The sequence below is a fragment of the Nicotiana tomentosiformis genome, chromosome 2 (assembly GCF_000390325.3).
Source record: "Nicotiana tomentosiformis chromosome 2, ASM39032v3, whole genome shotgun sequence".
NCBI classification, from domain to species: domain Eukaryota; kingdom Viridiplantae; phylum Streptophyta; class Magnoliopsida; order Solanales; family Solanaceae; genus Nicotiana; species Nicotiana tomentosiformis.
Window position 1 is genome coordinate 96,333,340 of NC_090813.1, and position 72,089 is coordinate 96,405,428.

A 72,089-nucleotide genomic window follows, 5' to 3' on the forward strand; every position below is an offset into this window, starting at 1 on the left:
TAAATGTTCTTTTAGTTATATGATCATTTTTCACATGAAATCTATAAAAATTTAACACGGGAGATTGATAAATAATACTGGATTCACAAAAGATTTTTGCAGGATCAATTTTTCCATTGAAATTGTAACTTGGCAGATCACATTAGACATATTTAGGTTTTGACTCGCACAGGAAGAAAAAAAAGATAAAAAACACTCTTCATGTCAATATTAAATATGAAAAAAGTTAGACACCTTGTCTTTTCTTAAAAATAGAAAAAATTGGCTGCACGTTCTATGGTGTATTCAAACTTTACATACAACTAGTATTAGTATCTGCGCGATGCGCAGACATAAACCATGTCAAATTATGATTTGGGTTATTTGGATTATGTGCAAATAACCTTAAAATTAAACATTCGATATAGAAATTATAAATGATTATTAGATATTAATTAAGAAGCAGGACATGAAGCCATTTTCCAAATCTCATAGTGGATAACCTTTTTGTTATATCCGTAATAACCCAACCCCTTGTTTTTGGCATTTGTATTTTGCTTTACGGTCAATATTAAAGAATACTAAACATATAATGTTGTGATCTGTCTAGTTTGAGCACATTAAATTATATTATTTTTAAAAAAAAATTATTACTACCACTTTGTTTTTCATCTCAAATTCAAATAAGTCTTATCCTTCTATAATTTTAGATCAATTTTTTTTTCTCTTTGTTGTTCCTTGCTTATAGTTTTTGCATTATTTATTACTTAATATTGTTATACCTTAAAGTGATCTTTTATTAGCTTATGAATTGACATAATGTCTTGCTTATTACCCTTTTAATAATAATCAATAAATATAATTTTTTTATTCTTGAAATTAAATATATTTTTACACTATTATCCTCATACTCGAAAATCTTTTATCATTTAAATCTACCAATAATATTTTTGAATATTATTAATAATTTAATCTATTTATTTTTAAATAAATTTAAAATATAAGTATTCTCGCACTATCTCTATTTTCCTATTTATACATTCTCTTCTCTATTAAAAAATTTTAATTAGCTTTTTACATAAATATTATAACTATACTCAAAATAATATCACATTTTATTTTAAAATATAACTTTGAATTAGTCTAAAAATTAATACATAAGCTCTTTTATAATGTTTCATATCTATTGAAATGTCTTATAATTATTTTTTGTATTACATATAATTAAAAAAATTCTCTTTAGTTTTAAGATACAAATTTGGCTTTTTCATTAGTAAAATTACCTATATGAGATATTTATTTAGTATACTTAAATTTTTAATATGGTATCAATTTTTATTTTTCTTTATCTAGCAAGACTTTAATTTTGTTGTCATAACTGTATTTTGAGCATTCTCATCATAACTTTAAAAACTTTCTAATCGCAAGTTCAAATAATCTTTACCTTTTAGTTGAATTTTAATTATTTTTCTTACTTTTGTTATAACGTTATCTAATATGTAATATTATTACGTTTTCATGCGAGTTTTTATTAACTTTTAAATTTATTTAATATTTTTATCTACTATTATTTTTAATATAATATAGATAGATATGTAATTTTTTAAAATTAAATTAAATATTTATTTTATTTTTAAAATATTGATTGAAATTCTTAAATTACTTAAATTTTTAATAATATTTTTAAGTTGTGTATAAATTACTTTATTTTTCATTAGTAAAATTACCTATATGAGATATTTATTTAGTATACTTAAATTTTAATATGGTAGTATCAATTTTTATTTTTCTTTATCTAGCAAGACTTTAATTTTGTTGTCATATCTGTATTTTGAGCATTCTCATCATAACTTTAAAAACTTTCTAATCGCAAGTTCAAATAATATTTTTCTTTTAGGTAAATTTTAATTATTTTTCTTACTTTTGTTATAACGTTATCTAATATGTAATATTATTACGTTTTCATGCGAGTTTTTATTAACTTTTAAATTTATTTAATATTTTTATCTACTATTATTTTTAATATAATATAAATAGATATGTAAGTTTTTAAAATTAAATTAAGTATTTATTTTATTTTTAAACTATTGATTGAAATTCTTAAATTATTTAAATTTTTAATAATATTTTTAAGTTGTGTATACTTACTATATTTTATTTTCTAAAGTAATTCTTAGTATAAATGTCCTCACATTATATCTAATTTATTTTATTATTCAATACTTTAAATTTTTTCTTTTATCTATTTAGACTTTGGTTATATGGTCTTATCCACATGTATGTCATTTCTTATCATATTTAAACAAAAAAATTTCATCTCAAATTTAAATAAGTTTTATCCTTCTTCATTTGTATGATAAAATATTTTGACTTTTTTCTCTATTTGTTCCTTGGTGTTGCTATTATATTAATCAACACGTAATATTATTACATTGTCATGTGGCTTTTCATTAGCTTGTTTAAATTTAATATTCATTTTTATCATACTCATTCTAATACAATACAAATAAAAATAAAAATCATTTCAATAGTAACTTTGACTCAATTACTCAAATTTCAAAGTATGATTTTTCTTATCATAATGTTTGAAAAAAGCCTTATCTCAAATTTTTACAACAATAGTTCCACTATCATTCTTTTTACGTAATATTTCTAAAAATAAAAAATTATGAAATGGAAGAAACAAATCATGTGATTAGTAAATAATTATTAAAATAGAAATTCTTATTTTTTATGTTTTGGAATCTATTTAGAAATTTGGTCGGTTTTTCGGTCGGTTTTTCGACCAACCGAAGTCGGTCGGTTGGCCGCGGTCTGTTTTGACCGAATTTAAGAGTACAAAAAAATTAAAAGAAAGTCATAAACCAAAATGTACCGATAGTCTAGTGGTAGAATAATATCCTGCCATAGTACAGACACTGGTTCGAGTTTTAAACGGTGTATTTTTTAATTGCATAATTAAAAATACTGACCAACATCGGTAAATTTTTTTGACATATTTTTCTTTTTGGGTCGTTTGTAAAAATTATTGATTTCGGAAATTGCGACTGACTTCGGTCGCTATTTTTTACTGACCAACTTAATTTTGACAGATTAAAGTCAGTCGAAAATAGGTCATTTTTTTCAGTTTTCTGACCGATTTCGGTCGGTATTTCTAGACGATTTTAGGCAGTTTCTAGTAGTGATATGGCCTGCTTATATATATATATATACAATATTTTCATAACATAATTTTTATTTTATGATTAAAAAATTATATATTTATCTATATTATATTAAAGAATAGTAGTTGATAATGATATTAAATAAAGTTACAAGTTAATGAGCCACATAAAATGTAATAAGACTATATATTAGATAAAAAAATAACAAAATTATATATATATATATATATATAGATTAAAAAAATAGCAAAATTATGTTAAATTATTTTTTTATTAAAATATTTTTAATGATTGTTAGCAATATGACTTTATTATTTTTGTTATTAAAATATTTTTAATGATTATTTAATTTTTTTGTACCTTATAAATAATTTATATAGTTTATGTAAGATCTTATTTTGGTGTTTGAAATTTTTTAATTTTTAAAGTCATCAAATCTTTAGTATCTTAAGTAAATTTTAGTTTTATTTTATATTTCAACTTACTCCAAAGTATAAATAGTCATAGTTTATCTCAATTTACATCTTTGTATATTTTTTTATTTTTTTCTATTATAGGTTTTTAATTAATTCTTCACTTCTATATTTCTAGCTAATATAGAAGAAAATTTATGAGTGGATCAATATATAGATAAAGATACAGATATATAGATTAGATTTGTCTAACAGATATTTAGACTATTCATTCAATTACTTCCATTAATTATGTTCCATTTATAATTCCTAATTATTAATGTTGTCCTAAAATTGCCAAATGACTTCTTTTTAGCTTGTCACTTGGCTTAACCACAATGCTTAGGGTAGAGAGGTTGTTTCCGATAGACCCTCGGCTCCATCCCTCCAAGAACTCCCCACCTTACTCTTGGGGTGACTCGAACTCACAACCTCGTGATTGGAAGTGGAGGGTGCTTACCACTAGAGCAACCCAGTCTTTGTCTAATAATATAGATAGATTACAATATATAGTGTTTACAAATGTTCTTTACTTTTGCCACACCAAAAAAAGAGTAAAATATAATATATATTACACACACAGCCATGCATAGAAGAAAATTAAGCAAATATTCCAATTTCCAAGGTTTCATATAAAAGCCCCCACCTATCAAATGCAGTATTTTAAAAGGCATTTTTGGGATTCGCCCAGGGCTCTCCCTTGGATGAGGCACTTGCAAAATGCCCCGGGGCTCATGTATGGGGCTTAGTTCTGTGAGGCTTACGCCTCAAGCGCCCGATCGTGCGCCCTAAACACGCCTAACGCCCAATGCTCGGGGCTCGCCTAACAGTTCTAACGCAAATCACATGTCGAATTTCCTAATTAATATCGTTGCCCTTCAAAATTCTTTAACAAATTAATGATAAAAGTTCTATTCATCGATAGAAATATGAAGATTGAGCATAACTCTAATAATGAGACATAGTATTGCGAATTTATATCTTCACTTGTTATTGATCGTGTCTTAGTTCATTTGTCCCTCCTTGTTATACACTTTTATTAATTTGATATCTTAAACTAATTTGTATTTATTCATGAAGGAGTAATATTTTAATTATCGTACTAATAAGATTTTATTAATTATTTACTTTTAGGAAGGTAAAATGTGGAGTTTGATCATTTTTTTTAAAGAAATTGTAAGTTTTTAATTATTTAAAAATTAAAGACGTTATACGTGATTTGTATGCATTAGTTATACTTAAGAATCATGCTAGATATTTTATATATATATATATAAAATCACATATTTATAGTTTTCTTCAATATTTCACATATTTATAGTTTTCTTCAATTTTTATGCAATTTTACATGTTTATAAATATTTACTATCATTATATTATTTTATAAAATATTAAAAATTAAATACTTATGGGGCTTACGCCTCGCTGAGATATATATAAAACGCCTGCTTACGCCCCACGCCTTTTAAAGCACTGAACAAATGTACATCCTACATAGATATTCCTCAATTATAATTGATGAACTCAACTCACTGCCTGTTAACTCTGAAGGGAAAGGGAAAGTAATTTGAAATCCCTGAAAACATCACTGTTTGCCTCTATTATTGCAACAGTAACAAAATCTATGAGTGCATGTAAACAATAATGCAATACTGATAGAAAATCTTTTTGAGAGGACGCATAATTGAATATGCAGTACTGTGTTTCTCATACTTCTTGTCTTCATCATTCGTTTTGCTCTTAATTAAACAAGTAATTATAGGTACGTAGTAATGTTGTGCTGTAGATCTAGGACAAATAAATATATAAAGGTAGAGAATAGTTTTAGTTTTTAGTCAATGTGGAATCACACAAAGTAAAATTTGATCACTGAAATTTATACCTGTAAGAGATAATTTATTAAATGTTAAGTAAGATTAAAGAATTACTACTGGTTATTTCATCTCAATGTTCTCGTCAAACGTAAGATGCTCTAGTGGTGAGCACCCTCCACTTCCAACTAAGAGATTTTGAGTTCGAGTCACCCCAAGAGCAAGGTGGGAAGTTCTTGGAGGGAGAGAGCCGAGGGTCTATCGGAAACAGCTTCTCTACCTCAGGGTAGGGGTAAGGTCTGCGTACACACTATCCTCCCCAGACCCCACTAGTAAAATTATACTGGGTTGTTGTTGTTGTTTGTTTGTTCTCATCAAATGTAAATTTAGTTATTCTTTCCTATATATAGACATATATTAAAATGTAGAATACCATAGCATCATAGGATTTCTTCTCATCTTTTCGTTTTGCTTTAAATTCCTTTCAAAACGAACATAAAGAAGAGGGAAACAGTAAAAATTATACGGGGCGCCTTATTTGGTCACTCCTATTTAACCTATACCCATTTTTTTAAAAAGTTTTAACTTGTACCCACTTTTTAAACAACTCCAGGCCTCTTTCTCCTCACTCGTTTTCTTCTTCTTCTCCTCCTCCTTCTTCTTCTTCTTCGGGTGATATTATTCTTTCCTCTAGATGATATCATTATTAATATGGTACAAGGTGAGTCCTGAAACGGTTGTGTGGGTTGCCAATAGGGACTACCTAATTCTATTTTTATCAACTGAACTTTTCGTTATCGCTATTGATGATTGTAATCTCAAAGTGTTGGACTCGTCAAGGAACTCATATTTCTGAACACAAGTAGGCACAAGTGAAGTGCATCCTCTAGGAACACAAGTAGGCACAAGTGAACACAAGTAAGCATAAGTTCAGTAATTATTGAACTAAAGTACATCCTCTAGGAGCTGAAGTTCAGCAAATACTAAACAAACTCCAGCTCCTAAAATGCTGAAGTTTAGCAGATACTAAACAAATTTCAGCTCCTACAATGCTGAAATTCAGTAATTACAAAACAAAAATATCAGCCAAAATTGCTGAAGTTTAACAATTATTGAACTGAAGTGCATCCACTAGGAGCTGAAGTTCAGCAAATACTAAACAAACTTCAGCTCTTAAAATGCTGAAGTTCAGCAAATACTAAACAAACTTCAGCTCTTAAAATGCTGAAGTTCAGCAGATACTAAACAAACTTCAGCTCTTAGAATGCTGAAGTTCAGTAATTACAAAACAAAAACTTCAGCCAAAATTGTTGAAGTTCAACAATTATTGAAATGAAGTGCATCCTCAAGAAGCTAAAGTTCAGCAAATACTAAATAAACTTCAGCTCCTAAAATGCTGAAGTTCAGCAGATACTAAACAAACATCACCTCCTAGAATGCTGAAGTTCAGCAATCACAAAACAAAAACTTCAGCCAAAATTGCTGAAGTTCAGCAATTATTGAACTGAAGTTTTTCATTGCACTATGAACTGAAGTTTGCGTGATTGCCTTTGCAAGTCAGGCCAAACTTCAGAAAAAAATATCTGAAGTTTTGCTTTGATAAGGCTACACTTCAGGCAAAATATTCTGAAGTTCAAACTTCACACATAAATTTTTGCTACTTCAGGCTCGTATGTCTGAAGTTACCCGAAAAGTGGGTACGCTTGTAATTTTTTTTGCAAAGCGGGTATAGGTTAAAAAGTGACCCAAAAATCGGGTATAGATGCAAATCCCCCGGGAAAACATGGGTATTATCTATCGCCTTTAACGCGCCTGAAAGTAATTACATTAAATAGCCGAAAAAGTATATAAATTAAAGTTTGTATAATTTTTGTATATAGCATACAGAATGTATGTGTTTCTATATATATATATATATATATATATATATATATATATAACAACCGGAGCCAAGCTGCTGCTGCTCCAAAGACGGACACCAACCGAGGCAAAGGCAAATTTGTTCCCAATCGGAACAATGATAACAGAGGCAACCGCAACCACTCTTCTAATTACCGCAAGGATTATGATGAGAAGAGGAAAAGAGGCGCACAAAAGGCTGCTCAGCATGATGTTTGCTATCTTTGCGGAGACCCTTCTCATGCTGCTCGAAATTGCCCTACACTGAATAAATTAGGAGCAATTATTGCAGCCCACCAGCAGTAAGGACAAACTGCTGTGCCTACTGATAGGCAACCTGAGGAGCGAAGAGCACCAGCTGATGGTGCAGGACAAGGGAAGAACAAGGTTGTAGGCTTGTTCAATCATATGGCCTTGATAAACCATATGACCATTGCCGATGTTGCTGCCTAGCTGCCTCGTGTGGAGCCCCGTGAATCATTATTTGTCGATGCCAAGTTAAACGGCAAAGACGTGCGCATCATGGTGGACACAGGTGCGACACATAATTTTGTGACAGAGGAACGAGCTAGGGAGCTTGGACTTTTATATATATATACATATTTTTCGACTATTATTTTGAGAGCGGCTATACAGTGTCATTTTACCCACAAAAGAAAAACATCGGTATTATAGTTGGTCTAGTACTGATTGGTAGGGCTTAAATTCTTGGTCTAAGCCAACATAGGTACTTGGGACTACACTAACGGGATAAATATTTGTTCGCGTCCGGTTGTGTTTATATAAATAAAGTAATTTATGTTATAAGAAAAATCAAATTATGGTGGATGTCTACTCTTCCTCCATGATCTTCTCAAATGTTTAATGACATATTCAATGACATATGCAATGACATATTTCTATGCTTAATAACATATTCAATGACATATTTTTCTTTACTTTTCATGCCTATATAAAGGCCCTGTAATAGATAAAAAAAATACACACAATTGAAGAAGAAAATCTCTTCTTTCTCTCTATCTCCATTTTTTGTTCATGTTTTACTAAATTGCTTTTATTTTATAACAACATGTCTTGTTCATATTTTACTAAGTTGCTTTTATTTTATAACATGTTATCAGCACGAATTGCTTATTTCATGATCTTTTACGTCAAGACTATGTAAATTATAAGCAGACAATGAGATCAGGTATAATAAAAAATATCTTGGATGATAATACAAAGATAAGTTTTACATCCATCTAAACTCATTCATACTTTCATATCTTTGCATTAACTTTATGTGCAGTGTTTAGTTAAAATATATTTTTTAATTGTATCCAGTGAAATAAAGAACTGGAAAGGTATGTCTTTATTTGCTACATCTCTTATAGGACAAAGATAATATTCCAACTTATATATATGTTCTGACCTTTTACATACTATGATAGATAATTATTAAGATAATTTATTAATAATATTTTTACCATCACATGATGTATTTCATTGAAAGTAAAATTGGCATATATCCTAACTAGTATTTTTGTTGCAGAGGAACTGTTTCAAGATTGAAATAGTTATATATGTCTTCTTGAAAGTTAATTTACTTATGCCTATAATTATGAAGTAATAATATTTTAAAGTCTCGAGTGCGAGTCCTAGTGAATTTTGGCCTATTATGCCAAAGATTGAGGGTAAGACGATGGGTTCAAGTCCCAACGCACTATGTTGATGAAAAGACGTTGGATTCAAGTTCCAACGCATTATGGCCTAGCATGCCTTTATATGGGTAAGGCATTGGGTTTGAATCCTAATGCACCATATTGGTAATAATAATAACTAAAGAAAAAATAATATATTTTTCATGAAAAAGCATGAAGCTTGTCCCACTTGATTTGCTACATTCTTGAAGTGAATGTGATAGCAGTACATCATAAGTCTAAATAAAGACAAGTGGTTGACCAATGAATGTGGGCATGCGAAAGGCCAAAATAATAATAGTTATCACTATGATAATTATAAAAGGGAGAAATTCTTTGAAGAGAATGTGACTTGTGATAAACATTGAGATTGCATACTCATTCATGAAAGTGAATGTGAAAATATATATGTGATAAAGATTATGCATAATAATGTACTTGTGCATGGTTGGATAAATATTACAACTCACCTCTAAGGGAGGTTTGAGACAAAGAAAGATAATGAATATTATTGTGTAGTTACATGAATATATCATTGGTCACATATATGTGATACGCCAAAAATATTTTGTCATACCTTATGAAAGTTATTAAAAGCAAAATTAAAGCAAGAAATTATTTTGCTTATGATGATTTTGCACATGACAATTATTATGATATGATTCTCTTTGTGAAAGAGGCATTCATTATATGGATGGTGTGACAAAAGATCTTGTAGTACAAAAGCGGTTAAGAGCTCTGAAAGAACTAATTTGTTACTACCCGGATGAATGAAATTATTCATGACATTAATATTGTAGTAAATCTCAAAAAAAATATTTTGATTTACAAATATATTAGCCAAAGTGGTTGGCATATTGAGACTATAAATGAAAAGAAGATTGAATATCTTTATATTACTATAATCATACCGGATAAATATGAAAGGTTACCTGACTTTTCTTCTATTTGTACTACACAAGTATAAGCATGATGATGCAATCACAAGCCACAAGTAAACTAGAGGTTTACTGAAATAAATATTAGTCGGCATGACCGGTTGACCATCTTGGTTCAATTATGATAAAATTAATTGAGAATTACATTGGCATATATTGAATATAAGATTCTTCAAGAATTCTCTTGTGCTGCTTATTCTCATGATATACCAGTTAAGGTTGGGATTGAATCCCTTGATTTCTGAACGAATAAAATGTAATAAATATATGGGCCCAGTCACCTTCCATTTGGACCGTTTACTATTATATAATTTTAATAGATACATCTATTCTATGGTCACATGTGCATTTGTTATCAACTTGCAGTTTGAATTTTGCAAGATTGATTGCTCAAATTATTAGAGCACAGTTCCAGAATATAAATTATGATGATTTATCTTGATAATACTGGTTTAAATCCAAGTTGGTTTAGCAGAAATTGTATGCCTCCAATTATATCTAAACCATTGGTTATGAGAACAAAATTGCCAAAATAAAATTTGGTATGTGTTGTATTATTTAATATACAACAGCACTTGTACGCATCTAGCCAAGTTATGATAAGTTCTCTCTATCACAATCGGTTCAGGGTCAGAAACCAAATAATTTCCATCTAGAAATATGAATATGCTATATGATCTAATTGTTCCACCACAGTGCACAAAGATGGATCCCCAAATAAGGCTAGGAATATGTGTTGGTGATCCCAACAATAGGGGGAGAAAATGAGTAGCTGAAAAAGTAATGCATGTAATGAATTATTATGAGTACATCTAGATCCTCGTACGAGAAAATGTGAACTTGAAGTTCAAGTGATAATTCATTTGCAAAATATTGCCAGGCGTATTTGCTGACCCAAAGCTAAATGTCATATTCAGCTGCTAATGCTCCAAATAAAATAAAGTTCATAATGAATAGAGTTTATGGCATGCATGAAGCATAATAGAATAATCAGTTCCAAAGATAAAACTCCTTGAAGAAGGAGAGGGACAAATGTTCAAGATGGTCATAATAAGGAGGCAAGTGCTCTAGAAGAGCACCACGACATAACACTTCATAAGACCTCATGAGAGAGGCTCAGGTACCTAAAAATAATAAGATAAAGAGATCTCAATAAGGTATATCCTTATTGGGTAATAGTAGAACCGATATAAAATGATCGTCGACGATATTGTTAATATAATGTAGTGCTCAATATTATTAAAATTGACGAGGATCTTGAGCTCAAATCTGTCATAAAATTTGAACAGATAAATGATTGGCCAAATGAAAAATACGCAATAAAAATTAATTTCACGTGAAAAATATGGAGTTGGACGGATAGTCCCAACACCTAAAAGTATAAAGCTAGTGGAGGTATAAATGTGTTCTTGTGCGAGAAAAAAAAAAAGTCAAGTCGATAGACATAAAGACGACTTGTGTCACAAGAAGATTTGTAAATATCCTGGCATTGATTATATGGAGACATGTTCTCCTGTGGTGGATGTCTCCATTTCAGGTTTTAATCTGGCAATACAAGAAAAATGTGATATGCGTATAATGAAAATCATTGAAAGATTTAAATTGTTCTGAAGCATATTAAGGTTTCCAAGATATTTATTAAATGAAGCTTCAGAAATCCTTATACGGATTGAAACAATTAGGGCGCATGTGGTATAATCGCCTGAGTGAATACCTGTTGAAAGAAGGGTACAAGAATGATTCAATTTGTCCTTGTGTCTTTATAAAAAGATCTGGATCTAAATTTGTTATAATCACCAGGTATGTTGATGATTTAAGTATCATTGGAACTCCTAGGGAGCTTCCTAAAGCAGTAGACTATTTAAAGAAAGAATTTGAAATGAAAGATCTTGGAAAGATAAAATTTTGTCTTGGTCTACAAATTGAGTATATGAAAGATGAATTTTTTGTCCATCAATCAGCATACACTAAAATAATTTTAAAGCGATTCTATATGGATAAAGCACATTCATTCCGACCTCATAAAAATAATGAAGAGCGTCTTGGTCCCGAAGTGCCATATCTTAGTGCAATTGGTGCACTAATGTATCTTTTTAACATTACAAGGTCTGACATAACTTTTTCAGTTAATGTCTTAACAAGATATAGCTTTGCTCCTACAAGGAGACATTGGAATGGAATCAAACACATATTGTGGTATCTAAAAGGGACTACCGATATGGGATTATTTTATGACAATGATTGCAGTCCCGATCTTGTTGGTTATGCCGATGCTGGGTATTTATATGACCCACACAAGGCTCGATCTCAAACATGTTATGTGTTTATATATGGAGGCACTATCGTATCTTGGCGATCGACTAAGCAATCAATCGTGGCTACTTCATCTAATCATGCTGAGATAATTGATATTCATGAAGCAAGTCGAGAATGTGTATGGTTGAGGTCTATAATACACCTTATTCGAGACAAATGTGATTTGAAGTGTGACAAACTACCCACAATTTTGTACAAAGACAATGCAACATGCATAGCCCAATTGAAGGGAGGATTCATAAAGGGGATAGGACAAAGTAAATTTCACCAAAGTTATTTTTCACACATGATCTTCAAAAGAATGGTGATATCAATGTGCAACAGATCCGTTCAAGTGATAATATGGCTGATTTGTTCACCAAATCTCTACCGACGTCAACCTTCAAGAAATTAGTGTACAAGATTGGGATGCGAAGGCTCAAGGATGTGAATTGATAATCTCATCAGGAGGAGTTAATACGCGTTGTACTCTTTTCTCCTTACAAGATTTTGTCCTACTGGATTTTTCTTGCAAGGTTTTTAACGAGGCAACCAAAAGGCGTATTTCTAAACATGTGTACTCTTTTTCCTTCACTAGAATTTTTTTCCCATCGAATTTTTTCCTAATAAGGTTTTAACGAGGCACATTATTTATGGACATCCAAAGGGGAGTATTATAACAAAAATTAAATATGGTGGATGTCTACTCTTCTTCCATGATCTTCTCAAATGCTTAATGACATATTCAATGACATATTTCTATGCTTAATGACATATTCAATGACATATTTTTCTTCACTTTTCATGTCTATATAAAGGTCATGTAATAGATAAGAAAATACACACAATTGAAAAAGAAAATGTCTTCCTTCTCTCTATCTCCATTTCTTGTTCATGTTTTACTAAATTACTTTTATTTCATAACAACATGTCTTGTTCATGTTTTACTAAGTTGCTTTTATTTTATAACAAACTTTAATTTTAAAAAATTAAATTAAAAATATATATATCACTTCTAATTCTCCGGATAGGATCAATTGAAATCCTCAAAATGCTTCTGCTAGATCAACATATTTCCTTGGAAAACCGATAAATAATTTTTTTTTGCGACGAAAAAAGTTAGTGATAAAAAATGCTTAATTTTTTGCGCTATTAACGACAGTTGAATAATAAATATGTGCCACATCGGCAACGTACTAATGGAGTATTTTTTTGGAGGGTTGTATATCAAATGATTGTGGAAATCAGGCGTCATTTGTCATGATTATAAACAGCCAGTAGATATGACACTTCTTTTTTAGGTACATGAATCTAGCTTTTTCTAATCTATCATATTTGTGGGCTTTATTGAAAATAAAAACCCGTTACTAAATTATAAAACCACTTCTCTATTCCTAAGGTTAGCCATATGTATGTAGCTTTAGCTCATAAATTAATAAAAAGAACTAATGTTAGATTCTCAAGCTCTTTGAAAATTCTTGAACTGCTAATTAATAAACAATTGAAAGTATATGGCATGCTCAGTGCTAAGATTCTTTGAGTAACTGCTCAACCATTGCGTGTTAGATTGCAATTAAATGATCAATCACTGAGTAAAGAAATTGCAGAAAGAATAATTAATAAGCTAAAGGTCAAATAAAATGTGCTTATAATGATTAGGGAGCAGATTATTGGTCCTTAGAAGTATATTATAAAATTAAAATAGTATAAAGTATAGAGCATTGGTACAATAATATTTTCAATTCATTAAATTTTGGTCCCTTGTAATTTGTTTATTATTGCATAATGAATACTATGCTTTTGGTAGACAGACCATAGCCTGTTGACATGGCATCAATTCAAGAGTTCACGGGCAACTTTATTTAAGTGCTTCAGCAATATTTTAGAGGGAAAAAGAATAAAGTGGCAAATGATTAAGCTTTTTTTTTTGACAAGGCTAAGAATGAAGTTAATAATTTTTCAATCCTAACATCGATCCCAATTCCTAAAGTTGCGTCTTTTATGCGAAAATTTAGAGGCATGATGAAAAGAACTTTGCGCATGCATTTAGAAAAAGACAATAGTAAATACTCTTTAGTTTATGTGAAAAATTCCTCATGATTTCTTGCTAAAAGAGAGAGAAAGTTTTGGACCATCTTTTTTCCACAAGACAGAGAGACTGAGGGAGTGATATCTTTTGTTTGTTAAAATCTGTTTTGAAAACGCTTTTTTGAGCCGATACGATTTATTGAGTGATCATTTTTTGTTGTTAAAACTTGTTTTGAAAACACTTTTTTGAGTCGAAACGAATTATCGAAAACAAACTCTATCTTACATGTCTACATATATCCCATCCTTACCAACTCTACTTGAGAAATTACACTGGATATGTTATTATTGTTGCAGAGAGAGTAATTATCAATCAAGTGTCAATGAACATCTTTTCTCATGGGGAAAATTTTGAATACCTTATAAAATGACTCTTATAAGTTTCAAGAGTTCCACTTTTATTTATAATTGCATTTTTCATCCTACTAGCTAGTAGAAAAGTCTGGTCTTTATATGTTTCTCGAACATATTTATTAAAGAATTCAGTGTTCATCTATTTCCTAAATAATAGTGTTGAATTAAAAGTGGTTAAATAAAATGAAGCAAAGAAATAAGTACATTTTGATCCTCAACATTCACTAGAGCTTAGAGTATAGGTTATATAGCAAAGGGAGATATAGGCTTTTCCTAATCGCCGACCAACAGCGTGTGATCAGCTCATTTCCTCCTATTTTGACCCACTAATTTGATGTCATTTTGAGTTTTACTCATTGGATCAAGTTTACAAACAAGTCTTATCCCAACTCAGTTAAACTCGGGCAAGTTAGACATGTGACTGAAAAATGAGAACTAATCCCTTTAGAGATCAAAAAACAAAAACATCTATACATAAAGCAGTTCACTCTATTTACAGTAATTTTTTGGTTCTTTTCATAATGAATTTCGCTTTGCTCTTGGCTGAGGAAATGTATGTGATGGAACACTTGAGAGCTACTTATCAAGAATTTTGGCCATTTTATCAGCCCATAATAGTTGACGGAGTGTATATCTGCTGCAATGGATAAAGTTGAATGGACTTTACCAAGTAGGATAATAAAGGGATATATCTGAACCTGTTTGCTATGTATAGGCTAGAAAGTTAAATTCTTCAAGCTACAGGTTCTGTCATTGACTGTGTAAGCCTGAAGGTGTTACTACAAAATAATCTCTGATTGTTTTCCTCAAAGAGGAAGGGGGAGTCAGAACAGAAGAAGGGCTTCTCTTTGCAGCTTCTGGAGTTTTCTCAAAATTCTCTTGAAGTTCAAAACCTGGTAAATATTTTTTCTTCTTTGAAACTGGAGTACTCATTTCAGGGATGGTAATAAGATCAGGCAATTCTTGATGACATGTCAAGTTTGAGTCACAGTTAGTAGAGTCATTCTTGATGCTGGCTGGTTTTTCATCTGAAAACAGCTTCCGACGTTGCATACAAGAAAATGCTGTTACTCTCCTTCTGATGGATGATGGAGATCTTGTATTTGAATAACAACTGCTGTGAATGTTCCAAAAACGCACCTGCCACGGATTTGACATTATTAACATCTTCAAACTCAAACATCAAAAAAACAAAAATTACAAAATATTGCAAGAGAAAATGTTTGATTGAATATCTCTTGGCCTTCAAGAATTCTGAGTTCTCACAGGTATAAGAAACTTTGGAGAGGATGAGCACTCCATTTTGGAAAGTATTCTTCTTTGCTTCTTGTGACTTGGCTTAAATAAAATAGCTGTAGTACCTAGGTATTTGTTGGAATTTTTCTAACAAGTACCTAATCTAGTACATGTGCCTTAATTTAATTCTGAGATTTTCTTTATTCTCTAATTCATGAATAAAACAAGGCATGCATCTTAAGACTAATACATTAAGTTTTATAATTCATGAAATAGGTAAATTCATGTACTTGGAATGGATCTAGTTCATTTATCCAACATTTCGATCATGGGAACATGCTACATTTCTCTACAACTTACTGTGAAATCATCTGATGTTGTAGCAACTTTACCAGTTTCTGATGTGCACCTGCAGCAGTTTAGTTTCAAAAGTTAGGTTGGATTTGTATAGATAAAGTAGGGTAGAATCTATAGCATTGAGCAAACTTACCAATCTAGTGCTGTAACTTCTTCATCATGACCTTTCAACATAATCGGATCTTCAAGAGGTTTGTTTACCTGATTCATTGAGCTGATGAGTTAACACCACGTAGAGAAAACTCCAGTGAGAACTTTTATAGTTGAAAAAACTGACCTGCCATACGTAGGCACTTCCATCACTGGAACCACCGAGAATATGAGCTGCGTCAGAACTTAGAGCTGACTGCAATTACATTAAAATCAAGGCCTTTTCAGTTAACTTGCAAAAAAAACGGTCCAAGTTATAAGTAGCAGAATTAGAACAGCACTAACCTTGACAAAAAATGATTCTATTTTGCATCCTTTGAAAGTTTTTACTGGCCCTTTATCTGCCTGAAGTACACTATAGAGGTAGATTCTGAAAGAGAATAGCAAAAGCGAGAGAAAGGGTATCAGCATTTTGCATAGCAATGAAAGTTACTATAGGTTTTCGTATCTGGGGAAAGTTGCTCTTCCTGAGAATGCATAAGGCACATATAATCTAGAAATCTCTGATTTCTCACTAAGCATTACTTACAATGCAGAGTGTGTTCTATTATAGAAAAGGAAGAACATACACCAAACTGAAAGATGCTAATCAAAGAACTAGAATACCTGCTGTCCATGCATGATGCAGAAATAAACACTCCATTTAAGTCTTGAGACAAACTAGATACTCCATGGAATCGCTTTCCCTGAACAACAAGAGAGAAAGTTGGTATCAATCACATAAAGGATTTCTGAATTTTCAACAAATTGGAGCCTCTGAATTACAACCAAGCCTAACAAACTCAAAATCAGTAGCCACATGGTCGCAGCCAGATTACATCTTAAGCAAGATTGAACATTGTTGTATGTGTCTGAGAGACAGTGAAGACACTAAAGGAATTGAATACTCTAGAAATCACACATTGGAAATGGAACATTTATTATTACCTTCTGAATAGACACCTCAGGATGAGGGCATGCCTGAATAATAGGACATTTGAGATTCCTTGTATCCCAGAACTTTATGACACTGAAATTTATGGAGAAAAAGAGTGAGTATTGCATAATCGCACAATGAATCCCTGGCTGAATTGCAACTTGCATGATTAATTTGAAAAGCATGGCAAGCTTTCTCAGTCACCTGTCAACTGCTCCAGCACTAGCTATGGAGAGCTCATCTTTTAGGTAAAGAATTGATGTAATGCTCACGGGAGAAGCCTGAAATAGTTGTGCCCAGTAAGAATAGAACTGGTCTTATGAAAATATGGAGAACTGAGTCTTTGAAAGTACTGATTATAGGACTAACCTTTCCACGTCTGGTTCTCCTCTGATGAGGAGGCATGTGAGCCTCATGGACAGTAGCAATTGACCTAAACGCAGAAAATAATTTAGAGTGATGTTTGGAGCTGCTAAGCGAACATATCTCTTCAAATGGTCATGCCTGAGAGAAGAACTATAATACTTCTTTCTTTTTAGTGATAAACAAAAATTCTTGTCCCTACTTGTTCTAACAATTGAAAGGCATGCAATCTTGAATCCTCATTCCACTGTCATGTGAGGATAACACTGTACTTACGGTATGCAAAGGTTTTCACTGCTACTGTCAGAGCACCTCAAGTCCCAAAGGGCAAAAGACCCATCTCTGGCACCAGAAACAATAATATCTACATCAACCAAAAAAAAAAAAATAACACATGAAAATGATGGCATATGATGTCTTTTGCTAAAGAATGTATAGAAACAATGGCTTCAGAAAGAATAAATAGAAGACCCCAAACCTACCATGATTTGTAGGATGAGGACAAATGGATTTCACACTCCCAGTGTGACCCATTAGTGCTCTCACACATTTTTTTCCTTGTGCATCCCATACCTTTATCTGCTCGAATTCATCATGAAAATGTGTTAATTATGAGTACAGCATTCAAACGATCAAATATCTATTGGTGTTTGACATTTTGTTAACATGGCTTTGTTCTTTGAGTGCATAGAAAGGTTTGAGAAAGACGAATAAAACCAATTAGTTATTACAGAAAAGAAGTGAAATATATAACTCACACTTTGATCACCTGAAGCTGTTAAGATATTGGTATCTTCCTGCAAATAAAATCAAATAATCTCATCTTTAAGATGGAACAAATATTCCGAAAATAGTTTAGAAAATTCAAAAAAGAAAACAGAAGCTAAACATGTCGAAACCAAAGAAGATTCTCTAGTTCATGTTCTAACTTATTTAACATATTTCAACCTATGAATTGGTTCCTGTAGCTTCCACTTTGTTGTGTTTATCTAAAAGATTAAGTTGCTAAGAATGGAACACCTTTATTTGCTTAAGTTAGTCTTCGACACTCAACATTTCCTTGAGACAAAAAGTGAAAATTATTTACTGAAGGGTGATGATGAAACTCCAATCAAGAACTTTTCCCTGCTATAACACTATTAGAAAGGGGAACCTAGTATATATTTTTAGTGGTCTTCAACACTAGTTATGCTTTCAAACAGTTTATTTCTTCGAATCAAAAGTAATATCTTCAGTTTTTTTTCTCCTGGAAAAAATACTAATGACGGTTGATGGCAATACTGGAAATCTGGTTTTGCACTAAGATCCATTACTGATCCATCAATCTTGTGACTATGCTACTGATGTAACTCATGCACACAAATAAAATGCATAGATGTTATTGTTCTTAGTTGAACATTCAAACATTGCATCAAAACCCCTCAAGACCTCTTAACAATCATTGCCCCAAACAAATTTTCCCAGACCTGATCTTTTTTGGTTTTCCAAAATTGCATTTCAGTAGCATCAAATTCATCTCGTGCAATATTGGGAACACATGAAGTAAGTTTAGTTACTAAAATAGCCTCTAAAGTCTAGGGAGCTGAAATGTACCTTGATCCAACATACATCAAATATGGCATTATCATGAGCAGCCCACTCTGACACCTTAGCTTTTTCTGGAAATTGCAAAATATTCATTAAAAATTCCCCCCAAAAAAAATATACAGTGAAAAGCTAAATTTAGTGTCTCGACTATAAAATTGATCTTTTTACCTGCATTTTGCCTGTGAGTAGAAGAAGAAGGAAATCTGACCCGAGTGTTAAACAAGCTAAGGTAGCCACCCTCGTCAGCCACAGCAAGAATATGCGAGTTTTTACTCGTCTGCAGTAAAATACCAGCTTGTATAATTTATGGAATTTGTTAATAAACAAACGTTTTACTCTATGAACACACGGTGAGAGATAAAGATTGTTTTTAACCTTGCAGAAAGAAAGGGCCATTGGAGGTGGCGTGAAGCCGTTGTGGTCAACTACCAGAGCTCCAATTTCGTTGAAATCAGACGATTCGTGACTGATATAAGGTCGTCGTTTAACTGGAGATACACACGTAGATGAAAACCACAAAAAAAAAATGTAATTAGATTAATGTAAATATAAGAAAATACTGTCAATCAAGAAGCAATTTTTGGGGCAAACCTCTGTATCCATTAAGCTCCCTTGAATTGATATCTTGGAAGAAAGATTGATGCTTGGATCCATCCATCTTACAACTCTTTGAGTACTAATTTGTCATTTTTTGTTTAATGAGGCGTGTTTTTTACCTCAAACCCTAACAATACAATGATATAGTAATTCTCTCACCCAATAACTCAAAATTCTATCTGAATTTTTCTTCTTTTGGAGAGGAGTACAAAACACGAGTTGCTGTATGGGAGCTGTAAAAGGATGGAATGAGAGCGGCGTTGAAGAGAGAGAGAGAGAGAGAGAAAGAAATTTGGCAATGTTTGCTAATGTTTGATTTGGCGGGACTTAGGGAGCTACTTGTTCGACAAGGCGGGAAAGTAATTTGAACGTTTTTACTCTTGGCGGATTGTTACACAAATAGCCAACCAAAATCAATGTTTACCGTTTCTAGCGATATACATAAATTATATAGTATTAATTATACATGAATTATACATATATTATATAACGCCGGCTAATTTAAATTTAAAATATTAGGTGGATGGCTATTTGGGTTTATTCTTCAAATTAATTAATAAACGGACTATTTTATTTTAGCCCTTTAAGATTTATACCTTTGTTGAACTACTAGAATTACTTAATTATTGATGATTAAAATAGAAAAAACATAAGCTTAAATTGATGATTTAATGTATTTTAACCTACATCCTTAAATGCATTTTTTTGGGTTCATGCAATTCAAAAAAAATTATTAATATATGTATATTTAGCTTTTGATTGATATGTCAAAATTATTATGCCATGGTGTTGAAACATAGTGTAGGTATGCAAAATTTATTGGATTTAAATTCAATAAATAATTTGGACTATATTTTAAATATATTGGTCCAAATAAATATTACATGCTAATATAATTGGATTAATTACTTAAGTCCAATAAATATTGAGTAGGTTAACCCGTTTAGTTGGGCCATAAATGATGAGTTTACTTCATTAGGCTCAGTATGTAATCTTCCTAGAGGCCTAGTTTGGTGCCACGTGTCAAATGATGTGGCACACCAAGTCAGGCGGAAGTACCAATAGGATCATGCCACATGTCAAAATGACAAGGCATGCCAAGTCAAATTAAAAGGTCCATAAAATCGTGCCACATGTGCAAGTGTTATGTTCTGGCCAATCAAATGCAGCCTTGTCACACTTCGATCTGATTGGCCGAAAAGAGTTTGTTCTTGTTATAACTCTTCTCTTCCACAACTATAAACAGGGGTCTTCATAACTCAGAAAAGACCAGAAGTTATAACAAGAAGACACAAGGGAGCTCGTGGATCAAAGGCCACAATTCTCTACAAACTGCAAGTGTTCAAGCATTCAAGCACTTCAACACCAATTTCAAGTATTCAAGATCAAGAACGAAGTCAAATTAAATACAAGACGTTCAAGATCAAGGCTACTTGTTCGTGATACAATTCGTGGCAACAATCAAAAAGTTTGCTATGGATAAATCAAATTCAAATTCAAAATCAAGCTCAAAGGCCCTTGAATTTATATTTGAAAAGTAGAAGTAGAAGAATCATAGAGATTGTAATACTCAAATCACTCGAAATCAAATACTATGATTGTTGTAATATTTTCGGTCTCGATTATTTTCCTAACGCAAATTTTTTGTCTACACATAGAACTATGATATATCAACTAAACAAAACTTCTAATTGAGTGATGCTTTGATGTGGAAGATTAATGAATTTTCTGCTTATGGAATATTGTACGAGGATGACACCTATAAAGTTAGCTTGTTTTTATTGTATGGAAAATTAAAAGTATTCACTTTGAAATATAGATGTTAGAATTGATGGTTTCATTGTTACAATTAGTTCTTGCTAATTTATCATGAGCTTATGAGTAGGATAATACATAATTACCCTATTGGGTGGGTTGTTCCATTTTTCAGATGCACCCTTATATTTTGCGGGTGTCCTATGACCCCTTGACTTTTTTTGAACCGTAATAAATACCATATTTTTGGCTGATGTGGCACTTGGTATGTTTTACACTAGATGACAGCGCGTATAACCCCCAAAAAATGTCAGTTATTTAGTATTTTTTTCTTTTCTTTTTCTCTTTCTCCTTTTCTTTTCGTTGTCTCTTTCTTGTTTCTTCTTTTTTCATCCGCCATTTCCATCACTTTTACCACATCCATCTGCAACTTTCACAATACCTTCTTTTTTTTTTCTTTTTTTTTTTTGGTAACAAACTTTAAGATCCAATCCAATCCACGGACAATCATATTTATGATATTTGAGGAATAAGGGGAATGTGAAGCCCATATGACGAAATGAGTCATCTATGAGAATTTAAATTTTCCTCAAGAGGTTGGCCATGCACCTCACATTTTTACTGATTGCTTACATTGTCAGAAATATCATTTGTTGCCCTTCCAAATAATACCAAACAAATTTTAAGATCACATATATGAAATGAGTCTGATGGATTTTAGTCTCCATGTCAAAGTCCAAAAAGATAATAAATGATAGAACTAACTAATTTCGTTAGAAATGTGAACAACAGAGAAATAAATTTTTGGATATTGTTTGGGTGGGATTTAGACTGTCAGATTCTTAAGTGATGGTTTGATTTGATTTTTAATCGGCTTTGGTTTTCAATGGGTTTGGTGGTGAGTTTGATGATGGTAGTTTAATTTTTAGTGATTTTGATGATGATTTCTGGTGATTTGATTTAATTTCGGTGAAGGAATGGTGGTCTACGACTGCGACAAAGCTGTTGGAGAAGAAGGAAGGGAAAAAAAAAGAAAAATAAGAAAAGGAAAATATAAAAAGATAAAATAAAATAATGAATAAAAATAAAAAATATTTAAAAAAATGACGTGGCATAATCCGGTTGGTGCGTGTTATACACTGATTTTCTTGAAACTGGTGATGGTCTCAAAATGTGGTATTTATTACATTTCAAATAAAGTAAAGTGGGTCATAGGACACCCGCAAAGTATAAGGATGCATCTGATAAAACGGGACAATCCCAAGGGGTATTATGTATTATCTCTTTATAAATAATAAGAACGCATTTAGAAAAAATCAAATTGTTAATGATTCACCACCACAAATATTAATTGATGGGCGATGAAACATCAGAAAGTGTTAAGAATCTGCCTAAAATAATATAATTTCCACTATTTATAATCATTGGGTATGATACTGATCATAATTGGATTAAATGAACTATATTGCACCAACTAGTGGTGCCTCTACTTCTTCGTCATTTCAACCTCTTAAAAAGATTGATACAAATAGACCTTTCGGTGCTATTCGACAAATGATTAGCCAATCGCAATCTTCATAAATTAACAAGCTTGATGTTTATTTACTTGCAGGAGTTATTGATATTTGCGATAATGAATGGAATAAAAACTTGCTAAAATATTGGAGAATGAACGAACAATCATTTTCGATTCTTTCAAGAATGGCCCGAGATGTGCTAACTATTCAAGCTTCATCAATAGCTTCCAAAAGCGCTTTCGGTGCAACACAATTTCAATTTAGAGACCACATACACTTATTAGCATAAGATACCTTAGAGACTACCATTTTATTTAGAGGTTGACTTAAAACGGAGAGAAAAAACTTTGACCTTCCAGAAATACTTCAAGAAGACGACGATGTATATAATGAAAAACTATCTACCGGAGATGGCGGGGACATAGACGAACAAGTGCTACCAATTCCAACCGTAATCACAAAAAGTTATTGAAAATTACGTAAATCGTTCAAAAGAAATATGTAATTTTATTCTCACAAGTGTTGAAATACAAATAGATACTTGTAACTTGTATTAAAAGTCTAATGTTTACATTGAATAAAATAAAATAAAAGGCACTTCATAGCCTTGAACTTTTTTCATCCATTAAAATTTGTTTGTATTTAAATATAACTTTTTAAAATTTTTAATTTAAAATTACCCCTAAGTATCGGTACCACACCCTTAACTACCGCACCCTTAGGACCGGTCGGGGTACTGGTAGGGTATCAAAAAAATACCCTTAACCCATACCCTTAAGAAAAGTACCCTTGAGGGACCCTCCCTGTACCCTTAACCCTTAAGGACCCAGTACCCTACCCTTAGACAGACCTAAAAAATACACACAAAAATATATGATTTAATTCTAAAAAAATCTTTGTAATATTCTGATTCATTCATGGACATCATTGTAAAAATAATTAAAATATTAGTCAATCGTACATAAATAATTAATACTTCATAGTTGTTGCCTTTAAGTTTTAGAGTGAGATAGATTTTTACTTATCTATACTAATTTTGAAATATATTTACCCTTACTATTGTGGTTTTAACTTAATTACAAGTCCACATACAAATTACTAGTTTTATACAAGATAATGTATTTAGACTTAATCTTTCATACTTTATCTCCATCTTCCACCCCAAAACTAAAATTATAAATTAACAGAAGAATGTTTGGCTTCTTTCTCTCCAACTTCAATCATACCTTTACGAGAACAAGGAGATTTGCCATCAAGCAATTCTATTATGTTTTTCCTTTCTTTCTTTTTTCTCTTTCTTTCCCTATGTCAACAATGAATGAATTATCACTTTTGAACGAGGGAAGATAGTTAACTTTTTTTTAACTTTTTGGAATCAATAAACAAAATAGTATTAATCAGAAGTGAGTAGATTTGAATGAGAAACTATGTTAATCCATTAGAAAACTTAGAAGCTCTGAATTCGAAAATCGAAATTAGCAAAATTATTTTTTGTTTGAAATGGGTGTTGTTGTAAATGATTGGGAATATCTTTTGGAGTTTACATCTCAATTTTGAGACAATCTGGTGAATATTCGAAGTGGTTTTAGTTGAAATTTCAGATTGAAACTCGAAAAGAAAGACATAAACAAAAAATATATCTTTTGTATATCGAGTATAGAAACGGTATACAAAATATCTACAACTAACATAATTGTATATAAGTTGTATATCAATTATATGTAAATTATAGTTTTTGACGGGATTATGTACAAAAAATATATATTTAAGTTGTAGATAAGTTGTAGATTTTGACTGAATTTGTATATATTATGTAAAAAAAAAAAAATTTAGTTACTTTCTGTAAATATGAAAACTTAGACAAAACCGGGTAAATAAGTTTAGAATCTCGTATATATAAAAAAAATACCCAGTACTTTCCACATGTAATAAAAGAATGTAGTTTACACCAAGTTGTCACTTTTGTGGCATGGCCATGTATTAAAAGGTTTGCCAAGTTTTTGAAATTAAACTATTGGTTCTATTATTAATTTTGATTTTTAAATTTCAGATCAACAGAGGGACAAGTGCACAAATAGCCATTCTCAAAGATGCTATTTAGATATTAGTCAGCACTTATTTTGTCCTAAACTTTTAAACTAAAAATCTTAACTTCAGGACAAGTGATGATATTTTTGTCCTAAAAATTTGAACTGAAAAAAATTCAACACGCACAGGCTAATTCCTAAATATCAACCCTTTAGAGTTACTACATGGTATCATTTCTACTCAGGAGATGCATTTCGAACTTCAAACTGATGGTCTATTTTTAAAAAATGATCAACTTCTAAATATAAAGCTGCAAAAGTGGTTACTTGTGCAGAGAATTTAACTTGTATACTCAGACGGTGTAAAAGCTTTTTACATTATTATGTCTTCTATATTTGTTGTACCAAATAACATGTCTTATTTTTAAAATTATTAGTCCCACCGTTTAGGGTTTTTTTCACCTTTAATCCACGCTAGAAACTATTTACATTCGATAGGTCATCTAGAATTTTAAACCTTAATTTTGTGATTCGAAACCCCAAATATATCATTTTAGCCTTTCTTGATTTGCGTGTGCATTCTATGTCTTTTACCGGGATGCTTTTATGTTACAAATTCATAAAATGTGAAATTTTGCCTTAAAGATCCATTTGGGTTGACTTCGGTCAACATTTTGAGCAAACGGACCGAATCCATATTTTGACAATCCTGGTGGGTCCCGTATCGTGATTTAGGACCTATGTGTATGTCCGAAATCAAATTCGGAGGTCCCTTGCTCGAGTTATCACATTTTTGTCAAAAATTTGAAGTTTAAAGGTTTAATGAATTTAAAGATCTGACCAAGGTTTGACTTTATTTCTACCTGGCCCGAATTTTGGTTCCGGAGCTTGGTATATATGTTCATTACTATATTTATGACTTGTCTGTAAAATTTTATGAAAAACGGAGTTGGTTTGACATGATTCGGACGTCCGGTTGTTAAAATAGAAATTCTAAAGTTTCATTGGAAATTTCATTTGATTTGGTGTCTGATTCATAGTTCTAGGTGTTATTTTAGAGATTAGATCGCGCGAGCAAGTTCGTATGAGTTTTTTATACTTGTGTGCATGTTTGGATTGGAGCCTGAGGGCTCGAGTGAGTTTCGGATAGGCTACGGAATGATTTTGGACTTAGGATCATAATTGGTGTTCTATTGTTTCTAGTGCAGGCCTCACACTTCGCAATTGCGAGGTCTGGCTCCGCATATGCGATACGGCAGATTTCCTGTGAGGTTCGCATTTACGAGATATTTCCTCACATTTGCGAAAAATAGCTAGGCACCAATGGTTCGCAAATGCAAAAAATTGCTTCGCAATTGCGAATTGGGCTGGGGGAGCAGTGCTCGCATTTGCGATCAAAATAATCGCAATTGCGAGGATTTCAAGTTCGCAAATGCGAACAACCCATCCCAATTGTGATGGCAGCAGAAGTGTGAGACTTTCGCATTTGCGAGGGGTTCTTCGCATTTGCGGGGTTCGCAATTGCGAATTGCGACATCTGAGCCTGGACTTAAGCTAAGTTAGACGGGATTTTTCTCATTCCTTCAAATTTCCAAACATAGAAACCTTAGAGGCGATTTTTCCAAGAGCTCCTCTTCCCCAATTCATTGGTAAGTAATTCTAACCTACTTTCTTTCAATTACCCATTACACTTTATGAGATTTTAACCTAAAATCTAGGATTTTCATGATAGAAATTGGGAATTTAGGTATAATTAGGGGGTTTTGTAAAATTGGAATTCAGACCTCAAATGGGTAATCGGGTTTTGGTCCGAATTTCGAGTTTGGACCAAGCAAACCCGAGAGTTGACGTTTGTTGACTTTTTCAATAGTGACCTAAATTGAACCTTTCTCATTCGTAAGTAGTTCTTAAGGTTTATTTTGAATCGTTGGTTGATAATTTGCTAGATTTGGTTGGCTCGGAGACTTGTTCCAATGGCAAAGCCGTGGTTGAGTTTTGAGTTAATTTTTGGAGCGAGGTAAGTGTAGCACCCCAGAAAATTTCTAAGTACTTAAGCGCTATTAAGAAAGTTGATGTGCGCTAATTATATTATTTTATATGCAAACGAGGACTATTAATTTGATGGATATCAATTAGATATGATAATAAGTGTTCGAGTCATATTATAAGTGATGTGGGGTCGAAGGAGAGCTCTAAGTCTAAGTCAAGTTGAAAATTACATGATGGACTAAAGTTCCAAATGAGTACGCACAAGACCAAACTTTGGACGAGTATATCTACATATATATAAGGAGTTATATGATGTAAAACCTATCAAATGAAAAATCATTGAATCTAGTTTCTAACGCTTCAAATCGTTTGTTAATTGGACATTCCTACAGGAAGTTATAAGCAAATTACCAAAGACTGGCGGAGGAGTCTGCGGATGCGAAGCATCCGAGGCCGCGTCTGAAAGAGAGGCTGCCTGTGAAGTGCTGCCATAGAGTCCAGGTCCGCATCCGAGCTTCAAAGAGGAGTAAAGTGGGGATGTGAAGCATCCAGGACCGCATCCGAAACCCATAAATCTAGGCCTATAAATACAAGGTCGGGGGAGGGGAATATTTTGAGTATTTGGGGGTTAGGGTTCTTGAGGTGAAGGGACGATTTTGAGCTCAAATCAAGTCCAATCAACCAAGATAAGTTGTTAATGATGTTTGAGGTTGGTTATTACTCAATATACATGAGTTCTAATATCATTCTTACATCCAAATACTATATTTCTTCATCAAATCCTCAAAAACACAAAAATCACCAAAGTTGGGATTTTTCAAGATTGATCCACTAGAGGTAATTCCAATGCTTCAAACTCATTTATTATGAGTAGTTAGAAGTATTTGAAGCATTTGTTACAAGTTTTAATGGTTGAAAGATAGGATTATAAAACTCTAGTTCATGGCATGAATAATACTTTTGAGAAAATAAGAAAGAAGATGAATGGTAATCTTGATGATGAAATTTATGAATATAATGAACCTATGGAATTATTTGTTAGCAAAAGATGAAAGTGATCAACTAAGTAATCACCCGAATTATATATTTTGCAAGTGTTGATTAAGGAAGATGATGAATAGTAACTTGGTGGCAACGGACAATTGACATAGTATCATTAATGACTCAGAATGGGTATTAAAACATAAGAATGAAGTTGAATGGTTTAGCATGTAAAACTATTTGGCAATTTGAGTTGTTGGAGGCTTGTAGCCAACTTGTGAGACATATATGGATATTGATCAATATCTTAGGTCATATTCTGATGTAGTTAGGATATCTAATTGTAGATATCAACTTGTTGGTGATGTTGAGCATTTTAATCAATATTAGGATGATGGAGGAGGATTGAAAGCTTGTGAATGTTAATAAAGCAAAAGCGAGGTAAGTTGATTAAAACTTACTCTTATTGAGGGACTTTCTTTAAAAGCATGTTTCGAGTTAATACTTAAGTTGTTTGCAAATGTGCTTTTGTATTTGTGGGGACAAACAAGTACGGATATCTCCATGTACTAGAATATTATGTTGCATATGCAGTGTCATGCTGTTTTATAAAATTTTATTTTAAATCTTGTTGGCAAAGTGACACTCAAGGTAAATGTTATAAGTTTTTATCAAAACTTGCAGAGTATACATATTTGAGTGCTAAAGACAAGTTTTCATGGAAAGTATTTTTTTTTGGAAATTGACGAACAGAATAGCACTTGTGGTATCTTTTAAAGATTGATGTTAAATTGCTAAAGGCTTTAGCATGTAAAAGGTTATTTATTTAAATTTTGTTCAAAGGATTTAGATTTTCTATAAATGCTATGATTTGATAAAAATAGATTAATTGAGGCTACTATGCTATGAATCTATTTTGAAATATCAAATATTTTGGGAGTTACTTGTGTTCACCGAGATTGATTTCGAATATATCGTGTTCGTTGTCACTAAACTACGCGTGTTGGTGTAGGCGTAAATGGCCATTTTGTGGTATAGACTACGACAGAGTGCTCTCCCTCGAGAGAGTACTATTTTGTGCTATTATTAGCATGGCTGAGTCGATTCATACGGCACTACGATGAGACGACCTGAGCAAGTAGGGTATATGATACTTGCCGCTAGGTACATAACCTAGTTGACCTTCTTGTGTCGGTGATGGTATAGTACTCTAAGTGAAAGGTAAGGATGATTTAGGCCTAAGGAGCCGAAACTGATTTCGATGACTTAAAGTAAATGGAATGATTTTATACGATTTTATCCGAAATCTTGGATTGATGTAAATATTTTAAAAGTTTATATTGTGGGTTATATCTCACTTGGTTGTTATTTAAAATAACAAGGGTCGTGAATTGATAAAATTTCTTATCGTTTATATCAAATATTGGTGCATTGTTTTTATAAAGTTTGTCCCAAGAACTTAAGTTAGAGAGAGTCTATGACACTTATCGAGTACCGTTGTGGTGTACTCAGCCCTTAGGGTCCCCCCCCTCTAGGGCCCTACTTACTTTACATGCTTCAGGATGATGTATGATACGTGGCATGCGATCAGGCCAGGATGACTCTCTTCCCGAGGTATTATGAAGCACCACTTTTATTTCGTGGTAGCTATCATGTTCTTCCTTATTTTATTTTGTTGGAATTACTTCAACCGTTGGTTCTATTCTTTGGTATAGAAGCTCCATAGATAGTTGTGAAAGGTTGTAGTAACGGAGTTGTACACGACATACATGAAAGTATAATTATTTTACTTAGATGCATTATTATTGTCATGAAAGACATCATGTGTGATTTTGAATTGAAAAATATTGTATCATTTAACTTGAAAATATATATGATTTTCAAGGAGCTTGCGCGGTTAAATTGGTTTTCATGCATATGATTTGGGTGCATCACATGATTTGGTTCACTCGGGTCGGGTAGTGTACCGGGTGCCGGTCATGTGGATTTTGGGTAGTGAAAAACTTAGTATCAGAGCACTAGGTTCTAAGTCGAGTCCTAGGAAGTCTATGGAGCCATGTCAAGTAGAGTCCCTCTTATCGGTGTGTTACCAGCCACACTTATATCGGGGAGGCTACAATGACATCTAGGGAGTTTTACTTTTTTCATACTTTATATCATGTGTTTGTTCCTGAAGTGAGAGTACGGATTCTCGATCGTATTGATTTCCTGTTGAGGAAGATATTTAAGTGACGAGAATGAAGCTCAATGTTCAAGTTATAATACGAGATGTTTGAGCTAATGGCCAAAAAGTGTCAGATTTGTTCAAAATATAAGGTTAAGTTGAGAATATATTGGGACTGATACAGTCAACACATATGACTTTGGTAAATAAGAATTTTCAGTCGAATACTGAGAAATTATAGAAGAAAATAATATGATGATGTCAACTAGTATTGTCAGGATTATGTCTTGACTTATAAAGAATTTTACTAAAGGATGTGAGTAAGGGCACATATGTTAGGCCCTACCACAAACATATGTTGGAGGGACTGTTTACTATGGTAATCACCATTAACGAGTTTAGTAAAGGTACTAAAAAAAGAATATTGTAAAGGAAGATGTTGCATCTTAAATTATAATGACAAGATATAGAGAGGTGATATGGATCTAATTGATAAGTGAATGTGAATCATTCAAGTTTGTGGTAAACATAGTATGATTCATAAGAAGTTTGGCATAGTTAAGACAGTGTCAATAATGAGCAAAGACACATTCCGAAAAGAAAAAGAAAAAGACTTTCTTGATCATTCAAAAAAGGAATGTTACAGGATGAGGGACATGAACCTTAATTGTACTTGACATCGGATTTCCCCTAATCATGATAGGTTATCGTCATGATGGTGCCATATGTAATAGAAGTGGCACACAATAAATAAAGTGTCATGTGTAAGTACGAGTTGAGGATAGACGAAGCATGCCATATGTAAAAAGATCGGCATGATAACCTTGAGTTCCTCCAGATGATGAATGTGACACAAATAAAAGTCAATTTCTAATTATGCATACCAAGGTATGCAAGGATAAAGTATGTGAACTTAAATGGGTAAGCATGAAAATATTAAGGCATGAGATGCGCATAATCTTGGAGGTTATAAGAAACAATGTAGCTTGTTAGAGAAGAAAAAGAAAATGACGTGGAATGATAATCTTGAGTTTTTTCTAGTCGAGGCATGTGTTATTTTATTCTGTTGAAATGATGATTTTTTTTTTTTTAGAATTTCCAAGAATGATCTCAAAGCAACTCTATATGTGCCCGATATTGAAGAAGCAGTTAACTTGTGAGTGAACGGGTCTTTATGATTCAAGAAGAATAAATATAGAAATGGCTCACGAGATAAGTTAAAGTTATTGAAAAGTTATACATATAAGGTGTACAACGTAAGGCTCAAAACAATGATTGAAAACAGTTATGGTACGGATTTGGAGATTGAGAAGTTACAAAAATTCTAAGACTACGTGATAATGTGTCATAAATCCCTACATGGATGTGTATGGACGAGGTCAACAATACCATAAAGAATGGAAAAATATGCAAGTATATAATTATCGTATGAAACATGTTGATATAAATACGTGGTATTAGCTACGACCAAAAGAGTTCACATTGTGATGAAGACATGAGGTAATAAGACCCTACATGCATGCCATCTTTATCATAAGTATTAGCTTACTCGGTAGGATACCATCAAAATAAAGTGACATGAAATGACTTAAGAGCAAGAAATATAATTTCAGAGATATATACTACGGAATCTCATATATATATGCGGCTTGAGAACATGATGGTGGCATAAAGATAGGATGTGTAATTCTAACATGTAGCATTGTAAAGATGGTATAGGTTGTGAAAAGTTATATAATGATATGTAGATTTAGCCTAAGGGAGTTACACTTGTTCAGCATGTTTAAGCATGAGATGAGAGGCACAAGGTAACCGTACATGCTAAAACTGTATTAGAGCATGGATTGAAGGGTGAAATATTAGAAGAGATTTCAACGGTAGAGTGAAGATGAAAGAGTGAAGTACTAACTATAAAGATGTCGTAATGGCGGAAAATAATGGCCCTTAGAAATATATGTCGCAGCTACTAGCGACGTGATACTTGGATAGGAAAATGAACAAAGAAAGTTCTTATGAGTATAACTAATCTATCCTATTATCAGAATAATGAGCATTTCGACATAATGATGAAATAAAAGTCAATGTACGATGAAAGATTGAAGCGGTAAAATAAAGATTTCTAATTGGAATGGATAAATAGCCTATTGTAGTGCGTGAACAAATTGATTATCAATTAAAAGTTTTATGTGAGATAGAAGTTTAATAATGACTTCGAGTGGCAAGTAAGAGTTTGAATTGGGTTTACTCTTAAGTGGGGGAGTATCGGAACAAAAAAGATTCACCTTAAAGGTAATGATTTGAGAAATAAAATATTTTATTTACTAGAGTCAAGATGGAGAGAAAATCTTCGGTAACTTCATGATGGAATAAGTACAATTACTATAAAGTATTTGTAGAGAATCAAAGACTCATTACAAGTAATAGTTGCGATGTTTCTGCATCAGGAATGTTAAAAGTTATGTCTGATAGTCAAAGATTTAATGAGCAACTCAAATGTATTTCTACAACTTTGGGGATATGTGCGATTTGAATTAAATTCAAGTGTTGGTTGAGAACAAGGGAGTACTTTGAATTATACGTGGAATTGTATGGAATAAGGGAGTCCTTTTAATATGCACATACTTTACACGGAATAAAATAGAAAGGGGTAATGCAATGCTTATTCTTAAATGAGAAGAGACTTCTATACAAAAATAAAGTATGTGAGTAAAAAGCACAGGTTCAAAGAAGAGCACTAATATTAAAAGAGTACAAGTACCATCGTGGTAACGATGACTCTTGACTCTTGAAAGTTTACGGGCTACGGTAGCACATCTATGGTGTGCATGAAAAATAAATGCAATACCAATTTTTTTGTTAGAAAAATATCACAAGATACTCAATGGTGTCAGAAAATTGGTAAAAGTTGAGAAATAAAACTAGAACACGGATGTCCGCGAGTAGGTGGCAAACTAATATCATGAACTCAAACGAAGTGAGTTGAATTATTTTTAGAGCAAACTTGTTGGTAACAATAGTTATCAAGTTATGGATCTAGCATGAGCTCTAAAGGTATGAGCAAAAGTGGGGGTATGAAATTATCATATGATGGATAAATCTGAGACAAATATCTTATTAATCTTTGGAAGGAATAAAAGAATATTACAAAATAGTTTTGATGATTAGTGAATATTAAAAGTCTCAAGTGGGAAAACTTTTTCTCGAAACAAGACTCAAAAAGGGCAACAGACTAATTTGAAAGTATTGGTTATAAGAAAATTTCGAGACTATGAGTCGGAATGGATAAGTTTACAGATACCAAGTGGGAAATATAATTTTGCTCTTACCAAGCATGAGCCATAGCTTTGAGGAAGCTAAGAATTTAGGCAGTATGGATATGTGCCATTCTACATTATGAAATCTGTAAAAGTTCCAATCATAGAGAAATTTTAGTTTACTTGAAGATACTTTTCAGGTACAACTTGACGTACACATGAGAAGAGAATATGCATGCATGTATAATAGTGATATGGTAGCTATGTATAGTAGCAATTATTGATATTGAATGGTATTCATATATGTTACAAATTAAAAGTTTTAAAGATATACATTTGATGCACTTATGGTATATGTACGGCCGAGTGAGGTCAAGATGGTATATTATATTGTGTATTGTTGGTTGTTGAGCGATATTGTTATTGGTGCCCATGTGGGGGCTTGTTCTGGATAGGTTAAAGTTTTTGGATAGTCCTAGTTATAGGGGAATCCCTTCCGATATTTTAAAAAAATTGTAAAGATAGCCAAATTTTGAGGTTCATAAGTAAGTTGAGATTTTAGAAAGGAAATATAAGACCCATGTAGTCATAAGTGCCTATGCATAATGGTTAAAGGTAAAAGGATGGTAACTCTATTCTTAGAAGTGACTTGTAAAACATTCGAGGACGAATGTCCTTAAGTGGGGGAGAATGTAGCACCCCCAAAAAATTCGAAGTACTTAAGCGCTATTAAGAAAGTTGATGTGCGCTAATTATATTATTTTGTGTGCAGACGAGGACTATTAATTTGATGGATATAAATTAGATATGATAATAAGTGTATGAGTCATATTAAAGGTGATATGGGGTCAAAGGAGAGCCCTAAGTCTAAGTCAAGTTGGAAATTACATGATGGACTAAAGTTCCAAATGAGTACGCACAAGATCAAACTTTGAACGAGTGCATATATATATATATATATATATATATATATATATATATATATATATATAAGTTGTTATATAATGCAAACCCTATCAAATGAAATATCATCGAGTCTAGTTTCTAACGCTTCAAACCGTTTGTCATTTGGACATTCCTACAAGAAGGTATGACCAAATTACTAAAGGTTGGCGGAGGAGCCTGCGGATGCGAAGCATCCGATGCCGCGTCTGAAAGAGAGGCTGGCAATGAAGTACTGCCATAGCGTCCAGGTCCGCATCCGATCTGTCACATCCCAATTTCACCTATAGGTCATGATGGCGCCCAACACTAAAGCTAGGCAAGCCAACAAATAAATTAAACATATATCAATTATTTTCAAAATATATTTTTTTAAAGTAATTTTATTATTTTTCTAGCAATATTAAAGAAATTAGAAAAGATGTTGATTAACTTAAATCCAAGAAAATAATACAATTCCAAATTCTACCAATATGTGTGCCAAGACCTGGTGTTACAAGTGGATGAACATCTATTAGATTATACAAAATTTCAAATACTATCTAAAATAAAATAGACATAATGTAAATACAAGAAGAGACACTGGTAGTTGTAGAACGGCTCATAAAGGCAGCTCACCACTATGCCTATGGATAACGTGGGTGTAAGACGATAGGTCATCCATTAGTACTAGCCTCAAGTCCTGCACAAAAAGTGCAGGAAGTGTAGTATGAGTACGTAAACAGCGTGTACCCAGTAAGTATCAAGCCTAATCTCGAATTGGTAGAGACGAGATGGCCGACTTTGACACTCACTATGGGCCAATAATAATAAATAAAATAAAAATAGTAATATCTAGATCAACATGATTTATAGAATTTACAATGATTTTCTTTAACTAGCAGAAATAATTAAATTCCTTCAAATTCAACAATTCTCTATATATTAATTAAATTCCTTCAATTCCAATAAATTTTTAATTTATCAATTAGCTTCACAAGCTGCAATAAACTATCAAAATATCGTGTAATTATTATTATTAGGCATAATTTCTGCCGAGGTCGTACGACCCGATCCAAAGTGTCATGTACACTGCCGAGGGACGTGCGGCGCGATCAATAGATGCATCTATCCTGCCGAGGCATTCGGTCCGCTCCACAAGAAAGGAGGGCATTTTCTTATGTACCTCCGGAACGAGAGTATATTAATTATAAGATAAATTTGGGAGAATGAATAATTTTTTTAATAATTAATTAATTTAAACAGAAAATTAAGCGCATGAGATTTTCATATTTTAATATCTTCCCTAACAATTCGTTATATATATATATATATATATATATATATATATATATATATATATATATATATATCAAATAATTTAATTAAGTAAAGAATATAACTTACACAAATAATTCATGCTTTTGAGTCCTAAACTATCCGAACTTTAGCATTAATAGTAGCTACGCACGGACTCTCGTCACCTCGTGCGTACGTAGCCCCCATAATTAGCAACAATTATTAATTTAATTACCTATGTGGTAATTTCTCCTCACAAGATTAGACAAGAGATTTACCTCAATTTGCTCCAATTTAATCCACTAGAAGGCCTTTTCCACGATTATCCAACTCTGTCTAGCTCGAATCTCGCCAAAATAATTCGATATAATTACTAAAATTTATAGGAATCAATTCTATAAGAAAATACTATATTTTCAATGAAAATCCTAAATTAATTCAAAAATCGTCTCGGAATGCGGCGAAACTTACGAAATATGAACGCCCATTCAACCACGAGTCTACCCATATCAAAGTCACTAAATTTCGATAACAATTCGGCCCTCAAATCCTCAAATCTATCCAAGAGTGTTTTCAAACTTTTCCAAACTCAATTCACCAATTAAATGATAAAAACAGTGATAGATTCAGGTAATTTAACCAATATTGAGTTAAAAACACTTACCCCATTGTTTTCTCTGAAAATCTCCCAAAAATCGTCCAAATCCGAACTCCAAATCGTTAAAAATGAAAAATGGGACGAAGTCCCATTTCAGAACTTAAACTCTCTGCCCAGTGATTTCTTCTACGCGACCGCGAACTCCCTCACGCGATCGCGTAGCATAATTTTTTCTGCCCAGAAAATAACCCTACGCGATCGCGAAGTTCAAACCTATAGGCCCACGCGATCTCAAACTATTTCACGCGATCGCGAAGCACAAACATGTGGCCTTCCCTGCTGCTCCACTTACTCAACGCGAACGCGACCTACTCAACGCGTTCGCGAATACCAAATTCCCACACCTACGCGATCGCGAAGAACAAAAACACCACTGCCTCAAACAAGCCTATGTGATCGCAGACTGTCTCACGCGATCACGTAGAACAAAGTCGCCTCTGCCCAATTTACACTACGCGGTCGCAGACCAACTTACGTGATCGCGTATAAGAAAATCAGAAGAAAAATACCAGCAGCTATGAGTAGTATCCCAAAGGCCAAAAGTGATCTGTTAGCCATCTGAAACTTACCCGAACCCCTCGGGACCTCAACCAATTATATCAACAAGTCTCAAAACATCATACGAACTTAGTCGAACCCTCAAATCACATCAAACAACGCTAAAACCACGAATCATCCTCCACTTCAAGCTTAAAGAAATTTAAGATTTCCAACTTCTACATTCGGTACCGAAACCTATCAAATCAAGTCGGATTGACCTCAAATTTTGCACACAAGTCATAAATGACATAACAGAGCTATAAAAAATCCGGAACTGGATTCCGACTCCGATATCAAAAAGTCAACACCCCCGGTCAAACTTTCAAACTTAAATTCTTCTTTTAGACATTTCAAGCCTAATTTAATTACGGACTTCCAAATAAAATTCCGAATACGCTCCTAAGTCCAAAATCACCACACGAAGCTATTGGAACCATCAAATCGTGAGTTCGGGGTCGTTTTCTCAAAATATTGACCGAAGTCAAACTTAGCACTTTAAGGCTAACTTAAGGAACCAAGTGTTCTGATTTCAACCCGAACACTTCCAAGTCCCGAACCAACCATACCCGCAAGTCATAAATTATTAAAAGTACATACAGGGAGTTTTATTTTAGGAAACGGGGATCTAAAAGTTAAAATGACCGGTTGGGTTATTACATTCTCCACCTCTTAAACAAACGTTCGTCTCGAACGGGTTTAGAATAATACTTGGAGTGCTAAATAAGTGTGGATATTTGCTCCGCATGTCCTCCTCGTTTTCCCAAGTAGCTTGCTCGACTGGTTGGCCCCTCCATTGGACTTTTACTGCAGAAATCCTCTTGGACGTCAACTGGCGAACCTGTTTATCAATAATGGCAATTGGTTCTTCTTCGTAGCCCAAACTATTATCTAGTAGAACTGTGCTGAAATCTAGCACATGTGATAGGTCGGCATGATACTTCCTCAGCATAGATACATGGAAAAACGGATGAACTCCTGATAGATTGGGAGGCAATGCAAGCTAATAAGAAACCTCCCTAACTCGTCTCAACACCTCAAATGGGCCTATAAACCTTGGGCTCAACTTGCCATTCTTCCCAAATCTCATGATTCCCTTCATCGGCGAAACTTTCAAGAGAACTGTTTCACCCCTCATAAAGGATAAATCACACGCTCTCTGATCTGCATAACTCTTCTGTCTGGACTGCGCTGTACGAAGTCGCTCCTGAATTAACTTTACCTTTTCCAATGTATTCTTCACCAAATCAGTACCATATAACTTAGCCTCACCTGGCTCAAATCACCCGATGGGCGAACGACATCGCCGACCATATAAAGCCTCAAATGGGCCTATAAACTGGATTGGTAACTATTATTATAAGCAAACTCGGCCAAGGGCAAGAAACGATCCCACTAACCTCCAAAGTCAATCACACATGCCCTGAGCATATCTTCCAAAATCTGAATTGTCCGCTCTGACTGCCTGTCGGTCTGCAGATGAAAGGCTGTGATCAGCTCTACACGGGTCCCCAATTCACTCGATACTGCTCTCCAGAAATGTGAAGTGAATTGAGGGCCTCTATCTGATGTGATAGAAATTGGCACATCGTGCAACCGAACTATCTCCTGAATATATATCTGGGCCAACCTCTCTGAAGTGTACGTAATCACAATGGGAATAAAGTGTGCTGACTTGGTCAACTTGTCGACAATGACCCAAACTGCATCAAACTTCCGCAAGGTCCGCGACAACCCAACTACAAAGTCCATAGTGATGCGTTCCTATTTCCACTCTGGTATAGTCATCTGCTGAAGTAGGCCACCTGGCCTCTGGTGCTCATATTTAACTTTCTGGCAATTTAGACACCTAGCTACATACTCAACTATGTCCGTTTTCATTCGTCGCCACCAATAATGCTGCCTCAGGTCACGATATATCTTCGTAGCACATGGATGAATAGAATACCGAGAACTTTGTGCCTCCTCTAGGATCTTTTTCCTCAGTCCATCCACATTAGAAACACATAGACGATCCTGGAGTCACAGAACACCATCTGCTCCAATAGTAACTTCCTTGGCACCACTCCGTAGTACCGTTTCTCAAAGAACCATTAAGTGTGGATCATCATATTGGCGAGCCTTGATCTGCTCAAATAGTGAAGATTGAGCTATAAAACATGCAAGAACTCAGCTGGGCTCTGAAATATCCAGCCACACAAGTCCGTTGGCCAATGACTGAATGTCCAAAGCTAATGGCCTCTCCTTTGCTAAAATGAAGGCCAAACTATCCATACTCTCCGCCTTTCCACTCAAGGCTCTGCAACCACATTTTCTTTGCCCGGATGATATAGGATAGTAATATCATAATCTTTCAGTAACTCCAACCATATGCGCTGCCTCAAATTTAGGTCCCTCTGCTTGAACAAATACTGCAAATTGTGATGATCAGTGTAAACTTCACAAGACGCCCCATAAAGATAATGCCTCCAAAATTTTAGAGCGTGAACAATCGCAGCTAACTCCAAATCATGTACTGTATAATTCTTCTCGTAGGGCTTCAGCTGACGTAAAGCATATGCAATAACTCGCCCTTCCTACATTAATACACAACCCAAGCCAACGCGTGAAGTGTCACAATACATTGTATACATCCCCGAACCGGAAGACAACACTAACACTAGTGCTGTAGTCAATATTGTCTTGAGCTTCTGAAAGCTCACCTCACAATCATCGGACCATCGGAACGGAGCACCCTTCTGGGTTAATTTGGTCAAAGGTGCTGCAATAGATGAAAAACCTTCCACGAACCAACGATAATAACCTGTTAAACCTAGAAAACTCCTAATCTCGGTTGCCGAAGTGGGACGATGCTAGTTCTGAACTGTTTCAATCTTTTTGGGATCAACCTTAATACCTTCGCCCGATACAATATTCCCCAAAAATGCTACAGACTCTAGCCAGAACTCACATTTGGAGAACTTAGCATATAACTTTTATTCCCGCAATGTTAGAAGCACTACTATCATATATTGCTAATGCTCCTCCTTACTGCGCGAGTAGATCAAAATGTCATCAATGGAGACAATGACAAACGAATCAATATATGGCATGAATACCCTGTTTATCAGATCCATAAATGTTGCTGGGGCGTTAGTTAAACCGAAGGACATCACCAGAAACTCATAATGACCATATCTAATCCGAAAAGCAGTATTCGGAATATCCGAATCCCGAATCTTCAACTGATGGTACCCCGACCTCAACTCGATCTTAGAGAATACCCTAGCACCCTGCAACTGGTCAAATAGATCATCAATACGCGGCAATGGGTACTTGTTCTTAATAGTGACTTTGTTCAATTGGCGATAATCAATACACATCCGCATTGTTCCATCCTTCTTTTTCATAAATAATACCGGTGCACCCCAAGGCGATACACTCGGCCTGACGAACCCTTTGGCTAATAAATCCTAAAGCTATTTTTTCAATTCTTTTGGAGCCATGGGATATGGTGGGATAGATATAGGTTGGGTATCTAGAGCCAAGTTAATACAAAAATCAATATCACAATCAGGTGGCATACATGGAAGATATGAAGAAAATACATCGGAGAACTCCCGAACTACATGCACTAAATCAATAGCCGGAGTCTTTGCAATAGTATCCCGAACATAGGCTAGATAAGCCAAACAACCCTTCTTAACCATGTGTTAAGCCTTTATAAAAGAAATAACTCGATTAAATGAACTAACAGACGAACCCTTCCACTCTAGCTTAGGCAATGCTGGAATAGCCAAGGTAACAGTATTGGCATTACAATCTAGAATAACATGATATGGAGATAACTAGTCCATGCCCAGAATAATTTCAAAATTGGTCATCTCAAGCAATAAGAGATTTGCTCTAGTTTCATAACCACAGAATGTAATAATACAGGATCGGTAGATCCGGTTCACAACAAAAGAATCGCCCACAGGAGTGGACACATAAATAGGAGTACTCAAGGACTCACGAGAAACACCCATGAATGGAGCAAATAGAGATGACACATATAAATACGTAGATTCTGGATCAAATAATACTGAGGCATCTTTGCCGCAAATAGAAATAATACCTGTAATCACGGCATTTGAGACCTCTGCATCTGTCTGGCCATAAAAGCATAGAACCGAGCTGGAGCGCCAACTGGCTGGCCTCCACCTGGCTGACCTCCACCTCTAGGATGGCCCCTACCCACATGTCCCCCATATCTTGGTGGTCGGACAACTCGTGGAGCAACTGGTCTGGAAATCATAGGCTGCTGACCCTGTTGCACTAGTTTACCTCGAAGCCTGGGGCAAAATCTCCGTATGTGACTAGGATTCCCGCACTAGTAACAACTCTTTGGTGCGATGGCCTGCTGACTAAGTGTCTGGCCCTAGGACCTGAATACCCACTGGAAGGACCCTGAATAGCTTGTGGGCGATAAGAACTCTCTGGTATAGCACTGAAATAAGGTCGTACTAGAGTACCCCAAGGAGGCAGTGGTGCTGGATATGGGGGCCTGCTGGACTGCCCTCTCGCAAAATGACCTCTACCCCCAGACGGAGCACCTCTGAACTTTCTAGAATATCTAAACCGTTTATCTTTCATAACCTGCTCTCGACTCTGCTGACGTACACCCTCAATCCTGCTGGCTATCTCTACGACTAGCTCATAAGAAGTACCCATCTCAACCTCTCAAGCCATAGTGGCTTGAATGCCAGTATGTAAACCTGCAACAAACCTCTGCACTCTCTCCGCCTCAGTAAGGAGTATCATAAGTGCATGGCGAGATAACTCAGAAAATCTCGCCTCATATTCGGTCACTAACATCTGAACCTGCTGGAGCTGCTCAAACTGAAACCTCAACTCTTCCCTCTAGGAGGGTGGAATATACCTGTCCTGGAAGATACAGGTGAACCTGTCCCAAGTTATGGGAGGAGAATCTGTTGGTCTGCCAAGAATATAAGACTGCCACTATCTACGGGCTCTGCCCTCTAGCTGAAAAGTAGCAAAGTCTACCCCATGAGACTCTAATATCCTCATGTTTTACAGTCTATCCTTGCACCGATCAATGAAATCCTGGGGATCCTCATGTCACTCACCCCCAAAGACATGAGGATGAAGTCTAGTCCATCTGTCCAATAGTTTCTGCGGATCAGCAGCTGCAGCTGGCCTGGGCTCAGGTGTAGCTGCTGCCACTGGCTGGGATCCACCCACAGGTAGTGCACTCTGGTCTAAATATACAGCAGATGCTTGTCCACGAGCCTGCGCGGTAGGGGTCTGTGCTCCCCCACCCGCCTAAGATGTGGTTGGGTCTGCCAGAAATAAACCGGCCTGAGTCATATTGTCCATGAACCGCAGCACACGAACCATGACATCCTGAAATATCAGTGCAGATGTGAAATCCACTGGAGCTGGCTCTGCCACAGGCACCTCACCCTGTTCCTCAATAATGGGATTCTCTGCTAGACCCACTGGCGGCATAACTGGAACAGTCCTGGGACGTCCTCGCCCTTTACCAAGGGCTGGAGCCCTCCCTCGGCCTCTTCCTCTAGCAACTGGGGGAGTAACTCTTCCCTGGTATGGAACCTCATTAGAGCGTTCTCACCATCTGTGAGAGAAAAAGATAAGGATATTTAGTACTACATTAATTGCACGAGAGAATATGAAGAAAGGTAGTTTCCTAACACCCTATAGCCTCTCGAAGATAAGTACAGACATCTCCGTACCGATCCGCAAGACTCTATTAGGTTTGCTCATAACTCGTGAGACCTACGTAAACCTAGTGCTCTGATACCATGTTGTCACGACCCAATTTCACCTATAGGTCGTGATGGCGCCCAACACTACAGCTAGGCAAGCCAACAAATAAATTAAACATATATTAATTATTTTCAAAATAATTTTTTTTAAAGTAATTTTATTATTTTTCTAGCAATATTAAAGAAATTAGAAAAGATGCTGATTAACTTAAATCCAAGAAAATAATACAATTTCAAATTCTACCAATGTGTGTGCCAAGACCTGGTGTCACAAGTGTATGAGCATCTATTAGATTATTCAAAACTCCAAATATTGTCTGAAATAAAATAGACAGAATGTAAATACAAGAAGAGATACTGGTAGTTGTAGAACGGCTCATAAAGGCAGCTCATTACTACGCCTATGGATAACGTGGGTGTAAGACGATAGGTCATCCATTAGTACTAGCCTCAAGTCCTGCACAAAAAGTGCAGGAAGTGTAGTATGAGTACATAAACAGCGTGTACCCAGTAAGTATCAAGCCTAATCTCGAAGTGGTAGAGACGAGATGGCCGACTTTGACACTCACTATGGGCCAATAATAATAAATAAAATAAAAATAGCAATATCTAGATCAACATGATTTATAGAATTTACAATGATTTTCTTTAATTAGCAGAAATAATTAAATTCCTTCAAATGCAATAATTCTCAATATATTAATTAAATTCCTTCAATTCCAATAAATTTCCAATTTATCAATTAGATTCACAAATTGCAATAAACTATCAAAATATCGTGTAATTATTATTATTATTAGGCATGATTTCTGCCGAGGTCGTACGACCCGATCCAGAGTGTCGTGTACACTGCCGAGGGACGTGCGACACAATTCATAGATGCATCTATCCTACCGAGGCGTTCGGCCCGCTCCATAAGAAAGGATGACAATTTCTTATGTACCTCCGGAAGGAGAGTATATTTATTATAAGATAAATTCGGGAGAATGAACAATTTTTTTTAACAATTAATTAATTAAAACAGAAAATTAATCATATGAGATTTTTATATTTTAATATCTTTCCTAACAATTCGCTATATATATATATATATATATATATATATATAACTTACACAAGTAATTCATGCTTTTGAGTCCTAAACTACCCGAACTTTATGTTACACCCTGTACGTTCCAAGGTGACGTATAATGAATATGCGACTTGTTAATCATGATTTAAATGAGTTTAAAGTCATAATATGACTATATATGATGTTTCGATAAAACACATAAAGTTTGGAAAAAATCGGATTAAAGTTGCGAAAAAACCGACTAAGAATTTGCCATATAACACAGCTTTTTGAGAAATAAATTAAGTCTAATATATGAGGTATTTTTCTAACATATTATATACCAAATTTAAGGTCTTGGAATGTAGTTTCCAATGCTCTTAACCGTTCATTCATACGACATCCGAATAAAAAGATATAAACGTCGGAAGATGGGCGAATGAGAGGGTGCAAGGCTAGCACCTTTTGGCTTTTGAAATTTTGATAAATATGTTTTAACTCGTCTCTCTCTCTCTCTTCATTTTATTAGAATCTGATCAGAGTCACCATAAAAAAATGTCCTTGAGCTTTCTAATAGCGTCAAATAATATTAACATCCCGGGTACGAAATCGAGAAGCGATAACATCAGAACGATCCCTACGATGTAAGTATCACTATATCGCCTCTCTTTTTCTTTGTAGTTTGAGTTTTGGAATATATTTAATAGTTAATAAAATTCCTAATTTCTGTATTTAAGCTTTAAAATATAAAAAAAAGTTGATAAATTCGTTTCCTAATAGTTAGACCTCACGGGGCGGTGATTAGAAGCCGTGAGTTCGAGTTATTTGACTTGTAGTGGACTGTTTTGTGGGCTGTTTTGTGTTTATTTTGGGCTGTCTATTGTGCTGCTAATTTATGGAGTTTGGAAGGATAAAAATGGCGTGGAGAAACGCCACATGTGGTAGGGTAGTAGGTTGGTCGCTCGTCGTTGTAGTTGCAGGCTAATTGATAACTTGTTGATTGGGGGTATTATGGTATATTTGGGGGTTTTATTGTATTGAAGGCCCCGGATTGTAATTAGGTTGGTTTTGAGTTGCTTATTGTATTATGTTTGTATCTCGCCTATAGTAGGCTTGAGGGAGCAGTAAAATTAGGGGAAATGCTGCCCGTTTTATTTTAGAATCGAGTTATCGTTTGAGATACGTAATATACTACCGCCATCTAAATTGTACACGTATTTCTTTGCTATATGGTTGGTGCGCTAGTTGTCATAAGCTTGTTGTTGAGTTGCATTGACGACTTGAGGTATGTTAAGGCTATCCCTTCTTTTTTTTTGGCATGATCCAAATGATACAAACGAAACGAGCAAAATACGCAACTTTCATAAATGACTCTATTCATAGAAATACTAGGGGTGTCTATATTCTTGATACCCTATGTGAATTATTATTATATCCTCTATTCATGGGTCTCAGAAAAATACGTATTTGATAAAGTTTGTCCGAAAGGCATATTGATTTTATGATATTCGAGAAATCTTATTAACACATTTCTTATGCATTTCATGCATTTATACATGTACATTGACCCATGACCAGAAGGCGTTATATACGCATATATTATATGTATATGGGATATGGGAAAAGGTTAAGGCGTTATATACGCACCACCACTTGATCAGCTGGTATACGTTGATGATTTGCCCACAGTGGCCGAGATGATATGATGAGATGCCCTCAGAGGCTTGATGATGTTATGTACACCTATACCTATGCATGATACGACATTTACATGCACGTGCATGATATTATAAATGTTTTAGGATTCACAAAGTTATTTAGACTCATAGGTAGAATTCTTTACCCCATGTTTCATCTATGACTTTTATGTACTGATTTTCATGCTTTACATACTCAGTACATTATTCGTACTGACGTCCCTTTTTGACTGGGGATGCTGCGTTTCATGCATGCAGGTGCAGGTAGAGAGGCTGACGACCCCCCTTCTTAGGATCCTTGATCAGCGAGAGTTGGTGTGCTCCATTTGATCCGGAGCTGCTTTGAGTTTTGGTACGATGTGTTTACATACATATATGGGTACGACGGAGCCCAGTCCCGTCCTTTATACAATTGTACACTATAATAGAGGTATGTAGACAGTCATGTATAGTTAGATAGTTTGTGGCCTTGTCGGCTAGCCCTACCATATTTCATATATATATATATGTCTTTTGGGCATGTTTTCTCACGTAGGTTGTTCATATGAATTAGTAGTTTATTTTCAGATTTTATGCATGACCTACATGTATTTCATGTTTATATCTTAGATGAATGCTTAGGGATGTTCGATAGGTAGAACTCGGGCAGTCGTCACGGCCCATCGGTTTGGGTCGTGACAAAAGTGGTATCAGAGCAGTTCTGTCCTAGGGTTGTCTATAGACTGTGTCTAGTAGAGTCTTGTCTATGGGTGTGTTGTGCACCACACTTATAGGCAGGAGGCTACAAGATATTTAGGATGGTTACTTTTCTTTCTTATCTTAGATCGTGCGATATAAGAACTCATTTTCCTAACAACATGTTATGTTTTCAGCGATGCCCAAAAAGGCTACAGCCGCCCAGAAGGGCAAGTCTGTGGATGATGAGACTACAAGTTGAGTGCCACGAGTTACCAGGTCTCGGGGAGAGTCGCATAGTGAGACTCCATCTCAAACTTCACATACCCTGCCCTCTCCAGAGGAGATCTGAGGGGCACCTGCTCCAGTACCCCCAGCTCCTTATCCAGATGCACCGGGTCAGGAGATTGGTATTGGTCATGCAGATAGGGCCATTAGTGCGAGAGTTCGTGATTTCATTAATTTGGACCCTCTAATATTCACTGGAGAAGATACAAATGAGGGCCCTCAGGTATTTGTCGATAGGATGCAGAGGACTTTGAGGGTAATGAAAGACACTGTGACTGAGTCAGTTTAGCTAGCTTCCTATAGACTTCGGGATATTGCAATTAATTGGTACGAGTCTTGGGAGTTGTCCAGAGGTGAGGATGCCCTTCCAGCAGTATGGCAGGATTTTACAAAGGCTTTTCTTCATCATTATTTGCCACCAGAGCTTAGACGGGACAGAGTTGATAGGTTCTTGACCCTTCGACAGGGTAATATGAGTGTTCGGGAGTACAACCTTAAGTTTGATTCTTTGGCTAGGTATGCTCCCACTACTGCAGTTAAGATGGAGGATCGGGTTCACCGGTTCGTGGTGGGGTTGGATCTGCACCTGCTCAATGACTGTATGTCGGTCTCACTTCATCCAGGCATTGATATTTCTCGTATTCAAGCATACGCTCAGGGTGTAGAGGAGCATAAGCAGAAGTAGAGGGCCGATTGTGAGCATGATAGGGGGCCAGAGTAAGAGAGCGAGATCTTTAGGTCCTTCTGGTGAGTTTCGAGGTGGTCAGAGACAGTAGTACCCGAGGTATCCAGCTCAGCCATCAGCTAGTGCACCCCCTCAATTTTCCGGTAGGAGATTTGATCGTTCCACATATTCAAGGCCCAGTTAGAGTTCCAGGGCCTCTCATTCTCAGTATAGGGGTGAGTCAAGTTAGATGAAGCCACCCTTGCCACGATGTGCTCAGTGTGGTAAGCATCATGTCGGGGAGTACCTCGTGGGGTTGGGTGTTTGTTATACTTGTGGTTATCCAGGGCACGTTATGATAGATTGTCCGACGAGAGGTGGTGCAGGTATAGTTTAGCCAGCGGGATCTATAGCTGGTTCGTCATCATCAGTACGCCCCCCTAGGCAAGGATCACAGGCACCAGCCGGTCGTGGTAGAGGCAGAAGTGGAGCATCCAGCTCGAGCGGTCCTCAGAACCACATTTATGCATTAGCGGGTCGACAGGATCAGGAGTCGTCACCTGATGTTGTTACAGATATATTATCAGTCTCTTCATATGATGTATATGCATTGATTGATCTAGGTTCCACATTATCGTATGTCACTCCATTGGTTGCTAGCAAGTTTGGGATAGAACCCGAGTTGATTAAACCTTTTGAGGTGTTTACACCTGCTGGGGATCCAGTGATAGCTAGACGGGTATATAGAGATTGTATAGTAGGAGTTCTTAGCCATTCTACAGTAGCGGACCTAATTGAGCTAGATATGGTAGAATTTGATGTTATAATGGGTATGGATTGGTTGGCTTCTTGTTATGCTAACGTTGATTGTAGATCAAAGATGGTTCGGTTCCAGTTTCCAGGGGAGCCAGTTCTAGAGTGGAAAGGTAATACTACATCGCCGAGAGGTAGGTTTATATCCTATCTCAAGGCAAGGAAGATGATCAAAAAGGGCTATATTTATCACGTAGTTCGGGTACAGGATGTGAAAGCAGAGTCAACGACTCTTCAATCTATTCCGGTGGTTAATGAGTTTCCCGATGAGCTTCCAGACCTTCCGCCAGAGCGGGAGATTGAGTTTGCTATTGACACATTACCAGATACTCAGTCGATATCTATTCCTCCTTATAGAATGGCACCTGCAGTGCTGAGAAAGTTGAAAGAACAACTGAGGGATTTGTTTGAAAATGGCTTTATCAGACCCAGTACATCACCGTGGGGAGAACTTGTGTTATTTGTGAGAAAGAAAGATGGTTCCTTATGGATGTGTATTGATTACAAACAGTTGAATAAGGAGACGATCAAGAATAAGTACCCACTCCCGAGGATTGATGATTTGTTTGATCGGTTGCAGGGTGCCAGGTGTTTCTCAAAGATAGACTTGAGGTCGAGGTACCATCAGGTAAGAGTTAGAGAAAAGAAAATTCCGAAGACAGCATTCAGGACTAGATACGGATAGTTTGAGTTTCGTGTTATGTCATTCGGTTTGACTAATGCCCCAACGGTATTCATAGACTTGATGAACCGTGTGTTCGGACCCTTTCTAGATCTGTTCATGATTGTATTTATAGATGATATTTTGGTTTATTCTCGTTCAAAGGCTGAGCATGCAGATCATTTGCATATTGTGCTCAGAGATCTACAAGAAAGGAAGTTGTATGCAAAATTCTCTAAATGTGAATTCTGGTTGAATTCTGTAGCCTTCCTTGGTCATATTATTTGGGGTGAGGGTATCTGGGTCGATACACAGAAGATTGAGGCAGTGAAGACTTGGCCTAGACCCACGACACCGACAGAGGTTCGTAGCTTCCTGGGTTTGGCAGGTTATTACAGTAGATTTGTAGAGGGGTTTTCTTCCCTTTCAGCACCATTGACAAAGTTGACTAAGAAGGCAACCAAGTTTCAGTGGACTGATGCTTGTAAGAGGAGTTTCCAGGCATTGAAGGACAAATTGACTTCAGCACTGGTTCTGACACTTCCAGAAGAGACCGATGGTTATGCTATCTATTGTGACGCTTCAGGCATTGGATTGGGTTGTGTATTGATGCAGCATGGTAAGGTTATCACTTATTCTTCTAGACAACTAAGAAACCACGAGAAGAATTACCCCATCCACGATTTAGAGTTAGCCGCGGTGATTTATGCACTAAAGATGTGGAGGCACTATATTTATGGCATTCATGTTGATATCTATACGGACCATAATAGCCTTCAGTATATATTCAAGCAAAAGGAATTGAATTTACGTCAGATGCGATGGTTGGAGCTACTAAAAGACTATGATGTTGATATTTTATACTATCCAGGAAAGGCGAATGTAGTAGCCGACTCCATCAGTCGTAGATCTAAGGGTAGCTTATCATATTTACAACTAGAGAAGAGTGAGATAACTTGTGAAATTCATCAGCTAGCTAATCTTGGAGTTCGATTATTAGATTCAAGTGGTACCGGAGTTACTATTCAGGACACGACAACATCCTCTCTAGTAACTGAAGTGAAGGAACACCAGTATGAAGATCCTGTGCTAGCTCACTACAGAGATACAACCCCTCAAAAGGAGAAGACACCATTGGAGATTACAGGAGATGGAGTCCTCAGATATCGAGGTCGATTATGTGTTCCGAATGTAGTAGGGTTGCGCCAACAGGTTATGGGAGAAGCTCACTATTCTCGTTATTCCATTCATCCAGGAGAAACGAAGATGTATCATGATATCAGGGGAATATACTGGTGGGACAGAATGAAGAAGGATATAGCAAAGTTTGTTGCTCAGTGCCCAAATTGTCAGCAGGTTAAGATTGAGCATCAGAAAACGGTGGATTATTGCAAGCTATAGAGATTCCAACTTGGAAATGAGAAGTGATTAACATGGATTTCATCATAGGCTTACCTCGTACCCAGCGTAAGTTCGATTCTATATGGGCTATTATTGATGGACTTACAAAATCATCCCATTTTCTGCCTGTCAGGACTACGTATTCAACAGAGAATTATGCAAGGATTTACATTACGAAGATAGTACGACTTCATGGTGTCCCTATATCTATTATCTCAGATAGAGGTGCTAAATTTACAGCTAATTTCTGGAGGTCCTTCCAAAAAGGATTGGGGACTCAAATAAGTCTTAGACTTCAGGGGTAACTGGGATGATCATCTTCCACTTATTGAGTTCGCATATAATAATAGTTATCATTCCAGCATTCAGATGGCTCCATACGAAGCTCTTTACGGACGAAAGTGTAGGTATAACGACCCAAAATCCCACCACAGGTGTCGTGATGGCACCTAGTCTCTAAGACTAGGTAAGCCGATTTTAATTACATTTTTGGAGCCATACTTTTTAATTAAATAAGTAACCAAAACTAACATCGGAACAAATATGAAAGTACAACCTCCCAAGACTGGCAGTACTGAGTCACAAACTCTAACTGAATACATGGAATGATCACGAGGACCGAATATACAATACTATTTGATTAAAATTAACAGTACAATGAAATGAAAAGACTCCAAGGGACTGCGACGACCAAGCAACTCTACCTTGAATCCTTACGATCCCGCTTTAACTCTTCTCAAGTCTGATGTCTCCAATACCTGGCTCTGCACAAAAATGTGCAGAAGTGTAGTATGAGTACACCACGATCAGTACCCAGTAAGTATCAAGACTAACCTCAATGGAGTAGAGACGAGGTACAGTCAAGACACTCACTAGTCTAATAACCTGTGCAATATAATATACAAAATAATAGGAAATAAATAATAATAAGGGCAGGATAAAACAACCAGTGATATGCACAACAGACAACAAGAATACCATTAATATCATTCAACAATTAATAAACACAATTACACCCAATTAAATCAAGTCCTTCAAATAAATGTCTTTCGCATATAATTCTTCCAGATAACAACAACAACAACAACAACAACCCAGTATAATCCCACTAGTGGGGTCTGGGGAGGGTAGTTTGTACGCAGACCTTACCCCTACCCTGGGGTAGAGAGGCTGTTTCCGATAGACCCTCGGCTCCCTCCCTCCAAGTACTCCCCACCTTGCTCTTGGGGTGACTCGAACTCACAACCTCTTGGTTGGAAGTGGAGGGTGCTTACCACTAGAGCAACCCACTTTCAAGTATAATTCTTCTAGATAACTCTCTTTCAAATATAATTTTCTCAAATAATTATTTTTCAAATATAATTCTTTCAATAAATCTTTTCAAATATAATTTCCTCAAATAAATATCTTTCAAATATAATACTTTCTAAGTAAAAATCCTTCCAAATAAATATTTTGAATATAATTGTTTCAATTAAAAAGTCACCATGTGACACCTCATTTCATAATCATAAAAATACGGGTCTCGGTCCTTTTTCATATTTCCACGGCACCTCGTGCCTATAATTAAATCATCATATTTCCCCGGCACCTCGTGCCCTCATTCATATCACAACTGCACTGACAATTCATGTGCCAATTATCATTATTATTTCATCACATCACCTCATGCCCACATTTCATATCACAACTACACGGACAATTCACGTGCCAAATATCCTCATTATTTACTCACGGCACCTCGTGCCCACATTTCATTTTATAAACCGCCTGGCAATAGCCACATGCTCTCAATTTCAAACATAAATCAGATTGTTATCAATTTACCAACAACAAGACAAATTGCACAAAGTATAAAAGTAAACACAAGAAAATCACGACATCACGTGAAAATTATCAACACCACAAGCCCACATCATCACAAATCGTCCCTCACAATAGTCATCCTTATCGCTCTTATTGCCACCCTTATCACTCCTATAGCCACCCTTATCGCTCCGCCCAGACAATACCAATAGCTACCCTTATCGCTCCTATTGCCACCCTTATCGCTCCTATAGCCACCCTTATCGCTCCGCTCAGACAATATTCCAACAAACACAACAGTGAAATGCCACCCTTATAACCACATAATATCAACAGTGAAATGCCACCCTTATCTCCCCAAAATAACAACTCACACAACACAACAATTTACACGGAAAATTATCACAGCAACATAACAAAATCAATTCATATCATAATTTGCCCAATGGAAACAACCAAATTCTAAAGCTACAACCAAGTCAATTAATTTCACAACAAATAGCCAAAAGCTCCACACAATGTGTACAACACCAAAAGTAATAAATAGAGATAGAAATTACTCAACATAAAGCAAAGTCTTCATTAAATTTAAATTTTCAATAATTATATAAACACCTCTTCTTAAGCTCATTTAATTAATTATTTGCAGAGGAAAAATCCATAATGAAATTAAATTCCAATAATTATCAAACCAACAAATTCACGGAATTACATAAATAATCAAGTAATAATCACATCAAATTGTCATATAACAACAGATTCAACAACAACAAGGATTTAGGCACGACAATTAGATGATTAAATATATACCAACAATTACCCAATTTACCACACAATATGCTCAGGACTTTAACTTAATAAAATTTACACATATAAGCCAAGTACGTACTCGTCACCTCGCGTACACGATTTTTCACATTTCACAAATGACACATAAGACTAGATGCCTAAGGGGTAATTCCCCCACTCGAGGTTAAGCAAGACACTTACCTTTTTGAAGTTAGGCCGATATTCCAAAATAGCCTTCTTGCTTGAATTGACCTCCGGACAACTCAAATCTATCCAAATTAATTGTATAACTTCATTAAAATTCATCGAAAACAATTCCGGATAATAATACGTCGACTTGAAATTTTATTCCCAAAAGTTAACAAAAGTCAATGCGGGACCCGCCTCTCGGAACCCGACATAATTTTTATGAAATCTGAACGCCCATTCTGATACGAGTTCAACCATACTAATTTTATCGAATTCCAATAACAAATCGACCTCCAAATCTTAAATTTAAACCAAGAGGGTTTTCTAAATTTTTCAACCTAATTCACTAATTTAGTGATAAAAACAACAATAGATTCATGTAATTTAACCAAAATCAAGTTAGGAATGCTTACCCCAATGTTTTCCTTGAAAAACTCTCAAAAATTTGCCTCACCCGAGCTTTCTTGGTCCAAAAATGGAAGAATGACACGAATTTGGACTTTATTCTACTGCCCAGGGGTTTGTTCTTCGCGTTCGCGAGACTCCCCTCGCGTTCCCGATGAACAAATTCTTCAAAAGTCATTTTCAAACTCTTTCCAGACATCTTTTAGTATAATGGTCATAACTTTTTGTACAAAACTCCAAATAATGAATGGTTTGACTTTCTGAAAACTAGACTCCAAGAGCTATAACTTTCATTTATTGCACATCTCCCATTTCCTTATAGATTACAGGATATAAGATTCCAAAATCAGCCCTATGCAATAGAGATTTCCAAACTCTTCCCGAATAGCCTATAGTGTATCTACCATAACTTTTTGTACAAAACTCCAAATGATAAATGGTTTAACTTTTTGAAAACTAGACTCCAAGGAATATAACTTTCATTTGTTTCTCATCTCCCAATTCCTTATAGATTATGAGATATAAGCTTCCAAAGTTAGCCTTGTGCAACAGAGATTTCCAAACTCTTCCCGGATAGCCTATAGTGTATCCACCATAACTTTTTGTACACAAATCAAAATGATAAATGGTTTATCTTTCTGAAAACTAGACACAAAGATCTACAAATTTTATTTTTGGATCATCTCCAAATTCCTTATAGATTGCGAGATATGAGAATCTAAAATCAGACGACGAACAACAAAATTTCCTTCTTCGCGTACGCGAAGAACAAAATCCTAACAGCAAAATCCTTCTTCGCGAACGTGAATAACAACACCAGAACCAGAAACCAGCAGCATCAAAACACCCAAACTTGGTCCGAAACCACCCCGAATCAAACCCGAGGCCCCTGGGACCCCGTCCAATCGTACCAACCAGTCCCAATACATAACACGAACCTGCTCGAGGCCTCAAATCACATCAAACAATATCAAAGCCACGAATCATACCCCAATTCAGGTCTAATGAACTTTGAAATTTCAAACTCTATATCTTGAGCCGAAACACATCAAATTAATCTGGAATAACTTCAAATTTTGCACATAAGTCATAATTAACATAAAGAAGCTATTCCGATTTCCCGAATCAAATTTTCAGTCCGATATCAAAAAGTCAACCCCCCCCGGCCAAACTTCCCAAAAATTCATCTTTCGCCATTTCAAGCTAAATTCCTCTACTGACCTCCAAATAATTTTCCAGACACGCTCCTCAGTCCATAATCACCATACGGAGCTATTGACATTATAAAAATTCCATTTCGGAGTCGTCTTCACACAGTTCCGACTACGGTAAAAATCCTAAGACTTAAGCTTCCGTTTTGGGGACCAAGTGTCCCAAATCACTCCAAATCATCCGGTACTAAATTCAACCAGGCACGCAAGTCAATACACATAATAAGAAGCTGCCCATGGCCTTATGCCGCCAGACGGGGCATAAATTCTTAAAATGACAAGTCGGGTCGTTACAGTAGGTCACCTATCGGATGGTTCGAGGTTGGGGAAACTAATTTAGTAGGACCAGAGTTGGTACAACAAGCAGTTGAGAAGATTAAGCTTATACGGGAAAGGCTATTAGCAGCTCAGAGTCGTCAAAAGTCACATGCAGATAATTGACGATGAGACTTGGAGTTTCAGATAGATGACTAGGTATTCCTAAAGGTATCACCGATAAAAGGCATTATGAGATTCGGTAAGAAAGGAAACCTTAGCCCTCGGTACATTAGACCTTATAAAATCATACGCAGAGTAGGTCAGGTAGCATATGAGTTAGACTTGCCTTCCAACTTGGAGTCAGTACATCCAGTTTTTCACGTGTCTATGCTCTGCAAATATATTGGAGATATTTCTAGAGCCATTCCAGTTGACGATATTCAGGTCACAGAGCATCTATCATATGAGGAAGCTCTCATTGCTATACTAGATAGACAAGTTCGGAGATTGAGAACTAAAGACGTATCTTCGGTTAAAGTACTTTGGAGGAACAATAATAAGGAGGAGATGACTTGGGAAGCTGAAGAAGACATGAAGTCTAGGTATCCTCACTTTTTTCCGCTTCCGGAGGAGGATCGGACTAAGACATCACAACCTTAGGTACGTATATGGTACTTGATTCTTATGTTAGTTATTGTCATTGGTCGTGTGAGACTATTGGTGTTATTGATAATTGTGGACATGTGTGGATTTGTATTATTGGGTTTTCTGTCTGACAGGTTGGTAGTGGTACCATTACAGAGGAGACTGCCAAAATTTCTATAAATCTCTAGGAGTTTAACATTCGAGGACGAATGTTTCTAATGGGGGAAGATTGTTACACCCTGTACGTCCCAAGGTGACGTATAATGAATGTGAGACTTGTTAATCATGATTTAAATGAGTTTAAAGTCATAATATGACTATATATGATGTTTGGATAAACACATAAAGTTTGGGAAAAATCGGATTAATGTTGCGGAAAAACCGACTAAGAATTTGCCCTATAATAGAGCTTTTTGAGAAATAAATTTCATGTGCTATATGGGGTCTTTTTCAGACATATTATATACCAAATTGAAGGTCTTGGAATTTAGTTTCCAACGCTCTTAACCGTTCATTCATACAACATCCGGATAAAAAGATATAAATGTCGGAAGATGGGCGAATGAGAGGGTACCAAGCTAGCACCTTTTGGCTTTTGAAAAGTTTGATAAATATGTTTTAACTCGTCTCTCTCTCTTCATTTTACTTAGAATCTGACCAGAGGCACCATAAAAAAAAGGTCCTTGAGCTCTCTAATAGCATCAAATAATATTAGCATCCCAGGTACGAAATCGAGAAGCGATAACATCAGAACAATCCCTACGACGTAAGTATCACTATATCGCCTCTCTTTTTCTTTGTAGTTTGAGTTTTGGAATGTATTTAATAGTTGATAAAATTCCTAATTTCTGTATTTAAGCTTTAAAATATAAAGAAAAGTTGATAAATGCGTTTCCTAATAGTTAGACATTACGGGACGGTGATTGGAAGCCGTGAGTTCGAGTTATTTGACTTGTAGTGGACTGTTTTGTGGGCTGTTTTGTGTTGATTTTGGGCTGTCTATTGTGCTGCTGATTTATGGAGTTTGGAAGGATAAAAATGGCGTGGAGAAACACCACATGTGGTAGGGTAGTAGGTTGGTCGCTCGTCGTTGTAGTTGCAGGCTAATTGATAACTTGTTGATTGGGTGTATTATGGTATATTTGGGGGTTTTATTGTATTGAAGGCCCCGGATTGTAATTAGGTTGGTTTTGAGTTGCTTATTGTATTATGTTTGTATCTCGCCTATAGTAGGCTTGAGGGAGCAGTAAAATCAGGGGAAATGCTGCCCGTTTTATTTTAGAATCGAGTTATCGTTTGAGATACGTAATATACTACTGCCATCTAAATTGTACACGTATTTCTTTGCTATATGGTTGGCGCGCTAGTTGTCATAAGCTTGTTGTTGAGTTGTATTGACGACTTGAGGTATGTTAAGGCTATCCCTTCTTTCTTTTTGGCATGATCAAAATGATACAAACGAAACGAGCAAAATACGCAACTTTCATAAATGACTCTATTCATAGAAATACTAGGGGTGTCTATATTCTTGATTCCCTATGTGAATTATTATTATATCCTCTATTCATGTGTCTCGGAAAAATACGTATTTGATAAAGTTTGTCCGAAAGGCATATTGATTTTATGATATTCGAGAAATCTTATTAACACATTTCTTATGCATTTCATGCATTTATACATGTACATTGACCCATGACCAGAAGGCGTTATATACGCATATATTATATGTATATGGGATATGGTAAAAGGTTAAGGCGTTATATACGCACCACCACTTGATCAGCTGGTATACGTTGATGATTTGCCCACAGTGGCCGAGATGATATGATGGGATGCCCTCAGAGGCTTGATGATGTTATGTACACCTATACCTATGCATGATACGACATTTACACGCACATGCATGATATTATAAATGTTTTAGGATTCACAAGGTTATTTAGACTCACAGGTAGAATTCTTTACCCCATGTTTCATCTATGACTTTTATGTACTGATTTTCATGTTTTACATACTCAGTACATTATTCGTATTGACGTCCCTTTTTGACTGGGGATGCTGCGTTTCATGCCTGCAGGTGCAGGTAGAGAGGCTGACGGTCCCCCTTCTTAGGATCCTTGATCAGTCAGAGTTGGTGTGCTCCATTTGATCCGGAGCTGCTTTGAGTTTTGGTACGATGTGTTTACATACATATATGGGTACGACGGAGCCCAGTCCCGTCCTTTCTATAATTGTACACTATAATAGAGGTATGTAGACAGTCATGTATAGTTAGATAGTATGTGGCCTTGTCGGCTAGCCCTACTGTATTCCACATATATATATATATATATATATATATATATATATATGTCTTTTGGGCATGTTTTCTCACGTAGGTTGTTCATATGAATTAGTAGTTTATTTTCAGACTTTATGCATGACCTACACTTATTTCATATTTATATCTTAGACGAATGCTTAGGGGTGTTCGATATGTAGAACTCGGACACTCGTCACGGCCCATCGGTTTGGGTCGTGACACTTTAGCATTAATAGTAGCTACACACGAACTCTCGTTACCTCGTGCGTAAGTAGCCCCCACAATTAGCAATAATTATTAAATTAATTACCTATGGGGTAATTTTCCCCTCACAAGATTAGACAAAAGACTTACCTCAATTTGCTCCAATTTAATCCACTAAAAGGCCTTTTCCACGATTATCCAACTCTGTTTGGCTCGAATCTAGCCAAAATAATTTGATACAATCACTAAAATTAATAGGAATAAATTCTATTAGAAAATACTACATTTTTCAATGAAAATCCAAAATTAATTCAAAAATTATCTCAGAATCCGACGAAAATTACGAAATATGAACGCCCACTCAATCACGAGTCTACACATATCAAAGTCACTAAATTCCGATAACAATTCGACCATCAAATTCCCAAATCTATCCAATAGGGTTTTCAAACTTTTCCAACTCAATTCACCAATTAAATAATAAAAATAGTGATGGATTCGGGTAATTTAACCAATATTGAGTTAAGAACACTAACCCCGTTGTTTTCTCTGAAAATCTCCCAAAAATCGTCCAAATCTGAGCTCCAGATCATTGAAAATGGAAAATGGGACAAAGTACCATTTTCAGAACTTAAACTATATGCCCAGTGATTTCTTCTACGCGATCGCGAACTCCCTCACGCGATCGCGTAGCACAAAATTTTCCGCCCAGAAAATAACCCTACGCGATCGCAAACAATGCCACGCGATCGCGAAGTTCAAACCTACAGGCCCACGCGATCGCAAACCATTTCACACGATCGCGAAGCACAAACGCGTGGCCTTCCCTGCTGCTCCACTTACTCTATGCGAACGCGACCTACTCCACGCGGTCGCAAATACCAAATTCCCACACCTACGCGATCGCATCCCTATTCACGCGATCGCGAAGAACAAAAACATCAATGCCTCAAACAAGCCTACGTGATCGCAGACTGTCTCACGGATCGCGTAGAACAAAGTCTTCTCTACCTAATTTACACTACGCGATCGCAGAACAACTTACGCGATCGTGTATAAGGAAATCAGAAGAAAAATACTAGCAGGTATCAACAGTCTCCCAAAGGCCAAAAGTGATCTATTAGTCGTCCGAAACTCACACGAGCCCCTCGGGACCTCAACCAATTACACTAACAAGTCCCAAAACATCATACGAACTTAGTCGAACTCTCAAATTACACCAAACAATGCTAAAATCACGAATCATCCTCCACTTCAAGCTTAATGAAACTTAAGATTTTCAATTTCTACATTCGGTACCGAAACCTATCAAATCAAGTTCGATTGACCTCAAATTTTGCACACAAGTCATAAATGACATAAGAGAGCTATGAAAATTTTCGGAACTAGATTCCGACTCCAATGTCAAAAAGTCAACACCCCGGTCAAACCTCCAAACTTAAATTCTTGTTTTAGCCATTTCAAACCTAATTTAACTACGGACTTCCAAATAAAATTCCGAATACGCTCCTAAGTCCAAAATCACCATACGGAGCTATTGGAACCGTCAAATCCCGATTTTGGGGTCGTTTTCTCACAATGTTGACTGAAGTCAAACTTAGCACTTTAAGGCCAACTTAAGGAACCAAGTGTTGCGATTTCAACCCGAACACTTCTAAGTCCCGAACCAACCATCTCCGCAAGTCATAAATCATTAAAAGTACATACGGGGAGTTTTATTTTAGGGAACAGAGTTCTAAAAGTTAAAATAATCGGTTGGGTCATTACACGAGCTTCAAAGATGAGTGAAGTGGGGATGCGAAGCATCCAGGTCCGCATCCGAAACCTAGAAATCTGGCCTATAAATACAAGGTAGGGGGAGGGGAGTATTTTGAGTATTTGGGGGTTAGGGTTCTTGAGGTGAAGGGGCAAATTTGAGCTCAAATCAAGTCCAATCAACTAAGGTAAGTTGTTAATGATGTTTTTGGTTGATTATTACTCAATATACATGAATTCTAACATCATTCTTACATCCAAATACTATATTTCTTCATCAACTCTTCAAGAACACAAAAATCACCAAAGTTGTGATTTTTCAAGATTGATCTACTAGAGGTAATTCCAATGCTTCAAACTCGTTTATTATGAGTAGTTAGAAGTATTTGAAGCATTTGTTACAAGTTTTAATGGTTGAACGATTGGATTATAAAACTCTAGTTCATGGCATGAATAGTACTTTTGAGAAAATAAGAGAGAATATGAATGGTAATCTTAACGATGAAATTTATGAATACAATAAACCTATGGAATTATTTGTTAGAAAAAGATGGAAGTGATCAACTAAGTAATTACCCGAATTGTATATTTTGCAAGTGTTGATTAAGGAAGACGATGAATAGTAACTTGATGGCAATGGACAATTAATGTAGTATCATTAATGACTCTGAATGGGCATTAAAACATAAGAATGAAGTTGAATGGTTTAGCATGTAAAACTATTTGGCGATTTGAGTTGTTGGAGGCTTGTAGCCAACTTGTGAGACATATAAGGATGTTGATCAATATCTTAGGTCATATTCTGATGTAGTTAGGATATCTAATTGTAGATATCGACTTGTTGGTGGTATTGAGCATTTTAATCAACATTGGAATGATGGAGGAGTATTGAAAGCTTGTGAATGTTAATAAAGCGAAGAGAGGTAAATTGATTAAAACTTAGGGACTTTCTCTAAAAGCATGTTTCGAGTTAATACTTATGTTGTTTGCAAATGTGCTTTCATGCTTGTGGGGACAAACAAGTACGGATGTCTCCATGTACTAGAATATTATGCTGCACATGTAGTGTCATGCCGTTTTATAAAATTTTATTTTAAATCTTCTTGGCAAAGTGACACTCAAGGTAAATGTTATAAGTTTTTATCAAAACTTACAGAGTATACATATTTGATTGCTAAAGACAAATTTTCATGAAAATTATCTCTTTTGAAAATTGACGAACAAAATAATACTTATGGTGTCTTTTAAAGATTGATGTTAAATTGCTAAAATCTTTAGCATGTAAAAGGTTATTTATTTAAATTTTGTTCAAAGGATTTAGATTTTCTATAAATACTATGATTTGATAAAAATAGATCATTTGAGGCTACTATGCTATGAATCTATTTTGAAGTATCAAATATTTTAGGAGTTACTTGTGTTCACCGAGATTGACTTCGGATATATCGTGTTCGTTGTCATGAAACTATACGTGATGGTGTAGGCGTAGATGGCCACTTTGTGGTATAAACTACGGCAGAGTGCTCTTCCTCGAGCTAGTACTATTTTGTGCTATTATTAGCATGGCTGAGTCGATTCGTATGGCACTACGATGAGACGACCTGAGCAAGTAGGGTATATGATACTTGCCGCTAAGTACATAACCTAGTTGACCTTATTTTATCGGTGATGGTATAGTACTCCAAGTAAAAGGTAAGGATGATTTCCTTATGTTTAGGCCTAAGGAGCCGAAAGTGATTTCGATGACTTAAAGCAAATGGAATAATTTTGTATGATTTTATTCGAAATCTTGGATTGATATAAATATTTTAAAAGCTTATATTGTGGGTTATATCTCACTTGGTTATTATTTAAAATAACAAGGGTCGTGAATTGATAAAATTTCTTATCGTTTTATATCAAATATTGGTGCATTATTTTTTATAAATTTTGTCCCAAGAACTTGACTTGGAGAGAGTCTATGATATTTATCGAGTACCGTTATGGTGTACTCAGCCCTTAGGGGCCCCTCTCCAGGGCCCTACTTACTTTACATGTTTCAGGATGATGTATGATACGTGGCATGTGGTCAGGCCAGGATGACTCTTTTTCCAAGGTATTATGAAGCACCACTTTTATTTCGTGGTAGCTATCATGTTCTTCCTTATTTTATTTTGTTGGAATTACTCCAACAGTTGGTTCTATTCTTTGGTATAGAGGCTCCATAGATAGTTGTGAAAGGTTATAGTAACGGGATTGTACACGACATACATGAACGTATATTTATTTTACTTAGTCTCATTGTTATTGTCATGAAAGACATCATGTGTGATTTTGAATTGGAAAATATTTTATCATTTAACTTGAAAATGTATATGATTTTCAAGGAGCTTCCGCGGTTAAATTGATTTTCATGCTTATGATTTGGGTGCATCACATGATTTGGTTCGCTCGGGTCGGGTAGTGTGCCGGTCACGTGGATTTTGGGTCATGACAGTAAGTGTCGTGGTTAACCTTGACTTGAGGGATTAGGACTTTTTTGCCTATTTGCTACGTGTTTAAATGTTAGATACAATGTATATGTGAGGTGACGAATACTTATGCGTTGTTGTTGGGTTAAAGCATGCTGTTGGAACTTGTTTCTCGTGATTTATTTCCTTCTTTGATTATGATATCCATGTCTAGACTAGTTTATTACTTAATTGATCATTTTTTCCGCATTTATGAATTATTCGTGATAATTGAATATTATTGGAAGTTGAGGCCCGGTATTGTAAAAACGTTATTGACGTAAGGGTTATTCATGATTATTCTTTTTCCCAAATGTTTATATTTATTGCTTCATAGTAAGGGAGAGAGTGTTAATGCATAAAGGGTGATGTCGTGCCGATTATTGTTCCATTTGTTGATTTATATATAATGAGGAAGAGAGTTAATGCATGAAGGGTGATGTCGTGCCGTATTTATCATTTCATGATGAAATTGAGAGTAAAAGTACGAAGGGTGATGCGGTGCCGTATTTATCATTTTATGGAGAGATTGAGAGTAAAAGGACGAAGGGTGATGTCGTGCCATTATTACTGTTTCATGGTGAGGTTGAGGGTAAAAGCACGAAGGGTGCTGCCATGCAGTTTATATTCATTATGTTTATCCGTTTCACTAGCTTAAGGTTTATTGACTGTTTCATGTTGTCAATCCCTGTTGTAGTTACCGTACTTTGCACCCCTTTTGTATGCCCCTTATAATAGTACATGTTAAATCCTCATTTTTTGTTATGTTGTGTGTATATTTTTGTTTGTACAAGTTTAATTACGTGGGTGTCGTGTCATAGTTTCGTCACTACCTCGTCGAAATTTAGCTCGACACTTACGGAGTACATTGAGTCGGTCTTACTCATACTACAATCTGCACTCTTTGTGCAGGTTATGGTACTGGTCCCAATTGTTCGCGATGCGCATCAGCTCGGATTAGCTTATTTGGAGACTCGAGGTAGATCTGTTGGCGTCCGCAGACCTTAAAGTCCCCTTCCTCCTTCCTTATTTACTGTTCGTCTCATTCGAGACAATTGTATTTATTTCAAGCGTTATTTGTAGAATCTCAAGAAGTTCGTGTACTTGGGACTCCAGATCCGGGTTGTAATAGATATTGGATTATTATGCTATTTCGTACTTCACTTTAGCTTTATTTCTGTCTTATTGGTTAAAGTGTTTAAAATTGATAAAAGAATTACTCTAACGTTGGCTTGCCTAACAAGTGAAATGTTAGGCGTCATCACTGTCCCGAAGATGGGAATTCCGGGTCGTGACACAACCCTTTTTGCATATAGGCTTGACGTTAGTATGAATTTATAAGACGAAAGCAAATTTCAAATAAGTAAAGAAAAATGACTTCCGATCCAATAAATACAGAATTAGATGCGGAAAAGATGCAAAAACCGGCTATTTCAAAAAATGCGAGGAATAATTAGAAAAAGGAACAAATTCATTACCAAAAAAATTATAAGTAAAACTAGCCCATTATGGCAGAAACTACTCGAGTTTAAACAACTTTTAATTTAGTCTGTAATACTTTACATGTACTAAAATAAGGTTGTCCTCAAGCTGAATTTGTCTCACTAGACCACTTTTTCTGCTTCTGTTGCTAGTATTAAAAATCCTACTACTATTCCCATGATTATTCTTGTTGTTATTATTACTTGCTTTGCAGACAACTTTGAACTCAATACTATATGCATTTCCAATGCAAGAAAATAACCCTCCGTCAGAGTTCCGCCGTGAATGTCCCACCGCCTGTGCCGCCATCTCCTTTCTCCGTTTCTCCATACTTGATGTTAACCCTTTGGCATATGCTTCCTCTGTTGTTATATCCTCTAATATTGAGCTTTCCCTATCTTACAGTCAGGGGCGGATTTAGGGGGCGGAAGGGGTTCACCCGAACCCCCTTCGTCGAAAAATTATACTGTATATATAAGGCAAAATCTATTTTTTTACCTCTATATATTAAGTTTTGAACCCCCTTGACACAACCCAAAAGTGTAGCTTAGTGGTCAAGGAGGTTCAAAATCTTTGAAAGGTCATAGGTTCAATTTCCACTAATTATGATCTTTTTTTCTTGAATCCCCTTCGCGAAGATCCTGACTCCACCACTGCTTACAACTCCTTTGGTGGTTTGATCTACGCTTCTTGTGGTGGTTCTGGCCATGCTGGTTGCAGTGGTGGTTGGTACATGTTGAGGATATAATAGAAGTAAAAATATTAATTCTCTAATAATTTAAGCTTTTAAATAAAATTACTATGTAACTAAACATGGTATATAAGGTGACAAAGGTCATGAGTTCAAGTCTCGTTACCATAATTATTTGTCAACCTATGACCTTTTTTGAGGTCACTATTTAAAGTTTGTCCCTCGTTAGCCTAGTGGCTAAATATCATCTTCAAAAACCGCAGGACTAGTTTTTCATTCTATAAAGACACATTTAATCCACTTGACTAATTGTTATAAATTTGGGTTGCTGTAATAAATAATTAAACCATTAAATTTTTTGAAATATATAAACAAAACAGAAAGTTAGTAATACTTGTTTAACGAAATAAATTCTGGAAAAACAGTATAGGAATAAATCGAGCTCACTGAATACACAGTGTGTCCTTAAGGAAATTATTCCCCTCAAGTACCCGAGGTGCTGAAATATATCCTCCCAGAATAGAACAACTCACCGGAGTGCTGGTACCAAAAACACCGGTGAACAGCGAGCCACTCGAAGGCTGTAAAACACACTGGAATTTTTGTGCAGAAGAAGAAGAAGATCCGAAAATTTCGTAAGGAAATATTCTGGGATTCAAAGTATATTTATATAGTTGTTGACATTGTTTCTGAAAATGTTTGCAACCTTTCAGAAACAGCCATGGTTGTTGGAACAGGTTGTTTGAAATATTGAGGGAAAACAGATTTAAAATAATCCGGGAAAGAAAACAGGCCTGACCGGACCGGGTCGTAGGTCATGGGTTATTCCGGATTGAATTTTTCGTTAATTATTTAATTAAATAATTTAAAAAAAATTTGTCCAAAAATATTAATTGATCAATCTTTGACCAAATCTAAATAAGCCGAAGCCGAGCCACGACGACGGCGGCGCGAGGCTTGCCTTCTTCTTAACTCTTTAAGAGTTAGAAGAAGAGCAATTATATATATACCCATTAAAAGCCTTTTCTTCCTCCAATATGGGACAATGTCTCTTTGCCAAGGAGGGAAACTCAAATATTTCATTTTCCCCCCCTCCATTACTCATTCACCCTCTTTAAGCTACACAAACTTAAAATTCCAACACTAATATAAGATAGAATTTAAATAGTAGTTCAGAAAAAAGCTCATTTGTGCACATGACCTTCATCGCCCCCAATTATCAAATTTATATGTGCTTGACCCAAACATAAAATGTCGAAAATATAATAAATTAATAAAAATTATGCTCTGTAATAATCAAGATGTTTGTAGATGAAATTGTCATAACAATTCAAAAATAATACTCGTACCTTTTAGTAGCTATCTCAGCAGCAACAATGGAAGTTGATGAACCATTTGAGATTTGTAATTCTTCTTCTTAATTGCAAAATAAGTTTGTTAGGTTTGTTATTGTTTAGATAATTTGATATTTAGCATTTGTTCAATGTGATAATTGAAAGTTATATTTAAAATTTGAGCTCATTTTGATTAGATTTGGATATTGAATCATGTATTAGAATGCTAAATTAGAATAACAAGTTTATATTTCATAACTTAAGATTCGATTTCTGAAATTACATTGAATAAATAGTACTACTTAAGGTTCGGATTTTATGAAGTTGCATTTCAAAGATAGAAGAACTTAAAATTTGATTTCTGAAGTTGAATTGAAAAGATAGAACTGCTTAAGATTCGAATTTTCTGAAGTTGCATTTTGAAGATAGAAGAACTTACAACTTGATTTCTGAAATTGCGTTGAAGAGATATAACTATTTAAGACTCGAATTTTCTGAAATTGCACTTGAAAGATTAAAAAACTAACAACTTGATTTATGAAGTTATATTGAACATATAGAACTACTTTAGGTCCTAAGGGGTAAAATTGACAAATTTAGGTCTTAGACTCCTAGTGGGTGCTTTAGGTTCATTATATAATAAAGTTAAATTATGAATATAACTTGAAATTTTTACATTGCTATACACTATTTGAAACTTTATTACCCTGATTACTCAAGTTTCAATTTAATTACATACTATATATAATTTACCAATTATATACACTTTAGGAATTAAATGAGTATCCATTTATATTAGGAATCAATTATTTTTCATCCTTATTCTCTCTCCCTCCTGCGATCTCTCTCTCCGTCTCTCTCTAATTCCAGTAATGTAGATCAAAGAGAAAGAGAGCAGCAATTCCACGCTTATTAAAATTCCAGTAATGTAGAGCTGAAAGTGTTGCACAATTGGTGTTCAGATTCCAGTAATGTTGCGCAATTGGTGTTCAAATTGAAATTGTCAATCAATAAATTTTGAAGGTGTTTGACTCTCCACCATTGACAGCCATGAAATTTTTTTGAAGCTTTGAATTCGAATTTGGGTTTTTAAAAACTATTATTTGTTTGGATTGGGTGTTGTTGCAAACAATTGAGAATATTATTTGGAGTTTATATTTCAATTTTGAGGGTGTTTTGGTAAAGATTAGACTTGATTTTGGTTGAATTTCAGATTGAAACTCGAAGAAGAAGAAGAAGAAGAAGAAGAAGAAGAAGAAGAAGAAGAAGAAGAAGAAAAAGAAGACATGACATATATTATACTTACGAATTTGTAGTAAAGTTGTAGTTAAATTATAGGTAAATTGTATTATGTTGTTTATATATATATATATATATATTTAAAATTTGTATAAAAATTATATTTAAATTGTATTATGTTGTTTTTATATATATATATATATATATATATATATATATATATATATATATATAATTTGTATAAAAATTATATTTAAGTTGTATGATATTGCAGTTGTATATAAATGGGTAGAAATAATATATGAAAGTTGTAGATAAGTTGTATAATATATAATTAGTTGTATGAAATTTATTTTTACTGTGTATAAATCAGATACAAAATATACAAAAGACATGTTGTATAAAATTTGTATAAAAATTGTATTTAAGTTATATGATATTGTAGTTGTATTTAACTTGGTAGAAATAATATTTGAAAGTTGTAGATAAGTTGTATAATATATAATTAGTTGTATGAAATTTATTTTTACTGTGTATAAATCAGATACAAAATATACAAAAGACATGTTGTATAAAATTTGTATAAAAATTGTATTTAAGTTGTATGATATTGTAGTTATATTTAACTTAGTAGAAATAATGTATGAAAGTTGTATAATATATAATTAGTTGTATGAAGTTTGTTTTTACTATGTATAAATCAGATACAAAAATATACAAAAGACATATTGTATAAAATTTGTATAAAAATTATATTTAAGTTGTATGATATTGTAATTGTATTTAACTATGTAGAAATAATGTATGAAAGTTGTAGATAAGTTATAGATTGGTTGTGCTTTTACATTGTGCTTTTAAGCTATTTGCCTAAACGTGTTAAAATTATTTAAAACATTACTTAATTTCATGAAATACCTTTCAACTTAATTGAGATCGACTTCTCCGATCCTAGCTAGTGTAAACCTCTTCGTCCTCCTTAATCGTCCTTAGTCGAGTGCTCTAATAATTAAATTAATTGCTTTAAGCTCACACATACAAAGAATCATTACATCCCTTTGTCCTGCTACCTCACCTTATATGAACAAGCTCTCTAAGGCTTTATGATGTCGTTCTCCCTATTTTGATATGTTTTATTTTCTAAGAACATGTGATAATTTAATTTGCTTGATCGTCAAACTCCCCAAAAACAAAAGAGATTATTAGATGATGGAGGGAGGAGGAAAAAAAGCTTCAATTATTCAATTGTTTTTGTTACTTCGTTAATAAGATCACCTGAATTGCAGTAATCCGTGTGTGTATGCATTTTATTGATTACCGTATATTAAGGCGGAAGAAAAATAAGGAAAGAGAAGAAGAGAAAAAAAAGGAAAAGGGTGTAACTAAATCCCTTAATTGAAGGTACTAATAATGGATTGAGAGTATTTTAAGGTGGAATGCATATATTTTATAGATAAAAATTATTTAGATCGGGTAATTAACTAAACGTGGACATTTTTAATAATAAAATTTCAAATAGTGTATAGGAAAGAAAAAATCCCATATAACTTGAATGGCGGCCCAAAAGCCCTCCCCGATTACCCAATTGGGCTGTGCCAATCGGGTATCATCCAGTTTAGCCCAAATCTTAATTACCCGAGTCCATTGAGCAATTGAGCACAAAACTCGGAAGGATGCAAGAAACGTAGAGAATGAGGAACAAACAGAGCAGCCACCATGCTCTCTCATTCATGGATAAAACCTCTCTGTAGCAGAGGTAATTTATTGTTTGCTTTATCACTTGGCCGCCGTGCAACTATGTTTCATTCTTGTTCTGCTTTACATTCTTCATTTCAAGAAAAGCCGTCGATTTCTAGAAAGCGTAAAGTTGCTGTTTTTAGGGAGTTGAGACATGTAAATAATTTAAACGATGCTGTTTGCGTTTTTCATCAAATGGTTCGAACACAACCTTTTCCTTCGGTTATAGAGTTTGCAAAATTGTTTAGGGTGATGATTAATATGAAACATTACTCTGCCGTTGTTTCATATTTTAGAGAGATGAGGAAACTGGGGATATCCTTTGATGATTATATCTTGACTATTGTGATTAATTGTTTTTGCTTGTTGGATCGTGCTGAACATGGGTTTTCGGTTTTGGGTATTTTCTTCAAGAGTGGTGTTCAGTTTAACGTGGTTACTTTCAGCACTCTTACGAGGGGGCTTTTTGAACAAAATAAGATGCAAGATGCCATGTGGTTGTTTCAAAAGCTGGTCACTGAGAAAATTTGTGAGCTTGATGAAGTTATGTACGGCACCATCATGAATGGTCTTTGTAAACAAGGACATACTCAAACAGCTCTTAGTTTGCTGAGGATAATGGAACAAGGGGATCCCAAACCTAACACTGTTGTGTATAGCATTGTCGTAGATGCGCTTTGCAAAGACAAGATGGTAGGTGCTGCTTTCAACCTTTTCAATGAAATGAAACGGAAAGGCATTACTCCCAACGTACTTACATATAGTTCACTGGTTGATGGTTTGTGTAAGTTGGATCAGTGGGAAAAGGTTAGGCTTCTTTTGGATGAGATGATGTTTCTTCATATTTTCCCAAACGTGCACACATTCAGCATGTTGGTAGATGCATTCTGCAAGAAAGGGATGGTTGAAGATGCTGTACAAGTGTTACAGCTAATGATCCAAAGAGGTCAAAAGCCAGATGCAATTACCTACAATGCGATAATGGAAGGGTATTGTTTGCGCGCTGAAATAGATGTAGCAAGGAGAGTTTTTGACGCTATGATTGATTCTGACATCAAGCCTGACATCTTTAGTTACAACATATTAGTCAATGGATATTGCAAGCAAAAGAAATTAGACGAGGCTATGCATTTATATTGTGAAATCTCGCAAAAGGGGTTAAAATCTGATATTGTTACATATTGTACTATCTTGCAAGGCCTATTTGAAATTGGTAGAGTTAAGTGTGCAGAAAGTTTCTTTTCTGAGATGCAAAACGCAGGCCATAGTCCCGACATTTACACTTGTGGTATAATGCTTCATGGTTATTTAAAGAATGGACATGTTGAAGAAGCGATGTCCCTCTTTCATAGGTGGGATAAACAAAAAGAAGATACTAATATTTTGATCTATAATACAGGCAACAATGGATTTTTTAAAATTCAGAAGCTTGATAAAGCTCGTTCAATTTTTGATAAGCTTTATTCCATAGGGTTGCACCCTGATGCTATAACATACAATGTAACAGTAAATGGACTTTGTATTGAAGGTTTAGTAGATGAAGCCAAAGAGTTGCTAAGAAAAATGGAGGACAATGGTTCTTTCCCCGAGAATGCCACTTCCAATCTTATTGTGCATGGACTTCTCAAGAGTAATACAGCTAACGAAGCGATTGCTCTTTTGAAGGAAATTGTTGGAAGGGGTTTCCCAGCTGGTAAAGCCACAATGTCATTGCTAATAGAACTACTTTTGTTAATAGGGGAAGGTCCTTTTTTGGTTAATATGATACCAGAGTTTCATCCCAGAAATGAGAAATGAACTTCTTTCTTCCTCTCGTTATTGAACTATTGGAAAGCTTGGCTGCAATTGGGAAAACCAAATGATGATAGTACTCGAAGATTACTTAGCTGTCAAAGATGGAGGTACGTGACTTCTTAAAATTCATACATTGGAGGTCTCTCTTTATCTGTAAAGAACATCTTTCTGCATGAATGTTTTTTAACATAAGAACAGATGTAAGTCCTGTCTCACTTTTTCAGTAACTATATTCAGCACCGTTTTAGGATACATCTGGTCACTCATATTCAATAGTATGTAGGTATTCCTTATCAAAAAAAATAGTATGTAGGTATTTTATACATATTCATTTCATTGTGATGTCGACTTTATTCAGATTTCATGATTTAACTGAATATTTGTTGTTAAATTGGTTGTGGCTGAATGCTTACTTGATGGTCTTTTCCTTCGAGAAAAGGTGACATAGATATATGCCAGGGGTTCTTTGATTTTGAAGATATGTCACCTTTAAAAACTTTGATACCCCCACCACTTTTGGAATTAAAATGCTCTCTTTTGAAGTGATATAGTAGTTTGACTAAAGATCATTTGTAAGTGTCTGACTTCTTGTCAGGCTGGTCACCGGTGATCTTTCCACATATAGAAAGCACTCACCATTACAGGATTTGAAACTGTAGTTGGTGCCACAGAGTGGCTTTCTTTTTATCTTTTCCTAACCGTTCAAATCACATTTTCTGGGTCTAGTTCTTTTGACATACTTAGCGTCATATTTGAAGCACAAGATAGCATAAGGAGCATGATTTAACACATGGAAATAATGTCCGAAACTAATAGGCAGACCAATCATTTTTTTATGACGGCGATGTTTGGGCCAGCTTGTGCACTCCTTGATTAATTCCAGCAGGTACCTCCCACCAGCATAGGTACCAGGTAACTCCGCCCGCCAATGCTTGGGCAGATGGAAAGAAGTCATCTAGTGTTTGTTGCCTCCACTGGAATTTGAACCCGAGACCTCATGACTCTCCTCCCACTTCATTGACCATTAGGCCACACTCTTTGTTGCTAGACCAATCATTTAGTTAAACAAGGGATATGGAACTATCACCTTTATCACCATTGATCCTAGGTTATAAGGGGACACAAGGCATCAAAAGTTCTCTTATGAATGAGTCTTTCTATTCTGGCCACTGTGGACATATTTTCTTAATGTATTAGAGCGGGCCTCTCTAACAGATGAAAAATGGCTCAAAAAAGCACGTCAAGTTTTTCATAGCTGTATGCAACATATGTCATCTTTATGGCAAGAGCTTGTCAAAAAAGCAATCGTATGAAACATCATTGAGTGTAGTAGTTCTAGAATACTTTTTTTTGGAACTTGCATCTGTTCTTCATACATAATACCAGAGTTTATCCAGGGAATGTATTAATTCACAAACTCACCTCCAGCCTCCATAGACCAGGACGTGTGTTCTCCGAGCTTTTCTAATGATGACATTTTATGAGTGGACAAGGAACCATAACAAGAAAATTCAGTGATAAAATTGTTGCCTTTCACACTTCTCGATAACACTAGCTACAAGAACCAAAGATTCACACTTTTCTTTTCTATGAGGGACTCACCCAGTGGAAATGGTTACACAAGTTTAATAACATGTTATGTGAGTATAGTATTTCTCATAGAATTATACTATTATATGCATAAATCGTTTATTAAACATTTAAAAATAATGGGAAGAGACATATGCCTATTTTTACTAGGTAAAGTTGAATGCCTTCGAATTACCCAACAAATAAA

General features: G+C 35.1%; 2 protein-coding genes across 22 annotated transcripts in view; one reads left to right on the plus strand and one right to left on the minus strand.

The window, feature by feature from the left end:
• Positions 1-15,025: 15,025 nt before the first annotated feature.
• Positions 15,026-20,162, minus strand: LOC104093476 (uncharacterized). The gene is made up of 16 exons (XM_009599228.4): positions 19,860-20,162; positions 19,644-19,756; positions 19,437-19,545; positions 19,275-19,339; positions 18,440-18,478; positions 18,164-18,260; positions 17,958-18,045; positions 17,688-17,751; positions 17,523-17,599; positions 17,330-17,411; positions 17,009-17,088; positions 16,688-16,772; positions 16,530-16,598; positions 16,386-16,453; positions 16,256-16,304; positions 15,026-15,799 (listed from the first exon to the last, which is right to left on the minus strand). The coding sequence occupies exons 1-16, from the start codon at positions 19,924-19,926 to the stop codon at positions 15,410-15,412; spliced, it is 1,542 nt and encodes a 513-aa protein (XP_009597523.1). The 5' UTR covers positions 19,927-20,162; the 3' UTR covers positions 15,026-15,409.
• A 48,273-nt stretch (positions 20,163-68,435) lies between these two features.
• Positions 68,436-72,089, plus strand: part of LOC104115476 (putative pentatricopeptide repeat-containing protein At1g12700, mitochondrial) — an 18,711-nt gene continuing 15,057 nt past the window's right edge. For all 21 annotated transcript variants that reach the window (XM_070195820.1, XM_070195812.1, XM_070195814.1 and 18 more), the window contains exon 1: positions 68,436-70,419. In XM_070195820.1, coding sequence (XP_070051921.1) covers positions 68,498-70,315 — 1,818 coding nt within the window. In that variant the 5' untranslated portion in view covers positions 68,436-68,497 and the 3' untranslated portion in view covers positions 70,316-70,419. The remainder of the gene's footprint in view (positions 70,420-72,089) is intronic.

Excerpts from the sequence above, each read along its gene's own strand:
- LOC104093476 (XM_009599228.4), bottom strand. The coding sequence starts at position 19,926 with ATGGATGGATCCAAGCATCAATCTTTCTTCCAAGATATCAATTCAAGG. Across the intron at positions 16,773-17,008 it reads GCATCATGCATGGACAGCAG|AATCTACCTCTATAGTGTAC; the intron begins GTATTCTAGTTC and ends ATTCTCTTTCAG. Across the intron at positions 16,305-16,385 it reads GAAGTTACAGCACTAGATTG|GTGCACATCAGAAACTGGTA; the intron begins GTAAGTTTGCTC and ends AAACTGCTGCAG.